We start from the raw sequence: 70,142 nt of genomic DNA, 5'->3' as shown, positions 1-70,142 counted from the left end.
TCAATTGTCTAAGATCCTTCCATTTTCTGTGAATAATTTGAGGTACTCTGGACATGTTGCATGCATACACTAAAATGTCACAGAACTATTCAGTGTTAATCAAAGCTGTAAATTAACTTAAGAACCTAAAAGCATAAGATGTTATTATCATCTACTGAACACATGGAAGAAATGCTCATTCTGCATCTCCTAAACATAATCAAAGTAATAATATATGTTTACATACACACATACGTATACAATTGCTTTAAAATGCAAAGGACTCAGAGACCAACTGACTTGGATATTAGAAGAAGCATCTGCTAATGGCTACTCATACACAATTGAATATGACTCAGGAAGCGTTCCTATGATCTGAGATAATGCCATGAAATTATGATATCGATAAAATTCAACACCACAGAACTAAGACGGCGGAATAGTGAGGGCGCACACCGACAGTCCAGGAAAGGATAGTTTAATAAAAGTGGAGTTACGGTAGCCTCAGGAAAAGGATCAGGGAAAAACTGCAGAGGAAACTCTTCCGGATCTAGCGGCTGTGACTCAGAGGATCTAAGGGGAGAGCAAGGTCACCCACAACATGGAAGCTGAGCCCTGGGAGCTGCCAGGGCCACCAGACCCACTGGACCCGCTGGACCTGCCAGACCCACCAGAGCAGCTGGACCCACCAGACCCGCTGGACCCACCAGAGCTGCAGAGTGCATGCCAGCGCTGGGAGGGAAGGTGAGCTAAAAACCTCTTGGTAACCCGATACATTGATGGGGAAAGGCAAAAAAAGCCTGCAGAGAATGAGGCCTGAAACCCCATTGGGGAAAGTTCAGCAGGCTGGCTGGAGGAGAGAAAAAATTGAATAAATAAGGGGAACCTGCAAGGACATTTAGCCTCTCTCTCCACTCACCTTACAAAGCCGAGCAAGACAAAGGGCAGGCGCCATTTTATGTAAGTAAAGCGGTGTGCACCATTTTGCATATTTAAAGCGGGTGTCTCTCATTAGCCAAGCAGAAAAACCTGACTCTGGTAAACAAACTAATACCCACAGGGGCCAGATTTCATACATCAACTACTCTCAATTCCACTCAGCTCTTTGGAATTACTTCCCAACTGAGTCAAAAAAAAAGAAAAAGAGAGAGAGAGAGAGAGCAAGAGAACAATCGGGGTGAATCACCTTTGGCACACCCTTAACCATGTAGAACCAGAGCTCTCTGGCCACACCCATCACAGCCTCAAAGGATCCATCAAAAGCAGACAGTCCTCTTAATCTAGAGTCACAGTATAATGAGAAAAAAAAAAAAAACAAAGAATATCTCCAATATGACAAACAAATGCAAAAGTCGAGGTAACAAGAACAAGGAAGACACTATGGCGCCCCCAAATGAAATAGACACCCCAATTCAAGATTATGAAGATGATGAGATAGAAGAAATGCAAGAGCAGATCTCAAAAAATTGATAAGAACATTAAGAAATTCTCAAAAACAAATTCTCAAACTACAGAAATCCTTAATGGACAAGATAGAAAATCTCTCTCGTAAAAATGAAATCTTAAGGAGGAATCAAAATGAAATGAAACAACTAGTAGAACATGAAACTGTGATAGTGATGAGAAATCATAATGAAGTGAAGATCCAACAGATATCTACAGAACTTTCAATCCTACATCTAAAGACTTTACATTCTTCTCAGCAGTGCATGGAACATTCTCTAGGATTGATCACATACTAGGTCATAAAGCAAGTCTCAGCAAATTTAAAAGAATTAGAATCATATCATGCAGCTTCTCAGACCATAAAGGAATGAAGTTGGAAATTAGCAACTCAAAAATCCCTAGAGCATATGCAAATGCATGGAGATTGAAAAACATGCTCCTAAAAGAACAATAGGTCATAGAAGAAATTATGAGGAAGATAAATGAAAAATTTTCTGGAAGTAAATGAGGATAACAGCACAACATACCAAAACTTATGGGATACAGCAAAAGCACTGTTAAGAGGAAAGTTTATAGCAATAGGTACCTACATCAAGAAATTGGAAAGGCACCAAATAGATGAGCTTTCACTACATCTCAAGGATCTAGAAAACCTACAGCAAACCAGACCCAAATCTAGTAGGAGAAGAGAAATAATTAAATCAGAGAAGAAATCAACAGGATTGAATCCAAAAAAATTACAAAACATCAGCCAAATGAGGAGCTGGTTTTTTGAAAAAATAAACAAAATTGACACCCCACTGGCCCAACTAACTAAAAAAAGAAAAGACCCAAATCAATGAAATCAGAGATGAAAAAGGAAATGTAACAACAGACACCACAGAAATAAAAAGAATCATCAGAAATTACTACAAGGACTTGTATGCCAGCAAACAGGGAAACCTATCAGAAATGGATAGATTCCTGGACACATAAAACCTACCAAAATTGAACCTGGAAGACATAGAAAATCTAAATAGACCGATAACTGAGACAGAAATTGAAACCGAAATAAAGGTCCTCCCAACAAAGAAAAGCCCAGGACCAGATGGATTCACTGCTGAATTCTACCAGACATTTAAAGAAGAACTAACTCCAATTCTTCTCAAACTATTCAGAACAATCGAAAAAGAGGGAATCCTCCCAAATTTTTTCTATGAAGCCAGCATCACCTTAATCCCTAAGCCAGAGAAAGATGCAGCACTGAAAGAAAATTATAGACCAATATCCCTGATGAACATAGACGCAAAAAATCTCAAAAAATTCTCGCCAATAGAATGCAACAACAAATCAGAAAGATCATCCACCTAGACCAAGTGGGATTTATCCCTGGTATGCAGGGAAGGTTCAATGTTCACAAATCAATCAATGTGATACACCACATTAACAGACTGCAGAAGAAAAACCATATGATTATCTCAACAGACATCAAGAAAGCATTTGATAAAATACAACACCCGTTCATGATGAAAACTCTAGGCAAACTGGGTATGGAAGGAACATTCCTCAATACAATCAAAGCAATCTATGAAAAACCCACAGCCAACATCCTATTGAATGGGGAAAATTAGGAAGCATTTCCACTGAGATCTGGTACCAGACAAGGAAGCCCACTCTCAACACTGCTATGCAATATAGTACTGGAAGTTCTAGCCAAAGATATTAGGCAAGAAAAAGAAATTAAAGGGATACAAATTGGGAAGGAAGAACTCAAACTATCCCTCTTTGCAGATGATATGATTGTTTAGCGGACCCAAAGAACTCTACTAAGAGACAATTGGAACTCATAGAAGAGTTTGGCAAAGTAGCAGGATATAAAATCAATGTTCAAAAATCAATAGCCTTTGTATACACAGGGAATGCCATGGCTGAGAAAGAACAGCTAAGATCAATCCCATTCACAATAGCTACAAAAACAATCAAATACCTTGGAATAAACTTAACCAAGAATGTCAAAGACCTCTACGATGAGAATTACAAAACCTTAAAGAAAGAAATAGAAGAGGATATCAAAAAATGGAAAAATCTTCCATGCTCATGGATTGGAAGAATCAATATCACCAAAATGTCCATTCTCCCAACAGCAATTTACAGATTCAATGCAATACCAATCAAGATACCGAAGACCTTCTTCTCAGATCTGGAAAAAAATGATGCTGAAATTCATATGGAGACACAGGAGACCTCAGATAGCTAAATCAATCTTGTACAACAAAAGCAAAGCCAGAGGCATCACAATACCAGATTTCAGGACATACTACAGGGCAGTTGTTATCAAAACAGCATGGTACTGGTACAGAAACAGATGGATAGACCAATGGAACAGAATTGAAACACCAGAAATCAATCCAAACATCTACAGCCAACTTATATTTGATCAAGGATCTAAAACTAATTCCTGGAGTAAGGACAGTCTATTCAATAAATGGTGTTGGGAAAATTAGATTTCCACATGCAGAAGCATGAAGCAAGACCCCTACCTTTCACCTTACACAAAAATTCACTCAACATGGATTAAAGACTTAAATCTATGACCTGACACCATCAAATTATTAGAGAGCATTGGAAAAATCCTGCAAGATATAGGTAACGGCAATGACTTCTTGGAAAACATCCCAGAAGTACAGGCAGTCAAAGCCAAAATTAGCATTTGGGATTGCATCAAATTGAGAAGGTTCTGCACTGCAAAAGAAACAGTCAGGAAAATGAAGAGGCAACTGACAGAATGGGAAAAAATATTTGTAAACTATGCAACAGATAAAGGGTTAATAACCAGAATCTACAAAGAGATCAAGAAACTCCACATCATCCAAACAAACAACCCACTTAAGAGAGGGCCCAAGGACCTCAATAGACATTTTTCAAAAGAGGAAATCCAAATGGCCATAGGCACATGAAAAACTGTTCAAGGTCACTAGCAATCAGGGAAATGCAAATCAAAACCACAATGAGGTTTCACCTCACCCTGGTTAGAATGGCTCACATTCAGAAACCTACCAACAATAGATGCTGGCAAGGAGGTGGGGAAAAAGGGACACTAACCCACTGTTGGTGGGAATGCAAACTGGTCAAGCCACTATGGAAGTCAGTCTGGAGATTCCTCAGAAACCTGAATATAACCCTACCATTCAACCCAGCCATCCCACTCCTTGGAATTTACCCAAAGGAAATTAAATTGGCAAACAAAAACGTCTTCACCTTAATGTTTATTGCAGCTCAATTCACAATAGCTAAGACCTGGGACCAACCAAAAAGCCCATCAACAGTAGACTAGATAAAGAAATTATGTGGCATGTACTCTATAGAATACGATACAGCAGTCAAAAGCAATGAAATCCGTTCATTTGCAAAAAGTTGGAGGAATTTGGAAAACATCATGCTGAGTGAATTAAGCCAGTCCCAAAGGGACAAATATAATATGTTCTCCCTGATCAGTGACAACTAACTGAGCACCAAAGGGGAAACCTGTTGAAGTGAAATTGACACTATGAGAAACAGTGACCTGAGCAGCTCTTGTCCTGACTGTTGATGTACAATCTAATATTTTATCCATTTTAGTATTTTTTTGTTCTAGTACTATTGGTTGAATTCTGTAATTAACACACAATTATTCTTAGGTGTTTAAATTTTAATTGAAAAGTGATCCCTGTTAGGAATCTGGAAAGCATTATGCTGAGTGAAATAAGCCAGTCCCAAAGGGACAAATACCATATGTTCTCCCTGATTGATGACAACAAACTGAGCACCAAAAAGGAATCCTGTTAAAGTGAAATGAACACTATGAGAAACGGTGACTTGATCAGCCCTTGCCATAACTGTTGATGAACAATTTAATACGTTATCCCTCTTAGTATTTTTTTTTCTTTATTTGTTCTACTTAATAGTTTTGGTTGAATACTGCAATCAGTACACAGTTATTCTCAAGTGTTGAAACTTAACTGAAACGTTCACAGTTAAATATAAGAGTGGGTGTAAGAGGAAAGAGATGTGCAATTTGGGACATGCTCAAGCTGACTTACCTCACACAGTAGAGTTAGAAACATACCAGGGGATTCCAATTCAATCCCATCAAGGTGGAATGTACCAATGCCATCTCACTAGTCCCAGTGATCAATTTCTGTTCACAATTTATCATAATGATCGGACTAAGAGTCAAAGGGAGCACATAAACAAGAAAAGTGTCTGCAAATACTAGCTGATAGAATAAAAAAGGGAGAGAATGATCCAACAATGGGAAGCGAGATACACAGCAGACCCATAGAATGGAAGATGTCCTAACAGCACTCTGGCCTCAGAATCAGCCCTTAAGGCACGCAATTCTGGCTGAAAAGCCAATGAGACTATTACAGGCATGGAAAGCCTAAACACTCTGGCAAAAAAAAAACCTACATGAAAGATCTCCACGAGTGTGATCCCAATGGAAAGAACAGGTCATCAAAGAAGGAGGTACCTTTCTCTGAAGGGAGGAGAGAACTTCCACTTTGACTACAACCTTGTCTAAATAGTATCAGAGTTGGTGAACTCAAAAGGCTTCCATAGCCTTGGCGACTCATGACAAAAGCCTAGGGTGATTACTGATGCCATAAACAAGAGTGTCAATTTGTTAAGTCAACAACAGGAGTCATGGTGCACTTACTCATCATGTAGGATCTCTGTCCTTAATGTGCTGTACATTGTGATTTAATGCTATAACTTGTACTCAAACAGTATTATTCACTTTGTGTTTCTATGTGGGTGCAAACGGTTGAAATCTTTACTTAATAGATGCTAAACTGATCTTCTGTATATAAAGAGCATTGAAAATGAATCTTGATATGAATGGAAGGGGGAGGGAGAGGGAAAGGGGAGGAATGCGGGTGGAGGGAAGTTATGGGGGGGAAGGCATTGTAATCCATAAGCTGTACTTTGGAAATTTATATTCATTAAATAAAAGTTAAAAAAAAATAGAGTGGGAATATCAGAAGGAATAGTTGTAAATTTTGGGACATGCTGAAGCTGACTTGCCCCAAATGGTAGAGTTAAAAACATACCAGGGGATACCAATTCAATCCCATCAAGGTGGTATGTACCAATGCCATCTCACTAGTCCTGGTGATCATAATGACCGGACTAAGAGTCAAAGGGAGCACATAAACAAGAATAGTGTCTGCAAATACTAGCTGATAGAGTAAAAAGGGGAGAGAATGATCCAACATGGGAAGAGAGATACACAGCAGACTCACAGAATGGCAGATGTCCTGAACAGCACTCTGGCCTCAGAAACAGCCCTTAAGGCATTCAGATCTGGCTGAAAAGCCCATGAGAGTATTTCAGGCATGGAAAGCCAAGACACTCTGGGAAAAAAATGACCTAAATGAAAATCTCTGTGAGTGTGATCCCAGTGGAAAGAACAGGTCATCAAACAAGGAGGGATCTTTCTCTGAATGGAGGAGAGAACTTCCACTCTGACTATGACCTTGTCTAAATATGATCAGAATTGGTGAACTCAAAAGGTTTCCATAGCCTTGGCGACTCATGACAAGGGCCTAGGGTGATTACTGAGGCCGTAAACAAGTGTGTCAATTTGTTAAATCAGCAACAGGAATCACTGTGCACTTACTCCTCATGTAGGATCTCTGTGCTTAATGTGCTGTACATTGTGATTTAATGCTATAACTTGTACTCAAACATTGTTTTTCACTTTGTGTTTCTCTGTTGGTGCAAACTGTTGAAATCTTTACTTAATATATACTAAACTTATCTTCTGTATATAAAGAGAATTGAAAATGAATCTTGATGTGAATGGAAGGGGAGAGGGAGCGGGAAAGGGGAGGGTTGCAGGTTTGAGGGAAGTTATGGGGGAGAAAGCCATTGTAATCCATAAGCTGTACTTTGGAAATTTATATGCATTAAATAAAGGTTAAAAAAAGAAGACTTGAACCAGAGGCATGCAGCTAAGCTATACCGTATTCCTGACCCATAACACCCCACAGATAATCAATAACTTTGTTTTAAAATGAAAAAAGCCTTAAAAATAAACTAAAAATAAAAAATAATGGAAACTGGAGGTGGGCTCTGGTGTAGTATATTAAGCTTCCACAAGCAGTGCTGGCATTCTATATGTCAATGGCTTTAATCCTGGCTGCTCCACATCTGATCCAGTTCCCTGTAAAAGCAATAGGAACAAAACAGCAACAAAGTAAACATCCAGTTAAGAAATGGGAAATGACTTCAACATGCATTTTTCAAAAAGAAGAAACTGAAATGGCCAAAAGCACTTGAAAAAATGCTCAGGACCACTAGCCATCAGAGAAATGAAATCAAAACCACAATCAGGTTTCACCTCACACATCAGAATGGCTTTCATACAAAAATCAACAACCAACCTGTGCTGGAGAGGATTTGTATGAAAAGGCACCCTAATCCACAGGTGGTGGGAATGTATACTGATGCAGCATGGTGAAAGACAGTATGGAAATCTCTGAGAGCTGAAAAGAGATCTGCCATATGACCCAGCCAACTGTCTCCTAGGAATTAACCCAAAGAAAATAAATCAGCATGAAAAGGGGTCATCTGCACGCCCATGTTCATTGCACCTCAATTCAATATAGCTAAGTATGGAATCAACCCAGATATCCATCAACTGATGAGTGGATAAAGAAACCATGGTATATATATTTGAAGAATATTAATTAGCAGTAAAAAGAAGAAATCGTGTCTTTTGTAACAATGAATTGCTACAAGGAATTATCATATTGTCATAAAAATGTAAATACCTGCAATAATGTGGAGGCTCCTTGAAAACACCATGCAAAATGAAAGGTCACCTAAATCCAATGAATCCAATACTTCATTTATATGAAACACTCAGGACCATTAAATCCACAGAAATAGAAACAGATTGGTGGTTGTGTTACCAGCAAGACAAGAAACTGAGAGAGAGCATAAATGCATAAGGAACCTGATTGTAGTGATTAAAATATTTTAAAATCTGACAGAGATAATAGTTGCACAATAGAGTGAAAGGTCTAAAGGTCATTAGATCACTTTAAAATTGTTCTTTCTTTTGAATTACTTTCAGGTCGAGATGTAAAATCACTCTCTTTTGTCTGGAATTGGCAAAAGTAAATCTAAAGCCAATCGATAATAAACAGAAATGAGCAGATGGAAAAGAAGTCTGCATAATCACTTCTATGTATAATGAACACTTGTCATGTGATTATCACATCAATTCAAATCTATATGAAATGGTATAAAATTAAGGAGTTTCAGGACAATGCATTATACACATTAAAATTATTTAACATGTCTAATATTTGCACTGAAATATTCCAACTCTATTATAAAGCCGACTTTAATATTAAATGAATAATGAATGAATAAATACACTAATGAATGAATAAAAGCAGCGAACAGGGGCAGACGCTGTGGTACAGCAGGTTAGCACCCTGGCCTGAAGCTCCCCCATTTCATATGGGGGCTGGTTCAAGATCCGGTGCTCCATTTCTCATCCAGCTTTCTGCTACAGCCTGGCAAAGCAGCAGAAAATGGACCAAGTCTCTGGGACCCTGCACCAGGAAACCCTAGCTCCTGGCTTCAGGTCAGTGCAGCTCTGTTGAATGTGGCCAATAGGGAAGTGAATGAACAGATGGAAGACCTCCCTCCCTCTGCCTGTCCTCCCGCTGTGTAAACTCTTTCAAATAAATAAAGAAATCTTAGAAAACAGCAAATGTGTAACTCATTTTATTAAAATATGAATATTACAATGTCCACCAGGTGACAATGAAAACACAGAAATGAAAAGCAGTGAAAAGTTTCAAGGAGAGCCTTTATCTGAGATCAGTTTGTCTTTGTGAACATGAAACCCAGGCTAAGAAATTTATACACAGTATTATTTTTGAAGAGAGGAGGATTGGGGCCAGTGTGCGGGTGTAGTGGATATAACCACCACTTGTAACTATGACATCCCATGTGGGTGCCAGTTTATATCCTGGCTACTTCACTTGGAATCCAGCTCCCTGTTAGTGATCCAAAAAAAGCAGTATAAGGGGGCCTAAGATGCTGACACTCAAATGGACAACTGAATTGTTGTCCTTGCTTTGGCATGAACCAGCACTGGGCCACAGCAGATAACCAAGAAAAGGAGAGAGAAGACCCAAATCAACAAAATTAAAGTGAAAAAGTAAATGTAACAACAGACACAAGAAAAATAAAAAGAATCCTCAGAAATTACTACAAAGAGCTGTATGCCAACAAACTGGGAAAGCTAGAAGAAATGAATAGGTTCCTGGACACATAAAACTTAGCTAAACTGAGCTTTGAAGACGGAAAACCTAAAAAGACCCATAACTGAGATGGAAATTCAGTCAGTAATAAAGACCTTCCCAACAAAGTAAAGCCCAGGACCAGATGAATTCACTGCACAATTCTACCAAATATTGAAAGAGAAACTAACTCCAATTCTTCTCAAGCTATTTAAAACAATTGAAAGGCATGGAATCCTCCCAAATTCCTTCTATGAAGCCAGCAACACCTTAATCCCTGTATCTGGAAAAGATACAATAGAGAAAGAAAATTATAGACCAATTTCCCTGATAAACACCAATGCAAAATCCCTCAACAAAATCCTGGCCAGTCGATTTCAACATCAATCAGGAAGATCATTCACCCAGACCAAGTGAGATTTATCCCCGGTATGCAAGGATGGTTCAACATTCACAAATCAATCTATGTGATACATCACATTAACAAATCAAATTACAAAAACCATATGATTATCTCAATAGATGTAGAGAAAGCATTTGATACAATACAACACTCTTTCATGATGAAAACTCTAAGCAAATTTAGTCTAGAAGGATCATTCCTCAACATAATTAAGGGAACTTTTGACAAAACCACGGCCAGCATCCTATTGAATGGGGAAAAACTCGAAGCATTCCCATTGAGATATGGAACCAGAAAAGGATGCCCACTGTCTCCATTGCTATTCAATATAGTACTGGAAGTTTAACCAGAGCCATCAGGCAAGAAAAAGAAATGAGAGGGATTCAGATTGGTAAGGATGAAGTCAAAATATCCTTATTTGCAGATTACATGATTATATATATAGGGGAACTGAAAGACTCCACAAGGAGACTACTGGAACTCACAAAAGTTTGGTAAAATATCAGGATATAAAATCAATACACAAAAAAACTACAGCCCTTGTATACACAGACAATGCCAAGGCTGAGAAAGAATTTCTAAGATCAATCCCATGCACAATAGCTACAAAAAAGTAAATACCTTGAAAAATTTAACCAAGGAGATAAAAGATCTCTATGATGAGAATTACAAAACTCTAAAAAGAGAAATAAAAGATGACATTTAAAAATGGAAAAAACTTCCATGTTCATAGATCTGAATAATCATCATCATCAAAATGTCCATTCTTCTGAAAATAATTACAGATTCTATGCAATACCATTCAAAATACCAAATACATTCTTCTCAGATGTAGAAAAGATGATGCTGAAATTCATTTGGAAACCTAAGAGGTCTAGGATAGCTAAAGCAATCTTACACAACAAAAATACAGCCAGAGGCATCACAATACCAGATTTAAAGCATACTACAAAGCAGTTATAATCAAAACAGCATGGTATTGGTACAAAAACAGATGCATAAACCAATGGAACAGAATAGAAATGCAGAAATCAATCCAACAATCTATAACAGCTAACTTATATTCATTCAAGTAGCTAAAACCACTTCCTAGAGCAAGGACAGGGATTTCCACATGCAGAAATGTGAAGCAAGGCCCCTACCTTACACCTTATACAAAAATCCATTCAAAATGGATTAAAGACCTAAATCTATGACCCAATACCATCAAAGTACTAGAGAGCATTGGGGAAACCCTGCAAGACATCAGCCTAGGCACAGTGTTCCTTGAAAAGACCCCAGAGGCACAGGCAATAAAAACCCAGATTAACAAGTGGGATTACATCAAATTGCAAAGCTCCTGTATGGCAAACAAACAGGAAAGTAAAGAAGCAACAAGTAGAATGGGAGACATTATCTGCAAACTACACAACTGATAAAGGATTAATAACCAGAATATATGAAGTGATCAAAAAACTCAACAATAGCCAAGAAAACAACCTAGTCAAGAAGTGGGGGAGCCAAGATGGCGGAGTAGTGTGGGCGCACACCGATTGTCCGGGAAAATTTAGTTTAATAAAAGGGGAGTTACGGTAGCCGCAGAAAAAAAGAACCAAAAAAAAAATTGCAGGGGAAACCCTTCTGGATGGAGCAGCCGTGAATCGGAGGACCTACTGGGAGAACAAGGTCGCCCACCGCGCGGAAGCCAAGTCGCGGGACCAAGCCGCAGAAGCCCCAGGGTCTGCGCGCCAGTGCTCCAAGGGGAGTGCATGCCACACAGACAACAGCGGGGAGACTTGGGACGCTCAGGGCTCCGAGTCCACACATCGGCGCTGGAAGGGGAGGTGAGCTCAATAACCCGAGACATTGGTGGGGAAACAGGGGTCAGAATCTAGAGGGGGGCCGGAAAGTGCAGCAAACTCACTACCGGAAAGAAGGAAAAAAAAAAAAGCTTCGGGTTTCTCTTCCCCCTAACCTTGCAAAGGTTACAAGGCTGCAAGGCTTGAAGAATTCCCAAGAGACAAAGAGCAGGCCTCCTCTCTGGATTTACATATCAATGGGGGAGAGTTAAGGAACTGAGTCACTACAATTCAGTAGCCTAGGCAACCCAGTGGGAGTCCAGAGGAGCCAAAGACTGGAAGCTAAATACCATCAATTCTGCACAGCCCTGCCCTGTGGTGTTACTTACCCCCTGAATAAATAAAATAAATAAATAAATAAAAAGAGAGAGATTTACCACACATAACCTGAGGGTGTCACCTTTGCACACCCTTAACCAGGAAGAACCAGGCAGAGCTCTCAGGCCGCACCCATCTCAAGCCTCCAAGGCTCCTCCAACAGCAGGCAGTCCACTTAACACGGACACAGTATAAAAAAAAAAACAAAAAACAAAAACAAAAAAAACAAAAAAACAACGCACAGCGACGCAAGAAGAATTAACTATGCCGAGTAACAAACACAGAAATAGAGGGAGCAAGATCAACGATGACACTATGATGCCTCCAAATAAGCAAAACACCCCAAGCCAAGAGTATGAAGATGATGAGATAGAAGAAATGCAAGATACGGATTTCAAAAAATTTATGATAAGAACATTTAGAAGTTTTCAAAAGCAAATCCTTGAACTACAGAAATCCTTAATGGACAAGATTGAAAATCTCTCTCGTGAAAATGAAATTTTAAGGAAGAGTCAAAATGAAACTCAGAAACTAGTAGAACAGGAAAGTGTAATAGTGAAGAGAAATCAAAATGAAATGAAGAGCTCAATAGATCAAATGACAAACACATTAGAAAGCCTTAAAAACAGAATGGGTGAAGCAGAAGAGAGAATATCGGACTTAGAAGATAGAGCACAGGAAAACATACAGTCAAACCAAAGAAAAGAAGAGGAAATTAGAAACCTAAAAAATATTGTTGGGAATCTACAGGATACTATTAAAAAAACCAACATTCGAGTTCTAGGAGTTCCTGAAGGCATGGAGAGAGAGAAAGGATTGGAAGGCCTTTTTAGTGAGATACTAGCAGAGAACTTTCCAGGTTTGGAGAAGGACAGAGATATCCTAGTACAGGAAGCTCATAGAACCCCCAATAAACATGACCAAAAGAGATCCTCACCACGACACGTTGTAATTAAACTTACCACAGTGAAACATAAAGAAAAGATCCTAAAATGTGCAAGAGAGAAACGTCAGATTACTCTCAGAGGATCTCCAATTAGACTCACAGCTGACTTCTCATCAGAAACCCTACAAGCTAGGAGGGAATGGCGAGACATAGCACAGGTGCTAAGAGAGAAAAATTGCCAGCCCAGAATATTATATCCTGGCAAGCTCTCATTTGTGAATGAAGGTGAAATAAAGACCTTTCATAGCAAACAGAAATTGAAAGACTTTGTGGCCACTCGTCCGGCCCTTCAAAAGATACTTAAAGATGTGCTACACTCAGAAACACAGAAACACGGCCATTAATATGAAAGAAGGGAAAGGAAGAACACCTACCAGTAAAAGAGCATGGGAAGCTCAAAGCATATAGTAGAAAATATTTCCGGGAAAATGTCAGGGCAAAGTCACTACTTATCAATTGTCACATTGAACATTAATGGTCTGAATTCTTCAGTTAAAGACACCGTTTGGCTGACTGGCTCACAGAACACAACCCAACTATTTGTTGCCTACAAGAAACACATCTCTCTAACAAAGAGGCAAGCATACTGAAAGTTAAAGGTTGGAAAAAGATATTCCATGCCAACAGAAACCAAAAAAAAGCAGGTGTAGCCATATTAATATCAGACAAAATAAACTTTAATACAAAAACTGTTAAGAGAGACAAAGAGGGACACTATATAATGATTAAGGGTTCAATTCAACAGGAAGATGTAACTATTATAAATGTATAAGCACCTAATTACAGGGCACCGGTATATTTAAAAGATATGTTAAGGGACTTAAAGGGAGATTTAGATTCCAATACAATAGTACTGGGGGACTTCAATACTCCACTCAGAAACAGACAGATCAATAGGATAGAAGATCAACAAGGAAACAGCAGATTTAATTGACACTATTGCCCAAATGGATCTAACAGATATCTACAGAACTTTCAACCCTACATCTACAGATTTCACATTCTTCTCAGCAGCGCATGGAACCTTCTCTAGGATTGATCACATACTAGGCCATAAAGCAAGTCTCAGCAAATTTAAAAGAATTAGAATCATACCATGCAGCTTCTCAGACCACAGCGGGATGAAGCTGGAAATTAGCAACTCAGGAAACCCCAGAAAGTATGCAAACACATGGAGACTGAACAACATGCTCCTGAATGAACACTGGGTCATTCAAGAAATCAAAAGAGAAATCAAAAACTTTCTGGAAGTAAATGAAGACAACAACACAACATATCAAAACATATGGGATACAGCAAAAGCAGTATTGAGAGGCAAATTTATAGCAATAGGTGCCTATATCAAGAAATTGGAAAGGTACCAAATAAATGAGCTTTCAGCGCATCTCAAGGACCTAGAAAAACTGCAGCAAACCAAACCCAAATCTAGTAGGAGAAGAGAAATAATTAAAACCAGAGAAGAAATTAACAGGATTGAATCCAAAAAAAACATTACAAAAAATCAGTCAAGCGAGAAGCTGGTTTTTTGAAAAAATAAACAAAATTGACACCCCATTGGCCCAACTAACTAAAAAAAGAAGAGAAAAGACCCAAATCAATAAAATCAGAAATGAAAAAGGAAACGTAACAACAGACACCAGAGAAATAAAAAGAATCATCAGAAATTACTACAAGGACCTGTATGCCAGCAAACAGGAAAACCTATCAGAAATGGATAGATTCCTGGACACATGCAATCTACCAAAATTGAACCATGAAGACATCGAAAACCTAAATAGACCCATAACTGAAACAGAAATTGAAACAGTAATAAAGGCCCTCCCAACAATGAAAAGCCCAGGACCAGATGGATTCACTGCTGAATTCTACCAGACATTTAAAGAAGAACTAATCCCATTTCTTCTCAAACTATTCAGAACAATCGAAAAAGAGGGAATCCTCCCAAATTCTTTCTATGAAGCCAGCATCACCTAAATCCCTAAGCCAGAGAAAGATGCAGCATTGAAAGAAAATTACAGACCAATATCCCTGATGAACATAGATGCAAAAATCCTCAATAAAATTCTGGCCAATAGAATACAACAACACATCAGGAAAATCATCCACCCAGACCAAGTGGGATTCATCCCTGGTATGCAGGGATGTTTCAACATTCGCAAATCAATCAATGTGATTCACCACATTAACAGACTGCAGAAGATAAACCATATGGTTATCTCAATTGATGCAGAGAAAGCATTTGATAAAATTCAACACCCTTTCATGATGAAAACTCTAAGCAAATTGGGTATAGAAGGAACATTCCTCAATATAATCAAAGCAATTTATAAAAAAACACAGCCAGCATCCTATTGAATGGGGAAAAGTTGGAAGCATTTCCACTGAGATCTGGCACCAGGCAGGGATGCCCACTCTCACCACTGCTATTTAACATCGTTCTGGAAGTTTTAGCCAGAGCCATCAGACAAGAAAAAGAAATCAAAGGAATACAAATCAAGAAGGAAGAAGTCAAACTATCCCTCTTTGCAGACGATATGATTCTGTACTTAGAGGATCCAAAGAACTCTACTAAGAGACTATTGGAACTCATAGAGGAGTTTGGCAAAGTGGCAGGATATAAAATCAATGCACAAAAATCAACAGCCTTTGTATACACAGGGAATGCCATGACTGAGAAAGAACTGCTAAGATCAATCCCATTCACAATAGCTACAAAAACAATCAAATACCTTGGAATAAACTTAACCAAGGACGTTAAAGATCTCTACGATGAAAATTACAAAACCTTAAAGAAAGAAATAGAAGAGGATACCAAAAAATGGAAAAATCTTCCATGCTCATGGATTGGAAGAATCAACATCATCAAAATGTCCATTCTCCCAAAAGCAATTTATAGATTCAATGCAATCCCAATCAAGATACCAAAGACATTCTTCTCAGATCTAGAATAAATGACGCTGAAATTCATATGGAGGCACAAGAGACCTCGAATAGCTAAAGCAATCTTGTACAACAAAAACAAAGCCGGAGGCATCACAATACCAGACTTCAGGACATACTACAGGGCAGTTGTAATCAAAACAGCATGGTACTGGTACAGAAACAGATGGATAGACCAATGGAACAGAATTGAAACACCAGAAATCAACCCAAACATCTACAGCCAACTTATATTTGATCAAGGATCTAAAACTAATTCCTGGAGCAAGGGCAGTCTATTCAATAAATGGTGCTGGGAAAACTGGATTTCCACGTGCAGAAGCATGAAGCAAGACCCCTACCTTACACCTTACACAAAAATCCACTCAACGTGGATTAAAGACCTAAATCTACGTCCTGACACCATTAAGTTATTAGAGAACATTGGAGAAACCCTTCAAGATATTGGCACAGGCAAAGAATTTCTGGAAAAGACCTGGGAGGCACAGACAGTCAAAGCCAAAATCAACTATTGGGATTGTATCAAATTGAGAAGTTTCTGTACTGCAAAAGAAACAGTCAGGAGAGTGAAGAGACAACCGACAGAATGGGAAAAAATATTTGCAAACTATGCCACAGATAAAGGTTAATAACCAGAATCTACAAAGAGATCAAGAAACTCCACAAAAACAAAACCAACAACCCACTTAAGAGATGGGCCAAGGACTTCAATAGACATTTTTCAAAAGAGGAAATCCAAATGGCCAACAGGCACATGAAAAAATGTTCAAGGTCACTAGCAATCAGGGAAATGCAAATCAAAAGCACAACGAGGTTCCACCTCACCCCGGTTAGAATGGCTCACATACAGAAATCTACCAACAACAGATGCTGGCGAGGATGTGGGGAAAGAGGGGACACTAACCCACTGTTGGTGGGAATGCAAACTGGTCAAGCCACTATGGAAATCAGTCTGGAGATTCCTCAGAAACCTGAAGATAACCCTACCGTTCGACCCAGCCATCCCACTCCTTGGAATTTACCTAAAGGAGTTTAAATTGATAAACAAAAAAGCAGTCTGCACCCTAATGTTTATTGCAACACAATTCACAATAGCCAAGACCTGGAACCAACCTAAATGCCCATCAATGGTAGACTGGATAAAGAAATTATGGGATATGTACTCTTTAGAATACTATACCGCAGTAAGAAACAACGAAATCCAGTCATTTGCAACAAAATGGAGGAATCTGGAACACATCATGCTGAGTGAAGTAAGCCAGTCCCAAAGGGACAAATACCATATGTTCTCCCTGATCGGTGACAACTGACTGAACACCAAAAAGGAAACCTCCTGAAGTGAAATGGACACTATGAGAAATGGTGACTTGATCAGCATAGTGCTGACTGCTAATGGACAACTTAATACATTATCCCTCATAGTATTTTTTTTTGTCTGTTCTGCTTAATATGACTAGTTTAATTCTGTAATTATCACACAGCTATTCTTAAGTGTTGAAAATTAACTGAAATGTGATCCCTGTTAAACATAAGAGTGGGAATAAGAGAGGGAAGAGATATATAATTTGGGGCATGCTCGGGCTGACTTGCCCCAATTGGTAGAGTTGGAAACATACCAGGGGATTCCAATTCAATCCCATCAAGGTGGCATGTGCCAATGCCATCTCACTATTCCAAGTGATCAATTTCAGTTCACAATTGATCATAATGAAAGGACTAAGAGTCAAAGGGAGCACATAAACAAGTCTAGTACTTGATAACACTAACCGATAGAATAAATAAAGGGGAGAGTGATCCAACATGGGAAGTGAGATACTCAGCAGACTCATAGAATGGCAGATGTCCTAAATAGCACTCTGGCCTCAGAATCAGCCCTAAAGGCACTCGGATCTGGCTGAAAAGCCCATGAGAGTATTTCAGGCATGGAAAGCCAAGACACTCTGGCAAAAAGATCTCTGTGAGTGAGATCCCAGTGGAAAGAACAGGTCTTCAAAGAGGGAGGTGCTTTTCTCTGAAGGGAGGAGAGAACCTCCACTTTGACTATGACCGTGTCTAAACAAGATAAGAGTCGGAGAACTCAAGGGGCTTCCATAGCCTTGGAAACTCATGACTGGTGCATAGGGAGATTACTGATGCCATAAACAGGAGTGTCAATTTGTAAAGTCAACAACAGGAGTCACTGTGCACTTACTCCTCATGGAGGATCTCTGTCCTTAATGTGCTGTACACTGAGGCTTAATGCTATAACGAGTACTCAAACAGTATATTTCACTTTGTGTTTCTATGGGGGTGCAAACTGTTGAAATCTTTACTTAATGTACACTAAACTGATCTTCTGTAAAAAAAAAAAAAGAAATTATCAATTCCCAACTTGACTCTCACTGGGATTAAACATGACAATAGGTCTGATCTGATTTCATCATCATTTAAAAAAATCATTTATTATTTTTCACTTTATGTTTCTGTGTGGGAGCAAACTGTTGAAATCCTTACTTAATGTATACTAAGCTGATCTTCTGTATATTAAGATAATCGAAAATGAATCTTGATGTGAATGGAAGGGGAGAGGGAGTGGGAAAGGGGAGGGTTGTGGGTGGGAGGGACGGTATGTGGGGGAAGCCATTGTAACCCATGAGTCGTACTTTGGAAATTCATATTCATTAAATAAAAGATAAAAAAAAGAAGTGGGCAAAGGATGTAGACATTTCTCAAAAAACGAAATCCAAGTGGCCTACAGACACAAGAAAAAATGCTCAGGATCACTAGCCATTAGGGAGATGCAAATGAAAACCACAATGAGGTTTCACCCCACTCCAGTTAGAATGGCTCTCATACTGAAATCAACAAACAAAAATGCCAGTGAGGATGTGGGGAATAAGGTACCCTAATTCACTGCTGCTGGGAATGCAAACTGGTAAAGCCACCATGGAAAACAGTTTTGAGATACTTCAGAAGTCTGAATATAGCCCTACACTAGGACCCATCCATCCCACTCCTTGGAATGTACCCAAAGGAAATGAAGTCAGCAAATAAAAGAGACATCTGCACCTGTATGTTTACTGTAGCTCAATTCACAATAGCCAAGATATGGAATTAACCTAAATGCCCATTAACTGAAGACTTGATAAAGAAACTATGGAGCCTGGAGCCAGTGCCACAGCTCACTAGGCTAATCCTCTGCCTGCGGTGCCAACACCTTGGGTTCTAGTCCCAGTTGGGGCACTGGATTCTGTCCTGGTTGCTCCTCTTCAGTCCAGCTCTCTGCTGTTGGCCCCGGAGTACACTGCAGGATGGCCTAAGTGCTTGGGCCCTGCAACCACATGGGAGACCAGGAGAAGCACCAGGTTCCTGTCTTCAGAACAGCACCATGCGTCAGCCGCACCGCTCCGGCTGCAGCAGCCATTGGGGGGTGAACCAATGGAAAAGGAAGACCTTTCTCTGTCTCTCTCATTGTCCACTCTGCCTGTCAAAAAAAAGGGAAGAAACTATGGGATATGTACTATATGGAAAACTATCAGCAGTTTAAAAGAATGAAATTTGGTCATTTACATCTAAATGGATGAATCTGAAAAATATCATACTTAGTGAAAGAAGCCAGTCCCAAAGGGACAAATATCACTATATTCTCCCTGATCTGTGACAACTAACAGAGCACCTAAAAGGAAACCTGTAGAAGTGAAATAGACACTATGAGAAGCAATTACTTGAACAGCCCTTGGCTTGACTGTCAAGGAACACTTTATTATTTCACTTTATCTAGTTCTTCATTCTTTTTTTCTTCTCTACTTAATACCATTAGCTAAACTCCTTACTTAACCTAGAATTAATCATAAATGTATTATCAATTGAAAATAGATTCCAGTTCAAAATAAGAATGGGAATGGAAGAGGGAAGAGCTGTACAGATCAGCACACATTCACACAGACCTACCCCTAATGGTGATGCTAAAAATGTTCCATGGACTCCAAATCCCATTTAGCTGGGTGGCCCTGATCCCATCTTATGTGTAAAAGTGATCATATTAAGTATAGACTTGATCATATACATAGGAACATTAGACAAAGGGATCACATAAATAAGACCAAGTGCCTGATAATAACAATAGACTGAATTACAAAGAAGGGAAAGTTCCAACATGGGAAACAGTCCACACAGCAGACTCATAGAATGCAAACACCCTAAACAGCACTCTGACCTAAGAATCAGCCCCTGAGACCTGACTGAAAACATGATGAGAGAATTTCAGGCATGGAAAGCCAAGACATAGTGGCAAAAATGGTTCTGCATGAAGGATCTCTGTGAGTGAGACCCCAGTGGAAAGAAAAAGCCATCAAAGAAGGATGTACTTTATGCTGAAGGGAGCATAGAACTTCCACTTCATATATGCCCCTGAATAAAAAACTGATGGAGTTTGTGAATTCAAAAGGCTTGGCAACACATGTCAAGAGCCTCAGGTGATCACTGACCTCATAGCTAAGAGGTCAGTTGTTAAATCAACAACAGGATTCACTGTGCACTTGCTCCTCATGCTGGACCTCTGTCCTTAATGTGTTGTACTACAAGAGTTTCAGGACAATGCATTATACACATTAAAATGATTTAACATGTCTAATATTTACACTGAAATATTGCAACTCTATTATAAAGCTGACATTAATAGTAAATGAATAATGAATGAATAAACACACTAATGAATGAATAAAAGCAGCAAACAGGGGCAGGCGCTGTGGTACAGCAGGTTAGCGCCCTGGCCTGAAGCCACGCCATTCCATATGGGGGCCAGTTTGAGAACTGGTGCTCCATTTCTCATCCAGCTCTCTGCTATGGCCTGGGAAAGCAGCAGAAAATGGCCCAAGTCTCTGGGACCCTGCACCAGGAACCCCTGGCTCCTTTCTTCAGATCAGTGCAGCTCTATCCAATGCGGCTAATAGGAAGTGAACTGAACAGATGGAAGACTTCTCTCCCTCTGCCTCTCCTCTCTCTGTGTAAACCCTTTCAAACAAATGAATAAATCTTAGGAAACAGCAAATGTGTAACTCATTTTATTAAAATAAGTATATTATCATGTCCACCAGGTGACAATGAAAACACAGAAATGAAAAGCAATGAAAAGTTTCAAGGAGAGCCTTTATCTGAGATCAGTTTATGTTTGTGAACATGAAAGCAGGCTAAGAAATTTATACACAGTATTATTTTTGAAGAGAGGAGGATTGGGACCAGTGTGAGTGTGTAGTGGATATAACCACCACTTGTAACTATGACATCCCATGTGGGTGCCAGTTCATATCCTGGCTGTCCCACTTGGAATCCTACTCCCTGTTAATGATCCAAAAAAAAGCAGTAGAAGATGGCATAAGATGCTGACACTCAAATGGACAACTGAAATAATCTTGGTTTGGCAAGAACCAGCACTGGGCCACAGCAGATATCTTCAGCGTCTATCACCAGATGGAAAGTTTTTCCTACTCTCCCTTTCTTTTCTATGAGTTGGTGCTTCAGAACAAATACATTTTAAGAGAAACATAAAACATTCATAATATGGTTACACTGTGTAATTTTTTTTACAACATCACAATGCAAAATCGGTTTTATAAATCTTAGTTTCTAACCATTGAAAACTGCGAGAGATTTAAGAGCTATTCTTCAGAACATCTGTTTCCTTGGAAACTATTCTATCCCTTAATCCTTTCAAAGCATTCTTCTCAGGTCTGAAGAGAATAATGTAGCACTTGGGAACAAAGATGCTGCCCAGGAGCCCCGCACTGGAGCACAAGATGGAGAAGACCTCCACAGCCACCATGACCTTCCCCTTGGTGCTGTGGTAGACAGGCAGGAAGGTCACCCAGACACTGCAAAACACCAGCATGCTGAACGTCAGGAATTTGGCTTCATTGAAGGTGTCAGGCAGATTCCTGGCTAGGAAAGCCACAGTGAAGCTCACCAGGGCCAAGGACCCCAGGTAGCCCAGGACACAGTAGAAGGCAGTGACTGAGCCCTTGTTGCACACCAGGATGATGTGGCCATGCTCAGAGTGTGCATCTGTGTCAATAAAGGTAGGAGAAGTCCCAATCCAGATGGCACAGAGAGCCAGTTGGATCAGGGAGCAGATGGGAATAATGGAATTAGTTACCCCTGATAGCAGCCAGTGTCACATCCTTCTCCCTGGGGCAGTGAACTTGAAGGCCAGAAGCACAGTGATAGTTTTGGCCTGGATGGTGGAAACAGCTGCAGTGAATGCCACTCCAAACATGGTCTGCTGGAGGACACATGTGGTTGTGTTGGGATGACCAATGAACAGTAAGGAGCAGAGGAAGCAAAAGATGAGGGTGATGAGCAGGATGTAGCTGAGACAACGATTGTTGGCCTTGACTATGGGAGTGTCTCGGTGCTTCACAAAGATACCAAGAAAAACAACTGTGAGGATAGAATAGCACAGAGCTGTGCAGACCAGGGTCATCCCCAGGGGATCTTCAAAAGACAGAAAGGTCACTTTTTTTTGTGGAAGCACTGGTCTCGCTCTGTGTTGTCATACTGAAGATCTGGACAGTTCACACATTGGTCCATATCTGGTGAGAAATGTAATAAACATTATCCCAAGTTCAGTTATTCTTGATTCACAAGTACCTTCTAGAATAACCAATGTAGCTAGTTTAGGCAAATAGTCCTTATTTGATGTAAAAGACAGCATATAAAATGACATAAAATTATTGGCAATTATTTATGTCCATCTTCCTCATGTTAGCCAGTGTTAATAGTTCATCTTCCTAAGTACCTTACATAATGATGAGTACATTCTCTTTTTCTCCTAACAAAGCCCTAAGGGCTACTCTCTGAAACTATTCATGGTGCTTTAAAAACATACCTTAACCTCTGTTATTTTAACACCACAAATTTCTTCTTCATTGTTTCTTCAGATAGGGAACTGATGATCAAGATGCCAGAGGGTTCCATGTGTGGTGAGGGCTACTCTGCCCTTATACAGGGCACATTTTGCTGCATGCTCACTTTGAACAAGAGCAAGCAGCAGCCTTTGATTTTTAAGTTTTTATTTAATGATTGCATTTTTCATACATTCACCTTTAGGAATATAGGAGTTCTTTTCCCTATACCCACCCTCCCCCTCCCACTCCCATCACACCTCCTTCTTCCTCTTCCTCTACCATCTACTTCTTCATTATGGTTCATTTTTAGTTTGATTTCAAATACAGAGGACCAACTCCATGTTAAGCATAGATTTCAACAGTTGGTATCCACACACACAGACCACATATACAGCACAGTTTAGGAACAAAATTTGCAGTCGATTCTCATAGTACAACTCATTAGGGACAGAGGTCCTACATGGGGACTAAGTACACAGTGACCTCCATTGTTACTTTAATGATTAACATGTTTATGTATGTATGATGTCAGTGATCACCTGAGGCTCTTGCCATGATCTGCCAAGGCTATGGGAGCCTTTTGTGACCAGAGACTCCATCGGTATTTGGACAGGGCCATACGCAAAGTGGTTGCTCTCTCCTCTCTTCAGACAAGAGTACATCCCTTTTTGATGACCTTTTCTTTCAACAGAGGTCTCACAGAGATCCTCCATGTAGTCTATTTTTTACTGCAGAGTCATGGCTTTCCATGCCTGAAATGAGCCCTTCTTTTAATGGTGCTATTCCCTCTGTGCTCTCATGGCCTATTCAACCACCCAATGGTTGCAGTCTTTGTTTTAGAGAGTATTCATTTATTAATAATTTACATGAAATTCAGAGTTTCAGAAGGAGGAGGAGAAGCAGAATGGAGAGAGAGGGAAAGAAGGAGAGGAGGACAGGGAGAAAGAGACAGGGAGAAAGGGAAAGAGGTAAAAAGAGGAGGGGAATGATCTTCCCCCAGTGATTCACACCCCAAAAGACATTAATAGCTGGACCTCATCTGTTTTGAAGCCAGTAACTGGGAGCTTCTTCTGGGCTTCCTGTATTGGTGTGAGCTCCGAAACTTGGGCCATCTTCAGCTGCTTTCCCAAGCATCAGGAGAGAGGTGCATTGGAAGTGAAGCAGCTGGGACTGGAACTGTTGACCAACTGGGATGCTAGAATCCCAGCCAGGGGCTTAACCTACTATACCACAGCACTGGCCCCAGGTTCCCACTATTAATGTCATGGACTGGGAGATATGCTTTATGAATTTTGGTTGCACAGAAATCACCTAGCGATCTCACTAAAACATATCTCTTTAAGGTAGAATCTGGATTATGTCATGATTGGGGAAAGCACTGATTGACAAACCACCATTAGAAGGCAAATGGTCAGGTTCTAGAGAAACACAGAACAGCTGTACTCTTGATACCAGCTGGATTAGCTTTCACCCTTGAATGTTTTCATCAAAGAACACACTAGGATGCTGCCTGTAATCAGAGTCAGTCTGTAGACCAGCTTGAAACTTACTCCATATTTCCACTTTCCTGTCTTTTTATCCTTGAACATGAATTTTCTCTCCAGCTCTATCTGTACCCTCCTATTTTCAAAATATTGCTCCATTGATGACTGATGTCTCAACTTGCAGATTTCTTCCAATATTTAGTTAGTCTTACCTTTGTATATTTCATACTTTTGAGACATTACAAGTGCCATCCTTTGTAGCTTTGGTTTCCAGAATTGGTAAGGAAAAGTAACTGCTTTGTACAATTTTGTATACCAGCACTGCTTAATTCAATTATCAATTCACTGATTTCAATACACCATCCCAATATCACTTTAAATGATGCACTTTTATATCTTACTTTTCAGTATGTTGAATGTCATTCTTTTTTGAAAATATGCATGGAGACGAACCTCCTGGGTAATTTTCTGTAGAAGTTGCATTCTTTCATCAACTTTGTATCCAATCTTCAGCCGTAATTTCCATGTTTTGTAGCATTCTAAAATACTCTTTAGGATTGAAAGCTAATCCTTCTTTTTGTCATGTTTGAGTGGTTTTGTTCTTTGTTTACAAGTCATAGATCACTTAGATTTTATTAACTATTTTTCTTCAGTTATGCTAATTAATATTACAATTTTCATGTACTATAAACTGAATTAGATTTTATGAAACTCTTTGGGCATGATGTAGCCTATTAAAAAATACTGTTAGTTTTAAATTGTTTGAGATTTCAAATGTATGAATTTATTTCAACAACAGTGTCTTACAATTTCATTTTGCTGAAATATCTGGCAGTATTTGATCCATCAACTTGAGATGTTCCCATAGAAGAAACAGAATTTTTCCATTTTTCCTGTTCTCCATAGGAGTTGAGAAAGGAGTTCATCTGAAAATTGTTTATCATAACTCAAGTATTGGGAATTATTTTAATAAATGTGAGGATATTTGGATTTTTCAAATATTGCTCAACATATTTCATAATATTTCTATCTGAGAATATCTGAATTTATTCTATATTTTTCAATGTATCAGAATTAAATGATTAATAAGCTCTAATATTAGTATTTTTACATCTAAATAGACCCCTTCAGCACTCTCTGTGTATACACACACACACACACACACAAAAAGAGTAATCTTACTGTTCACACTGTTCCATCTTGCTGAGGTTCATAAATCTTGTTTATGATCACCAACTTTAAATTCTTCCAATTTTTACTTACTTCAATTTCCTTATAATGTCCCCATTTTACCTTTAAGGGCTTCTGCTGAACTTGCAGTCATTGACCTACCTTGGTATGCATACTTATTTTTTTAAAGACAGAGTTACAGAGGGAGGTAGAGACAGAGTGAGGTTCCATCTACTGGTTCACTCCCCAGATGGCTGCAGCAGCCAGAGCTGTGCTGATCTGAAGACAGCTTCAGAGTCTCTCATGTGTGTGCATTGGCCCAAGGACTTGGGCCATCTTCTACTGCTATCCCAGGCCACAGCAGAGAACTGGATCAGAAGAGGAGCAGCTGGGACTAGAACCGGCGCCCATATGGGGTGCTGGTGCTTCAGGCCAGGGCTTAAACCCTCTGTGCCACAGTGCCAGGTCCACTATGCATACTTATTACCGTGTATGTCAGCTTGAGTTCTTTTGATATGAATTTTATAAATGTGTGTACATATGTAAGCATAAGAAGGTTCTTGAAGATTTATATTTTGAGCAGCAATGACTTTTGTCAAAGGCTAAGATTAGCCCCATTTATGATATTTGATGAGTATTATCCTCAGGATGATATACTCTATGATTTCTAAGATAGTTTTTCATATAACACACAGTTTGTTTAGAGTTGTGCTTTCTTACTCCAAGCATGGTGCACTTGAATTTCGTGAAAGCATTTTTACCTATACATGCACAAGGAACTCAGATATGAGTTTTCCTATACTGAATTAGCACATACACCACACTACTCCCATAGACCGTACTCTGTTGCCAGAACCTTTCATTATCAACAATAGGTTTCAAAAAATTAGAATGATACTAAATATATGGTACAAATAACTACTCATACAACAGAAGCAAAAACTGGAAAATTTTTATGATGCATGTGATAGCATAGTTCTGATTCATGCAATAAATCTTAGAAATGCCACACTGTTTTATGGGGTGAATATTCTCCAATCTTGGTTTCTATTCATTTTTTACCATATATTTCACCATGAACTCCAACATGGTCAGCATTCCAGAGACATTCAGTGTTTTCTATGCTTTCATAAATAATACAGAGAGTGTATTGTGGAAAGTTTTATCCTTTTGTGGATTATTATTGATTATCAGGATTAATTGCTACCTGAGGGGGGGAAGACTGTTCTCAGCAGGCATATTCCACATACTTTCTTTCCATGGTAAGTTGATAATTTAAGAAACAGGTGGCAACTTCTCCAAGAGGCAGGCACTGACTTACCTGTCTGATTGGAAATCTCATTCCCAGGACAAGGTGTGCAATCAAAACAACAGGCAGGCTTTACCTCCAGAGGGGTTTTCCTGAATCCAGGGCTGCAACTCAAACTGCATACTGAGTGTGGAGTCTGAGCGAAAATCAGATGAGTGTTGGTCGTAATTCAGACTATTACATAAGTTCCAAGTAGAGGGTTTTCAAGTCGTGCAAACCTGTTCACTGAAACTGTAAACATCTGTTTCTGACACAATGACAACATTCTATTTGATTTTCTTAAATAGATTCAAAAGACTTGCACGAACAAATGTGTGTACTGTCCATCCTCAGACACTAAAAACATAAGAAAGTATTTGGATTGGAAGTGGAGTGATTTAATGTCTCTAAGTGTCTTTCTAATAAGCCATACTGCACATACTCCCTTAGCAGTTGGGGGGTAACAATGTGTCATGTGAAACTTATGATCAGCCCTACTTACCTCTGTAATTCCTGTGGCCCACTCTATCAAATTCTCAGAGAGAGACAACTGTTCACTCTGTGAAACATATGGGGAAAACCGTCCTACTTTAACCTTACGTCCAAAACCATATGGAAAATTCCAAAAGTTGAGAATGTCATATTCAGCTTCCAAATTTCTCTTCTGATTCAAATTTACTAGGTCACCAGCTGGATTGGTAAATTGGATATTCTTCAGAAATGGGTGCAACTGAAAAAATGCATCATATTCTCATGAAGACTGCCCAAGTAATAACACATGAAACCCAGGTTAGAGAAAACCTCTCTTTGTCTGTAATCACAAATAAACAATAGAACCTGTTTAGGACCACCCAATGAATTGAAGTAAAAAAAAAAAAAACAAAAACAAAAAAAAACCAAAAAACCTGATGAGAACTACATCAAGGTAAGTATGATTTCACTCATTTTTCTACAAAAACAAGGGGAATCAAAAATATCTAGCTGTGAGTTTCAGACCATTTACTTTTTTTTTTTGACAGGCAGAGTGGACAGTGAGAGAGAGAGAGACAGAGAGAAAGGTCTTCCTTTCCTGTTGGTTCACCATCCAATGGCCGCCGTGGCTGGCACGCTGCTGCTGGTGCACTGCACTGATCTGAAGGTAGGAGCCAGGTACTTGTCCTGGTCTCCCATGGGGTGCAGGGCCCAAGCACTTGGGCCATCCTCTACTGCACTCACTGGCCACAGCAGAAAGCTGGCTTGGAAGAAGGGCAACCGGGACAGAATCCGGTGCCCCGACCAGGACTAGAACCTGGTGTGCCGGCACCACAAGGTGGAAGATTAGCCTACTGAGCTGCAGCGCTGGCCAGATTCAGACCATTTCCAATAGTACATTCCAAGCTGTCAACACTCATTTTCTCAGTGTACCTAGGAGAACTACCTGTAATAAAGTTACTAGAATAAAGAACTGTGCAAATTATATGAGATTCCTTATGTTCATTGTAGATGAACATCCTCAGTGACATTTGAACCTGAAAATAATTACTGTACTGCTGAAGTTGAAAATGGAATAACACAGTCTAGGTATTTCACATGTCAAAATTAAATTCACAAAATTGGAGAGTATTTTTAAGTCACAGCATTGATGCTTATCCAAATTACCTTCCCACTTTTCATTGGAGCCCTTTTGCTAATGACAAATTACAGGCAGAGGCTCAATTTTTATCTTGTGTTTTGGAGAAAGGTTCCCAAGCTACTTGGATTGAACACCTGCAGAAGCTCTTAAGGGGATCACTTCAGGAGTACATGTCAACAATGGAAACCAAGTTACCTGCCAGGGAGAAAATGCCACCTTTGCCCCTTTGTTCACTGGCTGCATTTCTACCTCTTGTAGAAGCATCTCATGTACACTGTGGGCCACAGCATACACAGCATTGTATATGTTGTAACTCCCATCACTCATGGTCATATCAAAATGATGCGGAGGCAATGATTCCAAGGAAGCATTCAGTGGACAGTTCTGCAAAGTTTTACAGGATGTCCCAGTAACTGAGCAATTAAAAGCCAGCGACCAGAATTTGGAGAGGTAAGAGTCTTCTGGGTACTTGGAAGGGTTAGCTGTCCGAAGAAAGTTTTTGAAACCAGAGATCTCACTATGGTGGTTTGAAAAAATGAGGGTCCCATGGAATGAGTGGAACAGGAAAGGTCCCTCAGAACTGGCAAAATCCCATTGTGAAGTGGTGACCCAGACTTTCCACATCATTAACTCCCTCCATGAATGAAAGCTGGTGCCTATGAGTGACTCAGTGACACAGAAAAGAATCACCACATTTGCTGATGATTTTAGGATCTGTATATGAAACATACTTTGGAATGAAGAAAGTGACTCTACAGTGGCTGGGATCAATTCCACAAAGTCTACACAGATGCCATTCTTCTGCAACTCTACTTTCAAATCAGTCATAAACTTAATACCTTTTGGGAGGTCTGAGATGGCCAAACCCACCCAGGTCCACCCAAAGTGGAGCATCAAGAAGACCATGCCACGGGCCAGAGAAGTGTCTTTGGGGGCCATCTGATAGAGGGAAGGAAACTGACCACTGTCACTCAGAAGAGGTTCAAAAGGCCCAAGAGTCAGCTAAGGGAAAAGGAAAGAAATCTGTGTAAGGTTATTGTCATAGTGTAAAATATTATTCCTGAAAAAATTTAAGCAGATAATGGAAATGTCAGATTTTAGAATATTTCATTTTTCTCATCTCCCACTACATGAGATCTTCCTAGTTCATGAATCATTAGACTCACAGGTTGAGAAAAACATTTCTCCTTTTCACTCACCCACACCGCTGCTTCAGAAGAAATGTAGCTAATCCACAAAATCTCTGTGCGCATTCTCTTTAGATCACATACTGTGTCAAATGTATAAGGTCTCTGTCACTTTAATTTTTGGTTCTAAGTAAGGCACCTAAGGTGATGTACTTTATCCCCCTTTTTCACTACACACTCACCTGTGGAATTTTGTAGAGTTCCAGCAGTGTCCCCATTTGGACAGCAGTGCTGCTTTCTGATATTACAGCAACAGACTTGCTCTGTTTCCTACATGTGTAATTAGGAATGTGCTTTTCCAGTCCCGCAAGCCAGATGAAGGGGTTCTCCATCGCAGTTATATGACTGTACATGACATTATGGAGACCAAATCCCAAGGTCATGTTGGGTAAAAGATGGGGGTTTTTGTTGATCTCCTCAATAGCGAATACCAAGGCCAGAGCATACTGGTAGTTTTTGGACTGAAACTGCATGAAAGGCACAAGGATCTTTAAGGGAAAAGCCTCCAATCCAGATTATCTTCAATTCTGTGATTACTGTGACAGATGGATTGTTCATGTCCAAAAATTCATATGTTCTAATCTGTATGTGTAGATTTGCTGAGTACAGAGTGTGAACTCTTGTATTTGTAGGACACATGTCCTCACCAGAACCAAAGCTGCTACCAACTTTTACTGGTTTCCAAGCCTAAATGATTCTGAAAAATAAGATCTGCTTTTACATTATAATGTCTTGGGTATGTTATCCCATGGTTGTCCATGCAGCCAAAGAGCATGATCTTATTTTTGGATGCAAACCTCATCAATTTAAATCATCTCTGGCAACAGCTACCTCTTCTAAGTGTTTGTATTTGATATCTAAAGTAAATACTACAACAGGCTCTGGAATGCCCTCTCTAAAGTTCATGCACACCTAGGAGTACACTCCACTTGTCAAAGAAAGCATGAGAAAGAAAGTCACATCATCTTTAGCACTGCCTCTAAATGTTTCCTACATTCATGAACTAAAATGATTCTTCATCTTATCACATCATTAAGTGCTTCTTGAAATAGCAGTCATACAATCATAAGGCTGCAGGTTGTAATGGGAAGAGAATAACTCACTTGAAGGCTATGTAATCTAGAAGAGGGATGATGTCATGGCACTGAAAATGGGAGTCTGTAATTGATCCTGAAAAATCTCTTCCCCATTAAACTTATCCATCAACCTCCATCACAAGCCATGAAAATAAAAATCGGGTTCAGAGCTTCAAATAAGGGAAATAGTGAAAAGTGAGGAGCACTTTAGAGAAGCTGGAAACACTCCCTGGGTGAACATGAATCACTGGGCTATGATGCTTTACAATTAAGCCAGTCATGCATTTAGAACACTAAACATATGTTAAAGTAAATCATTATGAGTGGTATCAGTATTTACTCCAAACAGGCCTTCTTCACTCAAGTTTTCCTACAATTTTGAATATAAATAGCCTTCCATGCAAAGAAAATGATGCATTTCTACTTTTTAGGATCTGACATTTCACAAAGAATGTAAATGAGGAGCCCCTTGAATTTATTTCTGATGTCCTGTGTGTTGATTCCTCATGAATAGACTATGTCATGTACACTGCTTGCTAAGGGTCACTGTGTGCTCCAGAGGAAGTGACAGTTTTTCAGTTCTTGGTTCTTGCTGCAACATAATATGTATATATGTATTCATATTATATACATATTCTTTCTATATATTTATACATAGGTATACCATGCATACAGTTGCTATATATATATAGTGTTTTATGTATATATAGTTTCTATACATATTTGTTATCCAAATATGTCATTCATACTCTGTAGAATGAGGAAATTTGAAAATCATTGCTGTGAATCAAATAAAATTCAGTTTTGTATTTCATATATCTGTTTCTCTCCTCATTACTATGACACTTCCATTATTCTGCATCCTCTCATTTCTTTCTCCAGCTGCTGCCTTGTACCAAAATGTCTAGACGGCTCTTGGACACACTGGAATTTGTAAGAGTTTATCTCTTTTATGCTGTGTTCTTTATCTCTAAAAACAGTTTTTCAGTAACTGTTGTATGTTCTAAAGTTGGTGAATCTAGCATTGGAGTTTATAGTGCCTAAATGTATTAACAGTTCAGTATTTCTTGTTTTTCCAAGTATCATCAACACAGATATTTTCCCTGGGTTTATTAAGATTTGATTATGATCTCCAGTTTGTATGGCATACATCTTGGAGGAACTTGGGCTCTATTCATAGCCTCTTTTCCTACTACTGGAAAGTCACTATTTCCTGGTCTCCATCATTAAGGGTACACTTAATGATGTGCTGCATGCATAACCAGGGGGAATACTACTAGTAGTAATAAATATATATTTCATAAGTGGGATACCATGTGCACATATCAAAGAATGTGAATTTATAAAAATCAATGTGAAGTGAATACTATTGTTATGCCAAGTTAGTATGCATTAGATTTTTTTCTGCAGAGATCTTTGGACAAATGCCTAAAATACTTCATCAGTTGCATCTCCTTGGTGGCACCAACTATACTTCTCAAATCCATTGGCTTTAATGATACTGAAATGATCTATGTCCTACTACCTACCTTCTCTCAAAGTTCTATGCAGCTGCAGCCTACTTCCTGTAGCCTTACAGTAGAAACCAATTAGAAAATTGACACCTTCATAAACAGGTTTGAAGAAAACAGTCCCACTGTCCTACATGATACTATATTCTGTAGGCATGAAATTTATATATACTGTATATATAAAATGAAACACTTACATTTAGCTACAAATAAAGTACCTTTAAGAGGGGCAGAAAAAGAATAATCCCCCTTAAGAAATCTATTTTGCCCAGAAAAGGCAGAATCAGGGAAAAATTGCAAATGTAGTAGATTAAAAACATTGAAATTCTTATGGGTATATTCATCAGTAAAATATAATTACTATATTTGTGCAAAGGTGTTGCCCTGAGATTACTTTTATATAGAAAAACCTTTTTGAATCTTTTCTCCTTTACAACTGTAGAAGAAGTGAAGTGTTCTCATGGCCCCAAATCTAGTATGTAGCAGAAAAGAGTGTGAGCACATGTGGAAGAGCTCATGTAACTCAGATTTGTTCATTTCAGTGCATGGGTTCTGTAAGAATCTGCTACTGAGGCACAATAGGCCCCTGAGCTGATGAACTTGGACAGGGAAGGACAGGAAGATACCATCCGGACTCTGGTTCCTCCTCTCATGAGACACTATTTCCCTGAACCATCCACGGTGCCAGGCAGAAGGAAATGTCTTCCTCATGCCCCGAATCAATTACCAGCAGTTTTTAGGAGGGACAGAAGATGGACATGGCAGGGATACAGAACATATTTGCCTATAGAATTGCAGACCTAATAACAAGTAGGTACTATGTGAATTAATGGAAAATGATTATGGCAAGGACAACTTACCATCTGAATCTTCAATATTTGCTGAACCTCATCATGGTTCTGGGAACCTCATATGTGTAAATGTGCAAAAAAGCAGCAATCTCAATATCTCCATCCTTGTAAAAACTCTGTTCCATCTGGGAATAGCAGTCGGGACCAACCTGACAAGTCACAAGGGGAAACAGCTGCAGAAAGAGCAACAGAAAAATCAAAGGACACATCTTCAAATGTGTAAAACCCTAGGACACAACAGCAGTGAACATGCAGGGTCATGCAGGTGCATACATAGAGCGTGCGCATGTGTGTGTGTGTGATTGCTTGAAACTAGCCACTTTAATACTGCTCCATCTGACCTCTTTCCAACAGATGTCCACTCATCCATGGGGGAATCTGATACTTTTCCTGCCCTGAGGCTCTGCAGTTCAGGTCTTCTGTCCTGGTGAAAAACACAAGAAGAAAAACATGTTTGTGAATCATCCTCCTTGCCCCAGGTGCCAGGCTTTCCTCCAAGTCCATGGAGACAAAGATTCAAGGAAGAAACCCCTGATAGTTACATTTGTTGCAAGGGTTTGTCAATAAACCTCTCCATGAACTTTTTCCAATTATGTACTGGGATTGCATCAGAGGGCATAAAGGGAGGCATCAGTCAAGGCTTTCTGTAAGGATTCAGACAAGAAAATTCCAGTATCACACAATACAATGTCCCAAAGTGCAACAGGGCAGCCTCCCTCAGCCAGTGTTCTGGGCAGCCACACATCGCTTTGTTAGCACATAGACCCCAAACCAATCCTGTTTACAGAGATACCCACTAGGACATGTGGTTTTCAATCAGTGTGGAACCAGTAATCACCCTGAATTCAGATATTTTCATTCTGCATGTCTAATCACTTCATCTTTAGTTGTAAAGCATAAAACCCTTCCATGTTGTTGTTAACCATGGAATCCCATGATGATCTGTTTGCATGCCTACAACCTTGGTTGATACTCTCATGAGAACCTGGGACTATTTGAGTACTGCTCACTTTTACTCTAAAGCAGACAATACCAGCTGAATGTCACCTCTTTATTCCCACCACCACAAACACCATGGGCAGACACCTGTACTTCTTGAATGCAAGTGACTTTCAGGATTATTATGTAGGACACCATCAGGTCAGCTATGTACCATTAAACCATAGCCCAATCTTCATTCTGCACAATACAAGAGTGAACACAATGGATGCCATGTCCTATAGTCAATAATGAGGATCAATAAGGACTAATAATTTAAGCTTGCATACCTGTGTGAGGTATTGCCAATGGAGAAATCTAGTAAGTGGGGTACAGAGGGCATATATATGAGAACTCTATTTTTCCACTCAAAAGTTTTCTAAACTCAAATTACTGTAAATGTGGTCCCTAAATATTTTAAGCAAAACACATTTTCTATGGCCTAGCCACGGCTCTGATGTCATTAGTGAGATTTTGATTAGGTGCTCATGCAAAGTGAGATGCAGTGTGGGGACAAAATACACAACAGAATTCAGTGACTTCCCTAAAAATGAAAATATAATGTCTTCATGAGTTAAGTTTATTACCAGTCAAATGATGAAACTTGTTTCTATTCAGATAAACAAGAAAAGTCAATCTAAATCAGAGAGCAAGTATCCACTGTTTTCTCTAATGTGTAGAAACTAAAAGTAGAGTCAATGTGAATGCACATGATTAACTAAAAAAAAATTGGGAATGGAGAGGATGAACTCCATGGAACGAGTAGGATTCACAAAATCTGTGGCAAATCTGTGTTATGAAATAGTTGTACATGAATTTTAAAAAATTATCACCCAGATATATTCAATAATTTTTGCTTAAGAGTTTCTTTCACATTTAACATTTTTATCTTCTACATTCTTAATGCTAAATTTGATATTTGATATTTTTATAGCTTGTAATCAATGCTTCCATTCTAGAACTTTAGACTTATTTTAGGGAAATATATATTCTAACTGCATAAACATATATGGAATCTGAGATCATACATTTCTGTATAAATTGAACTTTAGCAACAACATCATAAAAGTTGATAATATTTTTTCTATTTGACACTTTTTTAACTTTTATTAAATGGATATAAATTTCCAAAGTACAGCTTATGGATTAAAATGGCTCCCCCCCCATAACGTCCCTCCCACCTCCAATCCTCCCCTTTCCCACTCCCTCTCCGCATCCATTCACATCAAGATTCATTTTCGATTCTCTTTATCTACAGAAGATCAGTTTAGCATACATTAAGTAAAGATTTCAACAGTTTGCTCCCACACAGAAACATAAAGTGAAAAGTAATAGATAAATGATGATGAAATCAGATCAGACCTATTGTCATGTTTAATTCCAATGAGAGTCAAGTTGGGAATTGATAATTTCTTTTTTTTACAGAAGAAGAGTTTAGTATACATTAAGTAAAGAGTTCAACAGTTTGTACCCACATAGAAACACAAAGCGAAATATACTGTTTGAGTACTCATTAAAGCATTAAATCTCAATGTACAGCAATTAAGGACAAAGATCCTACATGAGGAGTAAGTGCACAGTGACTCCTGGTGTTGACTTTACAAATTGACACTCTTGTTTATGGCCTCAGTAATCTCCCTATGCTCCAGTCTTGAGTTTCCAAGGCTATGGAAGCCTTTTGAGTTCTCCGATCCTTATCTTGTTTAGACAAGGTCATAGTCAATGTGGAGGTTCTCTCCTCCCTTCAGCGAAAGGTACCTCCTTCTTTGAAGACCTGTTCTTTCCACTGGGATCTCACAGAGATCTTTTATTTAGGTCTTATTTTTTTTTGTTGGCCAGAGTGTCTTGGCTTTCAATGCTTGAAATACTCTCATGGGCTTTTCAGCCAGATCTGAATGCCTTAAGGGCTGATTCTGAGGCCAGAGTGCTATTTAGGACATCTGCCATTCTGTGAGTCTGCTGTGTATCTTGCTTCCCATGTTGGATCACTCTCCCCTTTATTTATTCTATCGGTTAGTATTAGCAGGTACTACACTTGTTTATGTGCTCCCTTTGACTCTTAGTCCTTTCATTATGATCAGTTGTGAACTGAAATTGATCACTTGGACTAGTGAGATGGCATTGGTACATGCCACCTTGATGGGATTGAATTGGAATCCCCTGGTATGTTTCTAACTCTACCATTTGGGGCTAGTCTGCTTGAGCATGTCCCAAATTGTACATCTCTTCACTCTCTTATTCCCACTCTTATGTTTAACAGGGATCACATTTCAGTTAATTTTCAACACTTAAGAATAACTGTGTATTAATTACAGAATTAAACCAGTCATATTAAGTAGACAGACAAAAAAACTACTAAGAGGGATCATGTATTAAGTTGTTCATTAACAGTCATGGCTATGCTGATCAAGTCACCATTTCCCATAGTGTCCATTTCACTTCAGGAGGTTTCCTTTTTGGTGTTCAGTCAGTTGTCAATGATTAGGGAGAACATATGGTATTTGTCCCTTTGGGACTGGCTTACTTCACTCAGCATGATGTGTTCCAGATTCCTCCATTTTGTTGCAAATGACTGGATTTCATTGTTTCTTACTGCAGTATAGTATTCTAAAGAGTACATATCCCATAATTTCTTTATCCAGTCTACCGTTGATGGGCATTTAGGTTGGTTCCAGGTCTTGGCTATTGTGAATTGTGCTGCAATAAATGTTAGGGTGCAGACTGCTTTTTTGTTTGCCAATTTAAATTCCTTTGGGTAAATTCCAAGGAGTGGGATGGCTGGGTTGAATGGTAGGGTTATCTTCAGGTTTCTGAGGAATCTCCAGACTGACTTCCATAGTGGCTTGACCAGTTTGCATTCCCACCAACAGTGGGTTAGTGTCCCTTTTTCCCCACATCCTCGCCAGCATCTGTTGTTGGTAGATTTCTGTATGTGAGCCATTCTAACCGGGGTGAGGTGGAACCTCGTTGTGCTTTTGATTTGCATTTCCCTGCTTGCTAGTGACCATGAACATTTTTTCATGTGCCTGTTGGCCATTTGGATTTCCTCTTTTGAAAAATGTCTATTGAGGTCCTTGGCCCATCTCTTAAGTGGGTTGTTTGTTTTGTTTTTGTGGAGTCTCTTGATCTCTTTGTAGATTCTGGTTATTAACCCTTTATCTGTGGCATAGTTTGTAAATATTTTTTCCCATTCTGTCAGTTGTCTCTTCACGTTCCTGACTGTTTATTCTGAAGTACAGAAACTTCTCAATTTGATGCAATCCCAATAGTTGATTTTGGCTTTGACTGCCTGTGCCTCCCGGGTCTTTTCCAGAAACTCTTTGCCTGTGCCAATATCTTGAAGGGTTTCTCCAATGTTCTCTAATAACTTGATGGTGTCAGGACGTAGATTTAGGTCTTTAATCCATGTTGAGTGGATTTTTGTGTAAGGTATAAGGTAGGGGTCTTGCTTCATGATTCTGCACGTGGAAATCCAGTTTTCCCAGCACCATTTATTGAATAGACTGTCCTTGCTCCAGGAATTAGTTTTAGATCCTTGATCAAATATAAGTTGGCTGTAGATGTTTGGATTGATTTCTGGTGTTTCAATTCTGTTCCATTGGTCTATCCATCTGTTTCTGTACCAGTACCATGCTGTTTTGATTACAACTGCCCTGTAGTATGTCCTGAAATCTGGTATTGTGATGCCTCGGGCTTTGTTTTTGTTGTACAAGATTGCTTTAGCTATTCGAGGTCGTTTGTGCCTCCATATGAATTTAAGCATCATTTTTTCTAGATCTGAGAAGAATGTCTTTGGTACCCTGATTGGAATTGCATTGAATATATAAATTGCTTTTGGGAGAATGGACATTTTGTTGATGTTTATTCTTTCAATCCATGAGCATGGAAGCTTTTTGCATGTTTTGGTATCCTCTTCTATTTCTTTCTTTAAGATTTTGTAATTTTCATCGTAGAGAACTTTAACGTCCTTGGTTAAGTTTATTCCAAGGTATTTCATTGTTTTTGTAGCTATTGTGAATGGGATTGATTTAGCAGCTCTTTCTCAGCTGTGGCATTCCCTGTGTATACAAAGGCTGTTGATTTTTGTGCATTGATTTTATATCCTGCCACTTTGCCAAACTCCTCTGTGAGTTCATATAGTCTCTTAGTAGAGTTCTTTGGATCCTCTAAGTAAGGAATCATATCGTATGCAAAGAGGGATAGTTTGACTTCTTCCTTCTCAATTTGTATTCCTTTGATTTCTTTTTCTTGTCTGATGGCTAAAACTTCCAGAACGATGTTAAATAGCAGTGGTGAGAGTGGGCATCCCTGTCTGGTGCCAGATATCAGTGGAAATGCTTCCAACTTTTCCCCATTCAATAGGATGCTGGCTGTGGGTTTTTCATAGATTGCTTTGATTGTATTGAGGAATGTTCCTTCCAAACCCAGTTTGCTTAGAATTTTCATCATGAAAGGGTGTTGAACTTTATCGAATGCTTTCTCTCCATCAATTGAGATAATCATATGGTTTATCTTCTGCAGTCTGTTAATGTGGTGAATCACATTGTTTGATTTATGAATGTTGAACCATCCCTGCATACCAGGGATAAATCCCACCTGGTCTGGGTGGATGATTTCTCTGATGTGTTGTTGTATTCTATTGGCCAGAATTTTATTGAGGATTTTTGCGTCTATGTTCATCAGGGATATTGGTCTGTAATTCTCTTTCAGTGCTGCATCTTTCTGTTGCTTAGGGATTAAGGTGATGCTGGCTTCATAGAAAGAATTTGGGAGGACTCCCTCTTTTTTGATTGTTCTGAATAGTTTGAGAAGAAATGGGATTAGTTCTTCTTTAAATGTCTGGTAGAATTCAGCAGTGAATCCATCTGGTCCTGGGCTTTTCTTTGTTGGGAGGGCCTTTATTACTGTTTCAATTTCTGTTTCAGTTATGTGTCTGTTTAGGTTTTCTATGTCTTCCTGGTTCAATTTAGGTAGGTTGCATGTGTCCAGGAATCTATCCATTTCTGATAGATTTTCCTGTTTGCTGGCATACAAGTCCTTGTAGTAATTTCTGATGATTCTTTTTATTTCTGTGGTGTCTGTTGTTACGTTTCTTTTTCATCTCTGATTTTATTGATTTGGGTTTTTTCTCTTCTTTTTTTAGTTAGTTGGGCCAATGGGGTGTCAATTTTGTTTATTTTTTCAAAAACCAGCTCCTCACTTGGCTGATTTTTTGTAATGTTTTTTTGGATTCAATCATGTTAATTTCTTCTTTGATTTTAATAATTTCATTTCTCCTATTAGATTTGGGTTTGGTTTGCTGCAGTTTTTCTAGGTCCTTCAGATGGCCTAAAACCTCATTAATTGGTACCTTTCCAATTTCTTGATATAGGGACCTATTGCTATAAACATGCTTCTCAATACTGCTTTCACTGTATCCCACAAGTTTTGATATGTTGTGCTGTTATCCTCATTTACTTCCAGAAAGTTTTTGATTTCTCTTTTGATTTCTTGAATGATCCAGTGTTCATTCAGGAGCATGTTGTTCAGTCTCCATGTGTTTGCATATGCTCTAGGAATTCCTGAGTTGCTCATTTCCAGCTTCATTCCGCTGTGGTCTGAGAAGCTGCATGGTATGATTCTAATTCTTTTAAATTTGCTGAGACTTGCTTTATGGCCTAGTATGTGATCAATCCTAGAGAAGGTTCCATGCACTGCTGAGAAGAATGTGAAGTCTTTAGATGTAGAATTGAAAGTTCTGTAGATATCTGTTAGATCCATTTGGGCAATAGTGTCGATTAAATCTGCTGTTTCCTTGTTGATCTTCTGTCCAGATGATCTATCTATTTCTGAGAGTGGAGTATTGAAGTTCCCCAATTGGAATCTAAATCTCCCTTTAAGTCCCTTAACATATCTTTTATATAGACCAGTGCCTTGTAATTAGGTGCTTATACATTTATAATAGTTACATCTTCCTGTTGAATTGAACCCTGAATCATTATATAGTTTCCCTCTTTGTCTCTCTTAACAGTTTTTGTATTAAAGTTTATTTTGTCTGATATTAATATGGCTACACCTGCTTTTTTTTTTGGTTTCTGTTGGCATGGAATATCTTTTTCCAACCTTTCACTTTCAGTCTGCATGCATCTTTGTTAGAGAGATGTGTTTCTTGTAGGCAACAAATAGTTGGGTTTTGTTCCTTGAGCCAATCAGCCAATCGTCTCTTTTAACTGAAGAGTTAAGACCATTAATATTTAATGTGACTATCGATACATAGTGACTTTACCCTGACATTTTCCCGGAGATATTTTCTAGTATATGCTTTGAGCTTCCCATGCTCTTTTACTGGTAGGTTTTCTTCCTTTACCTTCTTATATATTGATGGTTGTGTATCTGTGTTTCTGAGTGTAGCACATCTTTAAGTATCTTTTGCAAGGCCGGATGAGTGGCTGCACAGTCTTTCAATTTGTGTTTGCTATGAAAGGTCTTTATTTCACCTTCATTCACAAATGAGAGCTTAGCAGGATATAATATTCTGGGCTGGCAATTTTTCTCTCTTAGCACCTGTGCTATGCCTCGCATTTCCCTCCTAGCCTGTAGTGTTTCTGATGAGAAGTCTGCTGTGAGTCTAATTGGAGATCCTCTGAGAGTAATCTGACGTTTCTCTCTTGCACATTTTAGGATCTTTTCTTTATGTTTCACTGTGGTAAGTTTAATTACAACGTGTCATGGTGAGGATCTCTTTTGGTCATGTTTATTGGGGGTTCTATGAGCTTCCTGTACTAGGATGTCTCTGTCCTTCTCCAAACCTGGAAAGTTCTCTGCTAGTATCTCACTAAAAAGGCCTTCCAATCCTTTCTCTCTCTCCATGCCTTCAGGAACTCCTAGAACTCGAATGTTGTTTTTTTTTTAATAGTATCCTGTAGATTCCCAACAATATTTTTTAGATTTCTAATTTCCTCTTCTTTTCTTTGGTTTGACTGTATGTTTTCCTGTGCTCTATCTTCTAAGTCCGATATTCTCTCTTCTGCTTCACCCATTCTGTTTTTAAGGCTCTCTAATGTGTTTGTCATTTGATCTATTGAGCTCTTCATTTCATTTTGATTTCTCTTCACTATCACACTTTTCTGTTCTACTAGTTTCTGTGTTTCATTTTGATTCTTCCTTAAAATTTCATTTTCATGAGAGAGATTTTCAATCCTGTCCAATAAGGATTTCTGTAGTTCAAGGATTTGCTTTTGAAAACTTCTGAATGTTCTTATCATAAATTTTTTGAAACCGTATCTTGCATTTCTTCTATCTCATCATCTTCATAATCTTGGCTTGGGGTGTTTTGCTTATTTGGAGGCATCATAGTGTCATCATTGATCTTGTTCCCTCAATTTTTGTGTTTGTTGCTTGGTGTAGTTAATTCTTCTTTCGTCACTGTGCATTTTTTTTTATTTTTTTATTTTATACTATGTCTGTGTTAATTTTCTGCTGTTGGAGGAGGCTTGGATACTTGAGATGTGTGTGGCCAGAGAGCTCTGCTTAGTTCTTCAGGGTTAATGGTGTGCCAAATGTGACACCCTCAAGTTATGCATTGTAAATCTCTCTATTTATTTACTTATTTATTTATTTATGTATTCAGGAGGTAAGTACTACCACACTACACAGCTGAGCAGAATTGATGGTATTTAGCTTCTGATCTCTGGCTTCTACCCAAAGAGTCTGTGCAGGCTCCGTTTCTCCTCTGGACTCCCACTGTGTTGCCTAGGCTACTGAATTGTAGTGACTCAGTTCCTTAGCTCTCCCCTATTGTTATGTATATCCCAATTGGGGCCTGCTCTTTGTCTCTTGCTTGCCTTTGCAAGGTTGGCAGAGAGAAACTAGAGAGAAACTTGTCTGTACCAGTACCCCCCCACCTTTTTTCCTTCTCTCCTGTAGTCAGTCTGGTGAACTTTTCCGCTCCCCTCTAGATTCTGACTGCCATTTCCCCGCCAACGTCTTGTGTTACTGAGCTCACCTTCCCTTCCATCACCGATGTGTGGACTCAGAGCCATGGGCATTCCTGCTCTCCCCGCTGGTGTCTGTGTGACATCCACTCCCCTTCCTGCACTGGTGCGCAGACCATGCGGCTCGCACAGTGGCTCAGCTTCCACGCAGTGGGCGGCCTTGTTCTCCCAGTAGGTCCTCCAATTCACAGGCACTAGATCCGGAAGAGTTTCCTCTGCATTTTTTTCCTGATCCTTTTTCTGAGGCTACTGTAACTCCACTTTTATTAAACTAAATTTTCCCGGACTATCGGTCCGTGCCCTCACTATTCCACTGTCTTGGCTCTGCCCCTTTGACACTTCTAATAATTTCTATTGAAGTCCAATAACATATAACTTCATACAAAACAATTTCCAAAAATAAAAATGTGCACATTTGAGTTGTTAAGTACAGAGTCTCTGTGTGTATAGGGAACACACACAAGAAGTTACACTCAGTCTGCACTGAGAACACTGTCTCCCATGAATTCTATCCTGGATTATCTTCTCAGGCTCAATACACTTCAAATCAAAAGTAGAAATCACTATAAGCACGTTGTAACATTAATGTGAAAAGAAGCAGTAAAGGAAACTAAGAGAATCCACAATGCAGAGTTGAGCTAGCACGCCAACACTCACTGTATCAATTCTCAGTAACTCCAAATTAGCTATGCTGGTATGTGAAGTCTACAACACTGCATTTTTTAAACCATTCTGCATTATGTCTCAGCCAAAAAGCCCCAAATCATCCTCTCAATATAACAGAACATACTTTGCTACTTTCACCATTTATGGTTATCTACCAAGAATCGGTTTCTACCATTATCCATCTAAGCTAGGATAATACTGCTGATTACTGGGGAGAGACCAAGATGGCTGAATGGGAATGACATACTGTTTTAGGCTAGGAGATATAAAAGTAAAAGTGGAAGAAACACATTCTTATGGGAGAGTTAGAAACAAATCCACAGTGGGCATTCTATGGAAGGAACAAGAATGCTGTGGATCAGTGTGGAAGGTACAGACATGCTGTATGTTCAAGGAGACAACAAAAATCCCAGCAGCCAAGAGCCAGAGAAAACAACAGTATTGGAGAGGGAGGGGTGATCAAACTGCAGTGCCTGAGCCACTAATTATGTAATTGGAGGGAGAACTTATAAGAGTCAAACACCTGATAGAAAATGCAACAATATGGCTATATATGGTTCCAGATACATGTTTACAACATACATATTACAAATTGAAGGAACAATAAAAATATCATCCAAACTGTGTAGAGGAATTGAACAGACATTCCTGCACAAATAGATGAGCCAAAGGCCTTACCAAGGGTGCTAAACATTAGTAGACCTAGAATACTACTCAAAATCACACTAAGATATCACCTCACATCTGCTCAATTGGCTACAATAGTTTTTGTTTTTAAAGATTTTGTTTGAAAGGAAGAGTGAGAGAGTGAATGTGAGTGAGACAGTCAGAGAGAGAGAGAGAGAGAGAGAGAGAGAGAGAGAGAAATTGTCTTCCATCCCATGGTTCACTCTCCAAAGGCCACAACAGCTGGAGCTGAACCAATCCAAAGACAGGAGCAAGGGACTTCTTCCAGGTCTCCCAAATAGCTGCAGAGGACCAAGAACTTGGGCCATCTTCCACTGTTTTCCCTGGCCATGAAGGGCACCTGATCCTTAGGGATCCTAGGGATCCTTAGAGATCCTTAGGCAAAAGACTCCATCCATGATGATTATCAACTCCAATCCTAGAACTTCTAGAGAATGAATGTTTTGTTGAAATACTTCTCTGTAGCATGATCATAGTTGATGAGATCTTTGGGGGGTAAGTACAATTCTTTATGACTTACCTAGCTGCTTTCTTTGTTATCTTCCCAATATGAGACTGTGGAGAGAGAATGCTACATCTCTTGGACATGTGAAGACTGTGTGAATATTGAAGGAAAAATATCTTTCCTTGAGGCAGAAAATGTGTCTTGGACAGTCGCCAACTTCATGTATCTTGCTCCTGGTCTTCCCAGCCTCAGTATTTCTGAAAATTAACTTCCTGTTGTTAAGTGATAAAGTCATGGTATGTTCTTATATGGAAACTCTAGATGACTAACACAACAATTAAATTGGGATTAACACTAGTTAATTTTATTTGTGTCAACAGTATTTGTAGCAAATGCCAGAACAGGCTCTGGAATGTTATGTCTAAATTCCATGCACCACAAGGGAGAGAAACTGATTTTCAAAGGAAGCATAATGAATTAAATACAAATCACTCTTGTGAGTTTTTGCACATGTTCCATCATGGGCCAAAAATGGTTATTTATATTAGCACGTCATTAAATGATTCCTTGAACAGCATCAACATGAACATGACTCTGCACAAGGTGATGGGATTGAACAATAGCTCACCTGAATGCTATGTGAGAAGCAGAGGCAGGGTATCTTAAGTGTGGAGAAAGGTGGAGCACAAGGCTTGGGATTTATAACTGTTAAGCCTCCTTCCTATCAAAACTGGGCATCAGCTCCCATCCCAAATCAGGCAACTAACTCAAATTTAAAGCCTGAAAAAAGGCAAATCATGAAAATATAGAACATTTAGAAGACATCAGAATCACTTACTGGGGGGATTTCAAGTACTTTAGATCAAAAGTCACTGCACCTAGTGAAGTTGAATGGCTGCCATCTAGTTTTCTATGGAAATCTGAAAAGGAATTTCATATAAATAATTACTATGGGTAGCAGTTCTAACTCCAAATAGGTCTTATTCTCTGAATCTTTCCTCCAGACTTGCATGCAGATAGACGTGAGGGCCGAGAAAAAGCATGAATCATTTCTAGAGACACTGACACAAAACTTCAAGGTTAGAACACAGGTGCCACTTGTATTTTAAGTATCCTGCATATTTAATTGTGATGAACAGTGTATATCATGTTGACAGCTTATACGCACTCATTGTGTGTCTGAGAGGAAGTTGCATCTTTCAATTTTGGGCACAGGATTTTATATGTTTCCAACATTAAAAAAATGTAAATTTGACTTTTCAACTATCTTTTTATTATCTATGTTGCTTTCTGGTTAAGAAATGTTGAAAATTGCCCTTCTAAGCAAAAATATATTTTCTGATCTGTATTCATTCTTTCTATTTTCTTCTTTGTCATTCTTCCAGTTTTCCTCTAATTGTTCTGTCCTCTTCATCTCCTCGTCCTCCTCTTCTCAAGAAAGCTGTATATGATCTCTGCCAAACAGGCTTTTGCTGAGAGTTTGCAAATGGATATGATATATCATTCCATCCTTTATCTCTTTGAACAGGTCATCAGTGGTAAGAAGAAATCCTGACACTGGAAAATCTAACAGTTGGGGATTTAGTGGCTCAGGCAGTTATTTTAAATTTAATATTCTTTTATTCTACTGTCATCAACAAATATCTATTTTTTCTTCATGTTTCTAATGAAGCCACTTTACAAGGTGTTTCTTGTGTGACTTTTCTTCTATGAGGTACCTTTGTCCTTATCATAATCTTCTCCTCCACTTACAAACTGTGTCAGTTACTCCTGGTCATGGGATGGTCCCATGCTGAGTGATTTAATTTTCTTCTCCATGATTCAGAGTTTATCTGGGATTCCCACATTAATTTGCCCTGGGTTGATTGTGACATACACATAAATCTTTTCCTTTTAGGATAGCTCTTAGCTTTTGTCTGTTGTTTCTTCCTGCAAAAACATTAATCGGTTGGCAATCCACTTCTTTTATTCCTCTGGTTTTCTTGTCTAGCAAATTCAGGAAAGTAATCCAAAGCATACTCTTTGAAAGACCTTGACTTGTATTAAATGAAGAAGGGAAATCTAAAAACACAAGGAAGTAGAATTGGCTAGAGGCTCCTACTCATCACAAGGTTCCTGCCTCTGTCTCCTCATGAAAAAACTGTGCTCACAGTGCTGAGGCTCCTGACTTTGGCTGAAGATCTATGTGACACCACTTCAGGTGTCACTCCGGAAGAGCTGAACTGAGAGGTTCCGCAAGAAGCAGGCCTTGGAACCATCCCCACCCCCCTCAGGTACATTTACTGTAGTCTTGCAGGCAAGTTCAAATCCATTCTCTACCTCAGGCAACCTCTAATGCCTGAGGGAGGTATGACCCTGACAGAAAGGAAGGGAGTCGTGGGCATAAGCACAGTAGACAGCTCCATGTCAAAACTGGGTGAACTGGATTTTATTGAGATTGGGAGGAGGCAAGATGGCGGAATCGGAAAGGAGCACACTGATAGTCCGGGGAGAGACAGTTTAATAAAAGTGGAGATACTGCAGGTTCAAGGAAGAGTAGGGGAGGAAACAGCAGAAGAAACTCTTCCGGAATGCGTGATTCACAGTGGAACTGTGTGGAGAGCATGGGTGTTCACAGTTCGGGAAACCAGCGGCAGACTCAACACACCAGCACTGGAACGCGAGGTGAGCTGAACCTCAATAGCCTGAGACACCGGCAGGCAAGTGGAGAGAGGAGACTAGAGGGAACAACCCCCGGGGAGGAAAAGTTCACCAGGCTAACTGGAAGAGAGAGAGAGAGAGAAAAAGAAAAGTGACTGGTATGGACATGGGTTTCTCTTTCTCCGCTCACCTCTCAAGGGTGAGCAAGACAAAGAGCAGGCACCATCTTGGACATACGTCATAAGCAGAGCGACCTCAGGTCTGCACCGGCCCTGAGCCTAGCAGAAAAACCTGACTCTGGGTGGGGCGAATTAACAGGAGATTAGGGACTAGTAAATTTGTGGTGCTACTGAACTGAGACTGTGAAAGAAGAGACGATGGAGGAGAGAACTCACGGAATTCACGTGAGTACTCTCCAGAAACGCTACAATTCCGTAACTTTGGCAACCCAGTGGGAGACTGAAGGACAATTTGAGCCCACTCTATGGGAAGAACAGATTCCCTGTGTGGTCCTTGGGAAAGAGCTTCTGATCTCTGGCTCCTGTGGGTATATCATTTTCCTGCTAACTACTTCCAACGTCGTTCAGCTGTGCGGAATTACTTCCCTTTTGAATCAAAAAAAGAAAGAAAGAGAGAGAGAGAGATTTACCACGCCTAACCTGGGAGTGTCACCTTTGGCACACCAAACAGAGCTCTCAGGCCACACCCATCTCAAGCCTCTAAGGCTCCATCAAAAACAGACAGTCCACTTAATCTAGAGTCATAGTATAACAAGAAAAAGCACCACAGTGAAGAAACCAAATATCTCCAATATGCCAAATAACAAACGCAAAAACCGAGGTAATAAAAACAAGGAAGTCACCATGACGCCCTCAAATGAAAAAGACACCCCAATTCAAGATTATGAAGATGATGACATAGAAGAAATGCAAGAAGCAGATCTCAAAAAATTGATAAGAACATTAAGAAGTTCTCAAAAACAAATTCTTGAACTACAGAAATCCTTAATGGACAAGATAGAAAATCTCTCTCCTGAAAATGAAATCTTAAGGAGGAATCAAAATGAAACGAAACAACTAGTACAACAGGAAACTGGGATAGTGACGAGAAATCATAATAAGTGAAGAATTCAATAGATCAAATGAAAAACACAATAGAGAGCCTTACAAACAGAATGGTTGAAGCAGAAGAGAGAATATCGGACTTAGAAGATAGAGAACAGGAAAGGATACAGTCAGACCAAAGAAAAGAAGAGGAAATTAGAAATCTAAAACATATTGGCAGGAATCTTCAGGATACTATTAAAAAACCCAACATTTGGCTTCTAGGAGTTCCTGAAGGCATGGAGAGGGAGAAAGGATTAGAAGGCCTTTTTAGTGAGATATTAGCAGAAAATTTCCCAGGTTTGGAGAAGGACAGAGACATCCTAGTACAGGAAGCCCACAGAACCCGTAATAAACACGACCCAAAGAGATCCTCACCACGACACGTTGTAATTAAACTCTCCACAGTGAAACATAAAGAAAAGATCCTAAAATGTGCAAGAGAGAAATCTCAGATTACTCTCAGAGGATCTCCAATCAGACTCACAGCTGACTTCTCATCAGAAACTCTAAAAGCTAGGAGGGAATGGCGAGATATAACCCAGGGACTAAGAGAGAAAAATTGCCAGCCCAGAATATTATATCCTGCTGAGTTCTCATTTGTGAATGAAGGTGAAATAAAGACTTTTCATATCAAACAGAAATTGAAAGAATTTGTCGCCACTTGTCCAGCCCTGCAAAAGATGCTTAAAGATGTGTTACACACAGAAACACAGAAACACGGTCATCAATATGAAAGAAGGTAAAGGAAGGAAACCTCACAGCAAAAGATCACAGGGAATTCAAAGCATATATCAGAACTTATCTTTGGCAAATGGCAGGGCAAAGTTACCACTTATCATTAGTCACATTGAACGTGAATGGCCTGAACTGTCCAGTTAAACAACACTGATTGGCTGACTGGGTTAAGGAACAAAACCCATCTATTTGCTGCTTACAAGAAACACATCTGTCCAACAAAGATCCATACAGACTGAAAGTGAAAGGCTGGAAAAAGATATACCATGCCAACAGAAATGAAAAAAGAGCGGGCATAGCCATCTCAATATCGGACAACATAAACTTTACGACAAAAACTATTAAGAGAGACAAAGAGGGACACTACATAATGATTAAGGGATCAATTCAACAGGAAGATATAACAATTATCAATGTATATGCACCTAACTACAGGGCACCAGTTTATCTAAAAGATTTATTAACGGACTTAAAGGGAGACAGACCCCAATACAATAGTACTGGGGGACTTCAATACTCCACTCTCAGAAATAGACAGATCAAAGGACAGAAGATCAACAAGGATACAGTAGATTTAAACGACACTATAGCCCAAATGGATCTCACAGTTGTATACAGAACTTTTAATCCTACAGCTAAAGATTTTACGTCCTTCTCAGCAGTACATGGAACCTTCTCTAGGATTGACCACATACTAGTCCATAAAGCAAGTCTCAGCAAATTCAAAAGAATTAGAATCATACCATGCAGCTTCTCAGACCATAAAGGAATGAAGTTGCAAATTAGCAACTCAGGAATCCCTAGAGCATACACAAACACATGGAGATTGAACAACATACTCCTGAATGAACAATGGGTCATAGAAGAAATCAAAAGAGAAATCAAAAACTTTCTGGAAGTAAATGAGGATAACAGCACAACATACCAAAACTTATGGGACGCAGCAAAAGCAGTGTAAAGAGGAAAGTTTATATCAATAGGTGCCTACATCAAGAAATTGGAAAGGCACCAAAGAGATGAGCTTTCAATTCACCTCAAGGATCTAGAAAACCTACAGCAAACCAGACCCAAATCTCGTAGGAGAAGAGAAATAATTAAAATCAGAGAAGAAATCAACAGGATTGAATAAAAAAAAAATTACAAAAAATCAGCCAAACGAGGAGCTGGTTTTTTGAAAAAATAAACAAAAAAGCGGTCTGCACCCTAATGTTTATTGCAGCTCAATTCACAATAGCTAAGACCTGGAATCAACCTAAATGCCCATCAACGGTAGACTGGATAAAGAAATTATGGGATATGTACTCTTTAGAATACTATACCGCAGTAAGAAACAACGAAATCCAGTCATTTGCAACAAAATGGAGGAATCTGGAACACATCATGCTGAGTGAAATAAGCCAGTCCCAAATGGACAAATACCATATGTTCTCCCTAATCATTGACAACTGACTGAACACCAAAAAGGAAACCTGTTGAAGGGAAATGGACACTATGAGAAATAGTGACTTGATCAGCATAGCCCTGACTGTTAATGAACAACTTAATACATTATCCCTCTTAGTAGTTTTTTTGTCTGTTCTATTTAATATGACTGGTTTAATTCTGTAACACAGTTATTCTTAAGTGTTGAAAATTAACTGAAATGTGATCCCTGTTAAACATGAGTGGGAATAAGAGAGGGAAGAGATGTGCAATTTGGGACATGCTCAAGCTGACTTGCCCCAAATGGTAGAGTTAGAAACATACCAGTGGATTCCAATTTAAACCTTTCAATGTGGCATGTACCAATGCCATCTCACTATTCCAAGTGATCAATTTCAGTTCACAATTGATCATAATGAAAGGACTAAGAGTCAAAGGGATCGCATAAACAAGAATAGTGTCTGCTAATACTAACAGATAGAATAAATAAAGGGGAGAGTGATCCAACATGGGAAGCGAGATACTCAGCAGACTCATAGAATGGCGGATGTCCTAAACAGCACTCTGGCCTCAGAATCAGCCCTAAAGGCATTCGGATCTGGCTGAAAAGCACATGAGAGTATTTCAGGCATGGAAAGCCAATACACTCTGGCAAAAAAAAAAAAAAAAAAAAAAAAAAAAAAAACCTAAATGAAAGATCTCTGTGAGTGAGATCCCAGTGGAAAGAACAGGTCTTCAAAGAAGGAGGTACCATTCTCTGAAGGGAGGAGAGAACCTCCACTTTGACTATGACCCTGGCTGAACAAGATAAGAGTTGGAGAACTCAGAGGGCTTCCATAGCCTTGGAAACTCATGACTGGTGCAGAGGGAGATTACTGATGCCATAAACAGGAGTGTCAATTTGTAAAGTCAACAACAGGAGTCACTGTGCACTTATTCCTCATGTAGGATCTCTGTCCTTAATTTGCTGTACATTGAGACTTAATGCTATAACGAGTACTCAAACAGTATATTTCACTTTGTGTTTCTATGGGGGTGCAAACTGTTGAAATCTTTACTTAATGTATACTAAACTGATCTTCTGAAAAAAAAAAAAAGAAGAAATTATCAATTCCCAACTTGACTCTCACTGGGATTAAACATGACAATAGGTCTGATCTGATTTCCTCATCATTTTAAAAATCATCTATTATTTTACACTTTATGTTTCTGTGGGGTTGCAAACTGTTGAAATCTTTACTTAATGTATGCTAAACTGATCTTTTGTATATAAAGAGAATCGAAAATTAATGCTCATGTGAATGGAAGGGGAGAGGTAGTGGGAAAGAGGAGGGTTGTGGGTGGGAGGGACGTTATGGGGGGGGGAAGCCATTGTAATTCATAAGCCATACTTTGGAAATTTATATTCATTAAATAAAAGTTTAAAAAAAAACTGGCTGAACTGAAAACTCGTAAGTATAATGAAAGGGATCTCCATGGGAACACTGGATATCCCTGCATAAATAAACATGTGTGTGCACAGAAAATCTGAAAGACTATTTAGATAGGAGCTGCCTTTGAGCAATGGGATTGCAGTTGGTTTTCCTTTATCCATTATAAATACTTAGATTTATTTGTCCTATGGATACTATTTAACAATAACTGAGAACAGGCTAATTTCACATTACATATAAAAATCAATGAGAGTGGGTTTCTTTTTAATCAAATAAACAAGCCTATCATAAAATAGACAAATCATGAAAGACAAGTCATCACAGAATGTACTATTCAGTTAATACAGACATATGATCTACCTATGAACGATAGAAATTATAATCAAAAATATCATTGAAACGTTAACACAGGACTTAGTTTTTGCATGCAAAGATTATGGAATTTCAGTTCCAGTGATATTGCATTTTGTAATAAAAAATGAATAATGTGAAGAGACTTCACATGATGCTACATGCCTTACACCTTGAAACTGCAGAGCAAGAAAGAAGCAGGATTGGGCAGAGGCACCATATCACTGCTAGGGGCAGGTGCTCATCCTCTGACCTCCACAAAGACCTATGCAATGTGAAGACAGACAGTGCATCCACCGGCACTCCTACTGTCTCAATACACCTGCCTGGATAATTCTGAAGCCAGGTAAGAATAGAAAGCACTGAGGGCTCTGGTGCAAGGTGAAGCTTCTGGCTCTGCTGTTGCCTGAGAAGCCTCACCTGAGCAGGTGGTGCACAGGATCCTGAATCAGCTGAAATCTCAAGCTAGGGGCTAGTGGCAGTCTGGGCAAGGGCCTCCACAAGCTCCTAGTGATGGTGGGAAGGTGACAACCTCAGAGCTGCATGAAAAAGTGCCCTGGGGGAGGCACTGTGGTGCAGTAGCTTAAGGCTGCACCTGCAGTGCCAGCATCCTACATGAGCGATGAATCATGTTCAGCTACTCAACTTCCAATTCAGCTCCCTGGTATTTCACATGGGAAAGCAATGCAGGATGGCCAATGATTGGGACCCTACATGCAAGTGGGAGACACTGAAGAAACTCCTGACTCCTGGCTTCAGATCAACCCAGCACTCGTCTTATTGTTCATTTAGAGAGTGAAACAGTGGTTGTAAGATCATTCTCTCTCTCTCTCTCTCTCTGCCTCTAAAATAAGTAAATAAATATAATCTAATAAAATATTAAAAAAGAGGCCATGGGGTTTCCCTAGGTGGCATTTAGCACAGACTTATGGATAAATTCCATTTCATCATCAGCTATGGGTGCACTCTTAAGTCTGAGGGTGGCCCTGTTTCTCTGAAGAAACCCAGACTTGTGAAGAAGAGGAAAAACAGACTCACTAACTGTAAAGACTGTTGGATGGCAAAGACAACATGAATGTTGTTCTGTAGCTCCAATGCTTGTCTAGTTTCAATGTAAGGGATTCCAACTGACACCAGAAGACCCAAGACAGAGACATTTGTGTAGAGCATACTCTTAAATAACAGTTAAATAATTATTGCCTCTGAGGAATGATTGTGCATGGCTATATATTTTTATATCTAATTTTGGATTTAATTTTACATGTCTACATATTGTACAATAAAGGGATAAATGATGCTTCCACATGGAAAATAAATGCCTATGCATTTCTACTTAAAGTATGAGCAGCCCTAGTTTAAAACAAAATAAGGAAAGAAGCCAAGGCAGAATAGAATAGATTCTTCACAGAATGAATACACATATGTGCGACTCAATTATTGCTTGCTCATTCTTCTACATTTCCCCGATTCCTCTTTATTCCTAAACATATCTTCCTACTTTTCCTCTTCTTCCTTTCTTTAAAGGTCTCCAAAGCTGTTGGAATTCAAGTGGAACTTGTAACAGGATCAACTTTATAATTCCAACTTTGACTCTAAAAGCAGTGTGTTATTAGTTATTTTAAATTTTGAAATTGTCAGTTCTAATTGTTGAGAGCTATAAGTCAAAATAAATTGTTTTCACTTTAATATTGCTTTTTTTTGAACAGTCATCAACTATATCATGATTCTCATGTGTTTGGACAGATGGGCTGTGAGCACCAGTGTATGATTTAAACCCGTCGAGAACCTATACTCTTTATCTAGGATTGTCTCCTACAACAAGAACTTCATGAGCTCTACTCCTCACCGTGTCAGGTTGGACCCAGTTGAGGAACTTCATTTTCTTTTCCATAACTCTGTTCATTTGTATTACTATATTCATTTACCTAAGGGAATCATTTCTTTCAGGGAGGCTACTGGCTTCTGCCCAATGGTTTCCCCTCCATAATGTTCTAGTGCTTGCAATGTTACTAGAAAAAGGATGGAAAGCAATACATTCAAGAATATATTCTTCAGATAATGCACAAACACCAACAACCCAAGTAATAATACTAAATAGTATATCATACTAAATAATATATCATCAAGGAGATATCATTTGCATATATAAAGCCAGGACATTCTTTTTAAAGAGGTCGATGTGAAGGGAATAATATTGTTATCGCTAGCTAGTACCTATTAGTGTAATTCCACACAATTCTTTGGACATTACAACTAAAAATCGTTATCACATGCATTGCTTTACATCCACACATCATATTTCTCAGGATCTATCTCAGCTGCTCCACTTCTGATCCAGCTGTACTAATGGCCTGGGAAAAGCAGTGAGGATGGCCCAAGGGTTTGAGTTCTGTACTCACATCTGAATGAGTCAGATGATGCTCATTCCTTCAGTCTGGACCAGCCCTGGCCATTGCAGACAGGAGTCAACTAAAAGATAGTAGATCTCTCCTTCTTTGTCTCTCCCTCATTCTCCAAAACTCTTTCAAATAAATTCTACAAACTTGGATTAGGCAAGTGAGCCATGGCGGCAGGCCCTTAGAACATCTTACTCCAACTGATTTTACTGTTGCCAGAATCTAACTATTACTAATCTGTTTCCAAGAAAACTGGAATGATACCAAGTATACGGTTAAAGTAACTACTCATCCATCACAAGCTAAAGCTGAAAATCTTCATGATATATGCGATGATCATATCTTACTGCTTAATGGAAAAATATGAGAAATTCTACATAGTTTTCAGGAGTAAAAATTCTCCATTATTGATTTCTGTTCATTTTTTACAACACATGTAATCCCACAGATCACTTGGTCAGAGTGCCAGTGACACTGAATCTTTCTTATGTTTTCTTGAGTACTAAATAATGTTTAGTGTAGTTGAAAATCTTTATCCTTCTGAAGATCATTATTTATTAAAATATGATAATTACTACCTGAAGGTAGGCAGAATTTTCTCATCAGTCACATTCCACTTCTTTTTTTCTGTCAAAGATGAAGACTTTTGAGACAGGAGTTAACTTCACCATGAAACAGGAACTGAATTACCTGTCTGATTGGAAATCTCATTTTCTGAACAAGGTGTGCAATCAAAACAACAGGTAGGCTTTCCCTCCAGAGCATTTTTACTGAGTCCAGGGCTACAACTCTCACTGCACTGAGCATGGCATGTGAGAAAAATCAGATGGATGTAGGTCATAGTTGGGGCTGTTATCTAAACTTCAAGTAGGGTATTTAGTCCTGGAGAATCTATGCTCTTAAATTGTAAGTACCTGTTTCTAATACACTGATTGCATGCCATATTGACTCTGTGCCAAGAAATAGACTCAAAACATATGCAAGAACAAGTGTCTTTGTTATCCTTCCTCAGATGCCACAAACACAAGAAACATATATAGGTTGGAAGGGGAGTGGATTAATGTCTGTAAAGGTATTTTTATTAAGCCAAGTGACACAAAATACCATACCAACTGTGGGTAACAATGTGTAGTGTGAATCTTAAAATTCTGAACAGATTACGCCTTTAATTTCTGTGGCCCACTCTATTACATCCTCAAAGAGAGACAAATGTTGCTCATGGGGAAGAAACACTATTTTCACCTTACATACAACAGCTTTTGGAAAATTACAGAAGTTCAGAATGTCATACTCATCCAATTTTCTCTTTTGATTCAAATTCACTAGGTCACCAGCAGGATTGGCAAATTGGAGGTGCTTGAGAAACAGGTGCAGCTAAAAAAATGTGCCATCCTCTCGTGTGACTGCTCAAAAATTTGTACAACAAATTCAAGTTAGAGAAAGTATCTCTTGGTCTGTAATCACAACTACACAAAGGAACAGTTTTGTAGCAACCCTATGAATTCAAAGAAACCAGATACAGAGCTATATCACAGTAAGTCAGATTTCAATCATTTTCATTAAGAAACATGAGCAAACAAAATCACTACGTGTGAGATTCAGACAAAAGCTACACATGCTCTATTGTTTTCTCCATGTATCTATGGCAACAAAGAGTAAAATGAAGTTACCCATATACAAATGTGTTCAAATTACATATGATCATTATCTCCAAATTGTAGGTATTTCATATATATATATATATATATATATATATATATATACACACACACACCTTACAGGGAAGATGCTGCATTCTTTATCACACAGCAATGATTCTTTTCTTAAACTTTTATTTAATGAATATAAATTTCCAAAGTACAGCTTATGGATTACAATGGCTTCCCCCCCCATAACTTCCCTCCCACCCACAGCCCTCCCCTTTCCCTCTCCCTCCCCCCTTCCATTCACATCAAGATTCATTTTCAATTCTCTTTATATACAGAAGAGCAGTTTAGCATACATTAAGGAAAGATTTCAAAAGTTTGCTCCCACATAGAAACACAAAGTGAAAAATACTGTTTGAGTACTAGTTATAGTATTAAATCACAATGTACAGCACATTAAGGACAGAGATCCTACATGAGGAGTAAGTGCACAGTGACTCCTGTTGTTGACTTAACAAATTGACACTCTTGTTTATGGCATCAGTAATCACCCTAGGCTCTTGTCATGAGTCGCCAAGGCTATGGAAGCCTTTTGAGTTCAACAACTCTGATCATATTTAGACAAAGTCACAGTCAAAGTGGAAGTTCTCTCCTCCCTTCAGAGAAAGGTACCTCCTTCTTTGACGACCTGTTCTTTTCACTGGGATCTCACTCACAGAGATCTTTCATTTAGGTCTTTTTTTTTTTTTGCCAGAGTGTTTTGGATTTCCATGCCTGTAATACTCTCATGGGCTTTTCAGCCAGATCTGCATGCCTTAAGGGCTGATTCTGGGCCAGAGTGCTGTTTAGGACATCTGCCATTCTATGGTTCTGCTGTGTATCTCGCTTCCCATGTTGGATCGGTCTCTCCCTTTTTTATTCTATCAGCTAGTATTTGCAGACACTAGTCTTGTTTATGTGCTCCCTTTGTATTTCAGTCCTATCATCACGATCAATTGTGAACAGAAATTGATCACTGGGACTAGTGAGATGGCATTGGTACATGCCACCTAGATGGGATTGAATTGGAATCCCCTGGTATGTTTCTAACTCTACCGTTTCAGGTAAGTCAGCTTGAGTATGTCTCAAATTGCACATCTCTTCCCTCTCTTATTCCCACTCTTATATTTAACAGCAATCATTTTTCAGTTAAGTTTCAACACTTGAGAATAACTGTGTATTGATTACAGTATTCAACCAAAAGTATTAAGTAGAACAAAGAAAAAAATTACTAAGAGGGATAACATATTAAGTTGCTCATCAACAGTCAGGGCAAGGGCTGATCAAGTCAGCATTTCTCATAGTGTTCGTTTCACTTTAACAGGTTTCCTTTTTGGTCCTCAGTTACTTGTCACCGATCAGGGAGAACATATGGTATTTGCCCCTTTGGGACTGGCTTATTTCACTTAGCATAATGCTTTCCAAATTCCTAACAGGGGTCACTTTTCAGTTAAAATTTAAAAATAATTGTTTGTTAATTACAGAGTTCAACCAATAGTACTAGAACAAAAAATGCTAAAATAGATAAAGTATTACATTGTACATCAACCGTCAGGACAAGAGCTGATCAGGTCACTGTTTCTCATAGTGTCCATTTCACTTCAACAAGTTTCCCCTTTGGTGCTCAGTTAGTTGTCATCGATCAGGGAGAACATATGATATTTGTCCTTTTGGGACTGGCTTAATTCACTCAGCATGATGTTTTCCAAATTCTTCCTTCTTGTTGCAAGTGACCGGGTTTCATTGTTTTTGATGGCTGTATAGTATTCTATAGAGTACATGTCCCATATTTTCTTTATCCCGGCTACTGTTGATGGGCGTTTGGATTGGTTCCAGGTCTTGGCTACTGTGAATTGTGCTGCAATAAACATTAGGGTGCAGACCGCTTTTTTGTTTGCCAATTTAAATTCCTTTGGGTAAATTCCAAGGAGTGGGATGGCTGGGTTGAACAGTAGGGTTATCTTCAGGTTTCTGAGGAATCTCCAGACTGACTTCCATAGTGGCTTGACCAGTTTGCATTCCCACCAACAGTGGGTTAGTGTCCCTTTTTCCCCACATCCTCTCCAGCATCTATTTTTGGTAGATTTCTGAATGTGAGCCATTCTAACCTGGATGAGGTGAAACCTCATTGTGGTTTTGATTTGCAATTCCCTAATTTCTAATGAATGTCTCAAGTTTTAAAGTGATCATAGGCAGGATTAAGTGTTAGAGTGGTCATGTAAATGGGATTAAGTGTTTATTACTACTAATAATAAAGTTAAAGAGGAATAAATGCTCCAACATGGGGAGCAGTCTGTACGGCGGACTCATAGAGTGGCGATGGCTTTGAGTAGAATTCAGTGACCTCAAGATCAGCCCTAAAGGGACTCTTGTCTGGCTGGAAAACCCAGAAGAGCATTTCAGGCATGGAAAGCCAGGACACTTGTACAGAAGGTCTCTACGTGGAGAACCTCCCTGGGTGAGATCCCAGTGGAGAAGAGTGGCCATCGAAGGATGGACTTTTCTCCGGAGGGAGGAGAAAATTTCCATTTGCTTATGGCCTTGTCTGAATACTGATGGAGTTTGTGGAGCTCAGAAGGCTTCCATGGCCTAGAAAGCTCATGTCAAGAGCTTCAGGTGATCAATGACCTCACACGTAAGAGTGTTAATTGTAAAATTAACAACAGGAGTCACTGTGTACTAATGTCCCATGTAGAATCTCTGTTCTCAAAGAGCTACAATAGTAACTTTAATGGAAAAACTTAATCCCAAAGATTTGCTTTGCTCTATTGTGTGATAGTATGCACCGTAAGTTCTAGTTATGTCTAAGTGTCAGACTCCATTGCCTGTGTTTTTAGATATTTATTTAAGGTTTAGTAAGTGCCTCAAATGTGAAATCTTGCATACATGTCTCTCTGTGAAATTCCTATCTAGTATGTTTTTACATAGAGTCAGATATTTAAAGGCAGCCAAGGAGATTTCTGAGAATGGCAAAGTTCTATGGACTTTGGATTCCAAGATTTGGATTCCAGGCTTTTGTGTATAGCTTTAAAGATGCCCTGACACAGTCTCCGTACTGAAAATGGTAGCTGCAAAAGTTGTTCCAGAGAACTAAGGAGCTTCTAAATAAAAGCTCCAGTATTGGGTATTGCTGATGATAGGATTCTATGGAACTTGGATTCCAGGTTTGGATTCTGAACTTTTGTATGTAGCTTTAAAGAGGCCCTGATGCACTTTGTGCTGAAAAGGGTAGCTACAAGAGTTATGGATTCCAAGATCTGGATTCTGTCGCTCCCCCTCTTCGTGGAGGAACGACACAGGACCCTGCGCTGTTCTTTCGTCTGCTCGGCCCTCCCCGGGTTTGCTGCTGGTTCTTCCTGGGTTGGCTACTATCCCTTCCACCTCCGTGGAAGGGCAGTTCCCCCTGGCCGCATTCCCCACTTCCGCAGGGGAGCGGCACACCGCCGGCCGGCTCTCTCGGGGGCTGCACGGGTTCCCTTAGATGTTCCCCATAGATGTTCCCGGTGAATGCCGTCTCTCTCCTCCTTTATAGTCCTCCTCCGCCAATCCCAACTCGGCTGCCCACACGCCGAGTACGCTGCTCTCCTCCAATCAGTAGCAAGTCCTGCAGCTTGTCAAGTTGGTGAGAGGCAGCTGTGCGGAAGCTGTTTACTTCTCTCCCAGCGCCATATTGTGGGAGAGCAGATGCATAGAATAAGTCTTAATTCCAGTAACTCAGTCTAGTCCGGTTTGCTCCCCACAGTGGGAGAGCAGATGCATAGAATAAGTCTTAATTCCAGTAACTCAGTCTAGTCCGGTTTGCTCCCCACAGATTCTAAGCCTTGTGTTTGCTTAAAAGCCTCTGAAACAGACACTGTGCTGGACAAGGGAGCAGCAAAGTTGTTCCAAGGAATCAAGGAGTTTTTAACAAACACTCCAACATTAGAAATTCCTGAGCAAGCCATTCATAAGAAGATCCTCTTCAGATCAGTTTCAGCTTAAATAAAAGGGAGCTGACCAGGTGCTAGTGAACATGGCTACTTCTGTGAAATTAGGACTAAAATTCTACCTCTTAAGCCTTCAGAGGTGAATCCAAAAGACATTCCTGACTTTTCCTATAAGCCAATCAGAAACCTTAGAACTCAACTTCTGGGAGTAACCCACTATGCAGGGACACAGACCTTGGGAATGATCAGGACTGCTCCAACCCACAAAGCAAATTTGTTAGACAGGATATACAGAGACTTACAGACACTGCATATGCAGGACCTGCACTACACCCCTCATGAGCAGGAAGCAGTTACAGAAGAGATGATTCGATGGCCATCAACTCCCCTTAGGATTAAGGGGATGGAGTCTCTGAGGGGGGACTGAATTAGGCACATGTGCTCTAGTAGGCCAGACCTATGAGATGAGACCCTGAAAAATCCAGATGCTGAATGGTTTACTGATGGCAGCAGCTATCTGAAGGAAACAGTTAGAAAGGCAGATGATAGAAGCCCAAGCACTACCACACAATATTTTAGCCCAAAAGGCAGAGCTTATTGCATTGACTAGGGCTTTACAACTGAGAAAAGTTTAGCAAGTTAATATATATACAGATTACAGATATGCTTTCCTTGTGTTACATGCACACACAGCAATCTGGAAAAAGAGGGGCTTACTGACCAATGTTAAATATAAAAAAGAGATATTGGCTCTACTTCAGGCAGTACTGGAGCCTTTAGAAGTGGCTGTCATCCACTGCAAGGGATATCAGAAGGGAGATAATTATATTAACCAGGGAAATGCGTTATCAGATAGAGCAGCTACACAAGAAAGTTTGGAAATGGCCCTTATACGTCAATCTGTGGAAGTAGCTAAGGAATCTCACTATACGGAGCCTGAGATTGAAGGGGCCCAACAGCGAGGTTATACTAAAAGCCATGTAAGGCCACCTCCCCTGTTGACTCCTGTGCAGAGGAAGGGAACATAAACAGCTGAAGATTGGCAGGGTGATTTTACCAATATGCCCCCAACAAGCAATTATAGGAACCTTCTAGTCTATATTCTTACCTTTACAGGATGGATAGAGGCCTTTTCGACCTGAACGGAGAAAGCACACGAGGTGCTTAGAGCCTTGTTGAATGACATCGTGCCACGCTATGGACTCCCACGGTCACTACAGAGTGAAAATGGACCTTCATTTGTATCTAAAATAACCCATCAGAACCCAGCAGCTTCTAAGAATAGTGATAACCATGCAGGAGACACTGAGAATGCCAGTGACTGAAAGAGATCCAGCTCATGAAGTGAACTCATTAGAAGAGATAGGCAGAGACTTCCAGACTGAGAACAGGCAGGGTCTGCACCCCTAATCAGCAGGAAGTAGCTACAGAAGATGGTGACTGGACGCCCATCAATATCCCCTTAAGATTAAGGTCTGGAGTCTCTGAGGGGGGAATGAAGTAGGCAGGCATACAGGTTAAAATTTATCAGATTTGTGAACTGGAAGACCACGCCTTCACCACGCCCCTGTGTGGCCTCATTCCCCTACCTGGCCACGCCTTGGTGCCCACCAGCCAATCAGGTTAATTAACCACTCCCCTTTGGAAGTGGGTTAAAAGCTGGGCCATGGTGTGGCCCAGCCTGCTCTTCTTCCCTGGCCTCTTGCCAGAACAGGGCTTGCTGTAGCCCTGCACCTCCAGGGCTCATGGCCTTTGGGCTGTGTGCTCTAGGCTTCCTAGCCTAGATGCTCATCCACGTGGCTGGTTCCTGGTGCTTGGTATGAACCCCTATTCACCTCTCTCCCCTAAATAAAGCACTCACTCTCCTATGCATTTTTCTCACTAAATAAAAGCTTAAAATGTACCATGCTGCCTCGTTTATCTGTGCCTGTATTTAGAATTCTTCTTTAAATATTAGGCAAGAACCCTCCTGGGCTTGTTAATATTGGGGATTTAGTACTAAGCCTCTGGTGAAATCGTAGGCACCCCAAATTCCAGTAGCACATGTGTCACCCCAAATAGTATTTCTAGGGAACTTTAAGGGGCCCCATTTCAGGGTAAAATTTAGGGGGTCTTGTCCAATTTCAACTGGCCATGCCCCGATCTACCAGGTAAGACATCAGAGTACACCCCAACAATCTCCCTGTTACAGTAAATTTTCAAGATGATTCTGAGGCAAGATTTATTTGAAGACATTGATTTAGGAAAAACCCAGGATATTAACATACACAAAGAGTTCAGGCATTGTCTAAATAATTTCTCTTCAAGAGTCCTTCAAAAAATATAACATACAAACTACCTAAAAGGAAAACTAAATATCTCAATTTATTGGGATTAAGAAGATCATACCATACTTGATCAACTGGATTGTCAGAACAAGGAGAGCAAACAAATTAACTTTCTCATCAAATTCTGGAGTCTCAGTGAGGTAAGACTTTCTATTCCGAAAAAAAAAAAAATTCTACAATGTATTGTTCAAGTGAGATACAAATTTCCAGCCCAAGGGAGAAAAGGTACATTAGAATTATTTTACATTTCGGGATTACTAGGTTTCACCAAAATGGTGGGGAAGAAGCCAGGAGGATGCTCCCTCCTTATGATTCTCCAGGGAACCGCCCCCACTACTGCCATATCATATCACTGCCAGATGTAGGTGCTCATCCTCTGACCTCCACAAACACTACTGAATGTGAAGGCAGAGAGTGCATCCACCAGCACTCCTACTGTTTCAATGTACCCTCCTGGCTAATTCTGATGCCAGGTAAGATCTGAAAGCAATGTTTAACAAAATATTAAGGTGATGAAGGCAATCAGTATAAAAATATCAGACAGTCATTGTCAAAATATTTTGTTTATGTGCCACTCACAAAATGCAAAATATAAACCACCATAGGCTGCAAATGAAATTTTAGTGCCAGCACAGATACATTGGATAAGCAGAAAAAAGACAAAGGGAAAAGTGAATTAATTCCTCATCTAATGTTGGGGAGTGAATGAACAAGACTTGCTATTCTGAATTTTGTATATATACAAAATTAGAAATTCTCTAACATAGAGTACAAATAAGTGGAACTTTCCCAACTTAGTGGTTAAAAGTTAAGAAAAATTGTTAGGTAGGAAGTCAGATATGAGCTTATGTGTGTGTGACATAAAGGCCTAAAGAGAAGATGTCTATGTCCAGCATACGCATCTGCATCTCAAAGTCATCCCAAAGCCCAGTGTTCCTATCCTGCCCTGGCCCTTCCTACCGGACAACCTGCCAGGTGGAGGTCCCCCACTTCTGCCTGATAACCTTCCAGGTGCAGCCCAGTATCTGCACTTCAAACGCCCTCCCTGCCCTTCCTCTAGGGGGCCTGGCCCCAGCCAGACTTCCCCCTGTCTGATAACTTCAGGGAAAAAACTCAGAAGTTTTTTTTTTTATTTACACCCAAAAAGACCTTTGTTCCAAGAGGAGCAGAGGTGGGGAAGCAAGACCCATCTCCTTAACCGGGCCCGCCCCCGCCCTGGCCTCAACTGGACTGCGCACTCAGCCCTCTGCCTCTCTGCTGAGCTGCCAGCCTGGCCTGGTCAGGGGTAATCTCTCTCTCCACTCAACCATGTAACCCCGCTCCTTCCCCCCTCCCCCATCAGAGTGACTGCTCTCTCAGGTCCTGTCTGGAGAGGTGCCCATCCATTCTTATGGATGTCCCTTCCCTAATAAACTTTGCTACTTTTTTTTACTTTCTACTACTCTGTCTCATGCCTGAATTCTTTCTTGCATGAAGACATGAACCCTGCATTCTCTGGTAACAAAATGAGTTTACTTCATCTGTTTGCTCCCACACAAAAACATAAAGTGAAAAATACTGTTTGAGTACTAGTTATAGCATTAAATCTCAATGTACAGCACACTAAGGACAGAGATCCTACATGAGGAGTAAGTGCACAGTGACTCCTGTTGTTGACTTAACAAATTGACACCCTTGTTTATGGCATCAGTAATCACCCTAGGCTCTTGTCATGAGCTGCCAAGGCTATGGAAGCTTTTGAGTTCACCAACTCTGATCATATTTAGACAAAGTCACAGTCAAAGTGGAAGTTCTCTCCTCCCTTCAGAGAAAGGTACCTCCTTCTTTGATGACCTGTTCTTTTCACTGGGATCTCACTCACGGAGATCTTTCATGTAGTTTGTTTTTTTTTTTTTTTTTTTTTTTTTTTTTTTTTTTTTTTTTTTGCCAGAGTGTTTTGGCTTTCCATGCCTGAAATACTCTCATGGGCTTTTCATATAGATCTGCGTGCCTTAAGGGCTGATTCTGAGGCCAGAGTGCTATTTAGGACATCTGCCATTCTATGGGTCTGCTGTGCATCTCCCTTCCCATGTTGGATCATTCTCTCCCTTTTTTATTCTATCAGCTAGTATTTGCAGACACTAGCCTTGTTTATGTGATCCCTTTGTATTTTAGTCCTATCATCATGATCAATTGTGAACAGAAATTGATCACTGGGACTAGTGAGATGGCATTGGTACATGCCACCTTGATGGGATTGAATTGGAATCCCCTGGTATGTTTCTAACTCTACCGTTTCAGGTAAGTCAGCTTGAGTATGTCTCAAATTGCACATCTCTTCCCTCTCTTATTCCCACTCATAATTAACAGCAACCACTTTTCATTTAAGTTTCAACACTTGAGAATAATTGTGTATTGATTACAGTATTCAACCAAAGGTATTAAGTAGAACCAACAAAACAAAATACTAAGAGGGATAATGCATTAAGTTGTTCATCAGAAGTCAGGGCAAGGGCTGATCAAGTCAGCATTTCTCATAGTGTTCATTTCACTTTAATAGGTTTCCTTTTTGGTCCTCAGTTACTTGTCACCGATCAGGGGGAACATATGGTATTTGTCCCTTTGGGACTGGCTTATTTCACTTAGCATAATGCTTTCCAAATTCCTAACAGGGGTCACTTTTCAGTTAAAATTTAAACACCTAAGAATAATTGTGTGTTAATTACAGAGTTCAACAAATAGTACTAGAACAAAAAAATGCTAAAATATATAAAGTATTACATTGTACATTGACCGTCAGGACAAGAGCTGATCAGGTCACTGTTTCTCATAGTGTCCATTTCACTTCAAGAAGTTTCCCCTTTGGTGCTCAGTTAGTTGTCATCGATCAGGAAGAACATATGATATTTGTCCCTTTGGGACTGGCTTAATTCACTCAGCATGTTGTTTTCCAAATTCCTCCACTGTTTCTCATAGTGTCCATTTCATTTGTCTTTTTTTAAAAAAATGCATTCTTATGAGTTCTAAATCAAGCACCAGGTAGAAAAGTTGATCAGCACATGTATTAGAGCTCAAGTAATCACAACGATATTCATTTCAGCACATGGTTTGGGAGACAGTGTTTTTCCAAGCTGATCAAAGTGGAGAATGGAGGACAGGAACAATAGAAAATACCCTCTCTTTTCTTCTATGAGGAGATATAGTCTCACTCCAACATTCTGAGACAGGGCAAAAAGAAATGTCATGATGAGGCCACAAATAAATTATCAAGAATTTCTATGTGAGGTAAGGGATGGACAGGCCAGGGACACAGGCAGCATTTCCTGAATCTTCAAGAAGAAGGAAAGCAAAGGACACTTACCGCTGGCATAGGAATATGGGATTATTGATGCTTCTGTTGTGGAGGTAGCTATAAAAGGTGGGAAGAGCAGCAATCACCATATCTGCACCCTGATGAAGGCTGCTTGTATCTCAAGAAAGCAGAACGTATCATCCAGCTGACATCAAGCAAGGGAACCTACATTAGGGGAAAGAGAATAAGCAAAGGAGGCATTTTAGAAATTTGTACAAAATCCTAGAGCTCAATTGTGGTGGAACCTTCAGAGTCAGGCAGGTACATACGCATATTGTGTTTCTCTTCATGCATGTATGCACATGTGTGTGTGTGTTTCTACTGGACTGGAGAGGGCATTTTTTATAGCTCATGATGAATGACTCAAATGTAGAACTTCAGTCTTATAGGGAAATATATAATTGCATAAAAATATATAGAATCTGGGATCATACATTTCTGTCTAAATTGAATTTTACCAACACTCCCCTAAAAGTTGATAATATTTATCTGTTTAAGGATTTTTACAATTTCTATTGAAGTCCAATAACTTCTAGGTTACTCTAAAGTAATTTCCAAAAACAAAAACATGTGGTAGAGTTCGATGTGTACAGGTAACACACATAAGAACTTACACTCAGTCTGCATCAAGAACACTGTCTCCAACAGACTCTATCCTGGACTATTTTCTCATGCTCAATACACTTCAAATCAAATGTAGAAATCACTCTAAGCACATTGTAAGATTAATGTCTTAGCAAGTAAAAAAAATAGAAAATCAGCAACACAGAGGTGATCTAGCATGTCAGCACTCACTGTGTCAATTATCAGTAGCTCCAAATTAGTTATGCTGGTATGTAAAGTCTGCAATGGAACATTTCTGTTAACTGTTCTGCATTATGTCCCAACCAAGAAGCCCCACATCATCCATCTTCCAGCCATACTGAATCTTGTGTAGCGCCTCTGAATAGAACAGAGCATAAACTTTACTAGTTTTGCCACATATGGTAATCTACCAAAAATCTGTTTCTATCATTATCCATCAAACCCAGTACTAATACTGTTGATTACTGGGGAGAGTCCAAGATGACTGAATAGGAAAGGGCTTTCTGTTCTAGGCTAGGGGTAGACAGTCAAAGTAACAGCGGAAGAAGTAAATTCTGATGGGACAGTTAAAAAGAAAACCACAGTGGGAATTCTATGGAAGAAAGAAGAATGCTGTGCATCAGTGTCAAAGGTGCAGACGTGCACTATGATCAATGACACAAGACACAATACCATCAGCCAAGATTCGAAGAAAGTAACAGCTTGGGGAGGGAAGAGATAAGAATATAGTGGCCTGGGCCACTGGTTGTGTAACTGGAAGGAGAGTTTTCAAGAGTCAAACAACTGATAGAAAATGGGAGAATATGGTGTCAGGTCATAGATTTAAGTCTTTCTTAAATCTATGACCTGACACCATCAATTTACTAGAGAGCATTGGAAAAAACCTGCAAGATATAGGTACCAGCAATGACTTCTTGGAAAACACCCCAGAAGCACAGGCAGTCAAAGCCAAAATTAACATTTGGGATTGCATCAAATTGAGAAGTTTCTGTACTGCAAAAGAAACAATCAGGAAAGTGAAGAGACAACCGACAGAATGGGAAACATATTTGCAAACTATGCAACTGATAAAGGGTTGATAACCAGAATCTACAAAGAAATCAAGAAACTCCACAAGATCAAAACAAACAACCCACTTAAGAGATGGGCCAAGGACCTCAATAGACATTTTTCAAAAGATGAAATCCAAATGGCCAACAGACACATGAAAAAATGTTCAAGATCACTAGCAATCAGGGAAATGCAAATCAAAACCACAATGAGGTTTCACCTCACCCCAGTTAGAATGGCTCACATTCAGAAATCTACCAACAATAGATGCTGGCGAGGATGTGGGGAAAAAGGGACACTAACCCACTGTTGGTGGGAATGCAAATTGGTTAAGCCACTGTGGAAGTCAGTCTGTAGATTTCTCAGAAACCTGAATATAACCCTACCATTCAACCCAGCCATCCCACTCCTTGGAATTTACCCAAAGGAAACAAAATTGGCAAAAAAAAAAATAAGCTGTCTGCACATTAATGTTTATTGCAGCTCAACTCACAATAGCTAAGACCTGGAACCAATCCAAATGCCCATCAACAGTAGACTGGATAAAGAAATTCTGGGACATGTACTCTAAAGAATACTATACAGCAGTCAAAAACAATGAAACCCGGTCACTTGCAACAAGAAGGAAGAATTTGGAAAACATCATGCTGAGTGAATTAAGCCAGTCCCAAAAGGACAAATATCATATGTTCTCCCTGATCGATGACAACTAACTGAGCACCAAAGGGGAAACTTCTTGAAGTGAAATGGACACTATGAGAAACAGTGACCTGATCAGCTCTTGTCCTGACGGTTGATGTACAATGTAATACTGTATCCATTTTAGTATTTTTTTTTGTTCTAGTACCGTTGGTTGAAATCTGTAATTAACACACAATTATTCTTAGGTGTTTAAATTTTCACTGAAAAGTGATCCCTGTTAGGAATTTGGAAAACATTATGTTGAGTGAAATAAGCCAATCCCAAAGGGAAAAATACCACTTGTTCTCCTTGATAGGTGACACCTAACTGAGCACCAAAAAAGAAACCTGTTAAAGTGAAATGAACACTATGAGAAATGTTGACTTGATCAGCCCCTACCCTGACTGTTGATGAACAACTTAATATGTTATCCCTCTTAGTATTTTTTTGTTTGTTCTACTTAATACGTTTGGATGAATACTGTAATCAATACACAATTCTTCTTAAGTGCTGAAACTTAACTGAAAAGTGATCACTGTTAAATATGAGTGGGAATAAGAGAGGGAAGAGATGTGCAATTCGGGATGTGCTCAAGCTGACTTACCTGAAACGGTAGAGTTAGAAACATACCAGGGGATTCCAATTCAATCCCATCAAGGTGGCATGTACCAATGCCATCTCACTAGTCCCAGTGATCAATTTCTGTTCACAATTGATCATGATGATAGGACTAAAATACAAAGGGATCACATAAACAAGACTAGTGTCTGCAAATACTAGCTGATAGAATAAAAAAGGGAGAGAATGATCCAACATGGGAAGGGAGATGCACAGCAGACCCATAGAATGGCAGATGTCCTAAACAGCACTCTGGCCTCAGAATCATCCCTTAAGACATGCAGATCTGGCTGAAGAGCCCATGAGAGTATTTCAGGCATGGAAAGCCAAGACACTCTGGCAAAAAAAAAGTAAATGAAAGATCTCCGTGAGTGAGATTCCAGTGGAAAGAACGGGTCATCAAAGAAGGAGGTACCTTTCTCTGAAGGGAGGAGAGAACTTCCATTTTGACCATGGCCTTGTCTAAATATTATCAGAGTCAGTGAACTCAGGGGGCTTCTATAGCCTTGGCAGCTCATGACAAGAGCCTGGGTGATTACTGATGCCATAAACAAGAGTGTCATTTTGTTAATTCAACAACAGGAGTCACTGTGCACTTACTCCTCATGTAGGATCTTTGTCCTTAGTGTGCTGTACATTGAGATTTAATGCTATAACTAGTACTCAAACAGTATTTTTCACTTTATGTTTCTGTGTGGGAGCAAACTGTTGAAATCTTTATTTAATGTATGCTAAACTGATCTTCTGTATATAAAGAGAATCAAAAATGAATCTTGATATGAATGGAAGGGGAGAGGGAGTGGGAAAGGGAAGGAATCAGTTGGGAGGGACGTTATAGGGGGAAAGCCATTGTAATCCATAAGCTGTACTTTGGAAATTTATATTCATTAAATTAAAGTTTAAAAAAAAACTTCAAGGGTACATATCATGCAATAGAAACAGTTACCAGCCAGACAGAAAATGCCACCTCTGCCCCATTGCTCATAGTTGCATTTCTAAATTTATAGAAGCATCTCATGTATGCTGTGGGCCACAGCACACAGCATTGTCTAAACTGTAAACCCCATCATTCTTGGTCATGTCAAAATCATGCCAAAGCACTCATTCCAAGGATGCATCAGTGAACAATATTGTGAAGTGTTACAGGATGCCCTTAGAAACTGAACAATGAAAAACATCAACCAGAATCTAGTGAGGTATATGTCTTCTGGATATTTGGAAGGGTTAGCTATAAAGTTTTGAAAACTATAAAGTTTTCAAAACAAGGGAATGAGTGAAGAAGGACATGGAATGGAACCAGCAGGAAATGGAATGAGTGGAGAAGGAAATGTGTCTCACTATTGTCAAAATCCCACTGGGAGAAGGGTACCCAGATTTTTCATGTCATTAAATGTTCTTATGTTTGAAAGCTCAAGACTAACAGACATTTGCTGTCAAAGCAAAGAATTACTACATTTGCTGATGATGCCCTGATCAGTATATGATATGGCTAGGCTGTTGCATAATGTGTCTTCTCAGTCACTGGGATCAATCCCTCAAAGGCTACATGGATGCCATTCTTGTCTATCTCTAACTTTCATATCTGACATAAATCAAATACCTTTCAAGTGATCAGAGATGGCCAGTGCCACCCAGACTGGGAGGAAATGAAACATCTAGCAGACCATGCAAGGGTCAGAGGTGTTCTCTTCAATGTCATCTGAAAGTGAGAATGAAAAGTGAATGGTCACAGAGGACAGGCTCAAAATGCCCAAAGGTTAGTTACAAGGGGAGAAAAAATAGCATGAAACGTAAGATGATAGCCTTAATGTACAATCTCAACACTAAAAGGTATAAACCATGCTTGACTGGTGGAAGACTAGAATATTCCATTTTCCTAATCTACCAAGGTTTTA

General features: G+C 39.5%; 1 pseudogene; it reads right to left on the bottom strand.

Moving 5' to 3' along the window:
* Positions 1-21,781: 21,781 nt before the first annotated feature.
* LOC149121436 (vomeronasal type-2 receptor 116-like) lies at positions 21,782-60,841 on the bottom strand (annotated as a pseudogene).
* Between the last annotated feature and the right edge of the window lie 9,301 nt (positions 60,842-70,142).

This window comes from Oryctolagus cuniculus, chromosome 16 (assembly GCF_051225735.1).
Source record: "Oryctolagus cuniculus isolate XC-2025 breed Fujian yellow rabbit chromosome 16, ASM5122573v1, whole genome shotgun sequence".
NCBI lineage: Eukaryota > Metazoa > Chordata > Mammalia > Lagomorpha > Leporidae > Oryctolagus > Oryctolagus cuniculus.
This window is presented reverse-complemented; position numbering and strand designations above follow the sequence as displayed.